Source organism: Gobius niger, assembly GCF_951799975.1.
Source record: "Gobius niger genome assembly, chromosome: 16".
In the NCBI taxonomy this organism is placed as follows: Eukaryota; Metazoa; Chordata; class Actinopteri; order Gobiiformes; family Gobiidae; genus Gobius; species Gobius niger.
The window spans coordinates 26,327,205-26,378,002 of record NC_136867.1 but is presented as its reverse complement, the minus strand read 5'-3'; the positions used below and the strand labels follow the sequence as shown (position 1 = coordinate 26,378,002).

The 50,798-nt window shown below is 42.6% G+C and overlaps 3 protein-coding genes across 3 annotated transcripts; 2 read left to right on the top strand and 1 right to left on the bottom strand.

Annotated features, from left to right (window-relative positions):
• Positions 1–534: 534 nt before the first annotated feature.
• On the top strand, positions 535–21,237 carry afdnb (afadin, adherens junction formation factor b; the record flags this gene model as incomplete). The annotated part of the gene is made up of 26 exons (XM_079574303.1): positions 535–636; positions 2,122–2,314; positions 3,616–3,722; positions 3,834–3,916; positions 4,002–4,057; positions 4,139–4,180; positions 4,565–4,764; positions 5,794–5,939; positions 6,011–6,105; positions 6,174–6,445; positions 6,987–7,124; positions 7,629–7,812; positions 7,913–8,004; positions 8,783–8,866; positions 8,949–9,014; positions 10,068–10,141; positions 12,024–12,142; positions 13,762–13,823; positions 13,897–13,984; positions 14,056–14,156; positions 14,249–14,404; positions 16,497–17,117; positions 18,759–18,953; positions 20,597–20,684; positions 20,755–20,806; positions 20,972–21,237. The coding sequence occupies 26 exons, from the start codon at positions 535–537 to the stop codon at positions 21,060–21,062; spliced, it is 3,507 nt and encodes a 1,168-aa protein (XP_079430429.1). The 3' UTR covers positions 21,063–21,237.
• A 1,611-nt stretch (positions 21,238–22,848) lies between these two features.
• dusp23b (dual specificity phosphatase 23b) lies at positions 22,849–26,205 on the bottom strand. Its single transcript, XM_079573602.1, has 3 exons — positions 25,972–26,205; positions 24,968–25,244; positions 22,849–23,513 (listed from the first exon to the last, which is right to left on the bottom strand). The coding sequence occupies exons 2-3, from the start codon at positions 25,235–25,237 to the stop codon at positions 23,328–23,330; spliced, it is 456 nt and encodes a 151-aa protein (XP_079429728.1). The 5' UTR covers positions 25,238–25,244; positions 25,972–26,205; the 3' UTR covers positions 22,849–23,327.
• A 403-nt stretch (positions 26,206–26,608) lies between these two features.
• shprh (SNF2 histone linker PHD RING helicase) lies at positions 26,609–49,311 on the top strand. The gene is made up of 30 exons (XM_079573346.1): positions 26,609–26,744; positions 27,204–27,791; positions 28,708–28,837; positions 28,923–29,141; positions 29,224–29,302; positions 29,816–29,966; positions 30,038–30,140; positions 30,564–30,823; positions 31,052–31,678; positions 32,467–32,718; positions 33,980–34,058; positions 34,134–34,297; positions 34,463–34,719; positions 36,517–36,638; positions 38,580–38,668; positions 38,966–39,058; positions 39,127–39,234; positions 41,255–41,397; positions 41,475–41,648; positions 41,801–41,863; positions 42,721–42,946; positions 43,857–43,994; positions 44,087–44,188; positions 44,260–44,331; positions 44,414–44,602; positions 45,980–46,072; positions 47,249–47,335; positions 47,568–47,746; positions 48,719–48,799; positions 49,080–49,311. The coding sequence occupies exons 2-30, from the start codon at positions 27,213–27,215 to the stop codon at positions 49,174–49,176; spliced, it is 4,956 nt and encodes a 1,651-aa protein (XP_079429472.1). The 5' UTR covers positions 26,609–26,744; positions 27,204–27,212; the 3' UTR covers positions 49,177–49,311.
• The last annotated feature ends 1,487 nt before the right edge of the window (positions 49,312–50,798 follow it).

Sequence of the window (50,798 nt, the reverse complement as noted above, 5' to 3'; positions counted from 1 at the left end):
GAGGACAAAACCCGTGACAACATGGAACAGACAAATGCAAAGTCCGAAAGTGGTTCTCAAATAGAGACAGAGGTGGGTAAAGTAACCAATGTATTTACTCAAATAAGAGTAAGAAAGTACTGTGTGTAACTAAACATGACTAAACAATGTCCAAACCAGGAAAGAAACTCCTCACTTAAGCCTTTTCTTATTCTGAATGTCCCTGGATGTGTTTAAAAATTAGATAATTTTCTAAACCAAAGTCTTTCTTAAAGTCTTGAAAACTTTCTCATAATCCATAATTCACGGCTCTCCTGAAAACACTGTCAGAACATGGGATTTGCACATGTAACTCCGGCGCATAACACGCAGCCGCTGACCCGTTAAATTGGGTCACGGCTCGATTTTGTGTTAATGAAGTTTAAAAAAAAAAAAAAAGACAGACCCTCATACTCTGTTGGGGCAGACGGCAGTCCGGGCCGGGACAGGGAGACGAGAGGAGCGCAGGAGGGGTGTAGGAGAGTTTAACGAACGGGGCGTAAAAGTTTTGGGAAAATGCCTGAGGAGGAGAATCGAGAACGTGAGGCCTTGGGTGAAGTGATTCAACAGTGGAACGGAAACAGACTGGACCTGTTTGAGATCAGCCCTCCAGACCAGGTGAGGAGGAGGAGGAGTACTAGTAGTAGAAGTAGTAGTTGTTGTTGCAGTAGTAGTAATATACTGTAGTTTTACCAACAGTAGGAATGACAGCTGGTGTTCAAAACAAAGAGCTCTTTATCAAGGCCCAACGCTCAACGTAGCCATTTGTGAAGTCCATACGACAACAAGAAGTGCTGCACTTGACGATACAGAACAGAATCTGGATTGGTGTTTCCCAACCTGGGGTACGGGGACAGGTTAAATCGAAAATTGAAAACTATTAGACCGTTATTTTTAATGGAAATGCTATATTTTGTGGGAGAATGTCTGGCTTTGAGAGTATTTGGGATTTGTTCAAAACGCACAACATTGTATTTTTACTTATAAATAGTACTTTTAAGTGATGCCTTCCTAAATCAACTGCAACACCCTTCTGGGAACCCTTCTAGACAACTAATCTTGGTAATTTTGTATTTTAGGTTGAATACCTTTGGGACACCTATTTGGTACTTTATGTTTCAAAACTTAAAAAAAAGCAATTCAGCCTTAAAGGGACTATAGGGAGTTTAAAAATGTTAAAACCAAGTATTTTCCTCCCCCTACATGTTCCAGCCATGTCCTAATGTGTAGAATGAACCCAGACCTGTTCACCACAACTGCCTCTAAAACTGCACTGTCACTCAAAAAGGCGTCACTTTGGGTCGAATTGCTGTCATGCACGAGCTTAATATAGAAGGTGCAGTTACACATATGGCCTGAGGTGGCAGTAGTGAGTATAAAATGGCCAACTTGCATCTGATCACACACACACAAGGGCCAGAGAGAGATGGTCAGTGCCTCAAAACCTTCGACTAGCTGTATATAGCAAAGGTTTAACTAGGCCTGTCACGGTAACAAATTTGAAGTTCGATATATCGAGGCAGGAAAGTATCGAGATAAACGATATTATTGACTAAAACGATACTAGATACTGTGAACTCTCAGGCATAAAATTGACAGTAAACCTTTGTTCTAAAAGTGCATCATCATATCCTACAATACCACACAAGCTGCACTAAACATGAAATATAATGTAAGAAAATCAAAGTTTTACAAGAAAAAATAAGGGGAAAATGCTCATAAATGTATAGACGATAACTATAGTCTGGCCAACATCTCGCCAAGACACAGAGCCCCTGATCTCAGCTGGGTTTTGCAAAAGCATTTCACACAAACAATTCAAAGGTCACTCTGTCTGTAACACTTTGATCTGTTTTTATAATGACATTTTAGTCCATGGTGAAAGATTGACCTGCCACAGGCTTCTGGTGTTATGTAAAAGTGCGTGCATTTAGTCGACCAATGAAAATCTTGGTCGACCACGACGTCATGGACCAATTAGTCGACTAAACGATCAAAAGGGACCTGTCACTCAATGCATCTCCTTGTTTTTGATTCGTGCGGACAGGCTAACTATAGACTCTCCAGAATATAAAGTGTTATGGGCACTTTTCTTTCCTCCAGAACCTGGAGTTCCACGGCGTGATGCGGTTTTACTTGGAGGACAGATCTGGAGAGAACGTTGCGACGAAATGCCTCCGCGTTTCGAGCGTTTGGACCACGGTTCAGCTGATCGACCTGCTCTCAGAGAAGATCAGACCAGACCTGAAGATGCTCTCCAGCGCCCTCTGGCTCTGGGAGGTGCAGGCCGGAGAAGGTCAGCAATCACGCAAAACACATACGAACAAATAACTCTTATGTGAACAGTTGAACAGATCAAAATGCTCGTTTGATCAATAATTTTTTGCTAGCGGAAAGCATTACATGTAAGTTTAATCATTATTTTTTATTGTAACATGTGTGTGCTACGTTACCAGTGTCATTATTTGTTCTTAATTTTATTTAATTTTGCATTTATTTCAATGTCATTGTCAATGTTAACTTTATTTATATAGCACATTTAAAAACAGCCACATCTGCCCAAAGTGCAATCAGTGAGTAAATACATTTACTGTTTTATTTCTCTGTTTTTTAATAATTAAATTGGCCAATGTCCCCGTTTCCCGCGGTGTGACCCAACAGTGGGAATACATAGGATACATACATATGGGCGGGGGTCACAAACTCCACTATTATTCCATTAATTAATATGTTCAACTGTTTCTCCATTGTATTTTTGTTTAAATTTGATTTTGACGTCAAGTTTATTATGCCTTGTTTGTATTTGTATTCATAGTTTTTATCATCTGTTTGTGTTGTGAAGCACTTTGGGCAGCCGTGGTTGTTGTAAATGTGCTATAGAAATAAACTTGACCTTGACCTAATAATAATAATAATGATTCTGATTCTGACAATAATAATAATGGCTTACACTCATTATTCATTCACTCCATACTTAGTGGTGGTAAACTACTGTTGTAGCCACATATGCCCTGGGGTAGACTGACGGAAGCAAGGTAACCAGTCTGCATCATCGGCCCCTTCGACCACCACCAACCTCTCGATCACTACGTTCCCCAGCAGGCCCTTCCCGATTAGCTTCCGAGATCTGACGGGCAGAGCAAAGGCGTCATGACCTTTAATTTTTATTAAGGGGGGTCACGGCTCCAAAAGGTTGAGAACCACTGCTATTGGAATAATATGTAAAAAATTATGTAATCCAACCCTTCTGAAAGCCAACCAGAAAACTCATGCTGTTTGACTAATTAATTTGGCCAGAGGCAAACACTTTGATTAAAATTACTGACCCATCAGGCCACAGCAACATTTAATTTGACCTTTGAAATACATGAGACGGAGATTAAACTTTTTTACCACAGTCAAAGAAGTACACAAATCACAAATAAAGCACCTGACCTGACCTTACCTGACCTTTCTAAACACAAATAAGGCCATTTCATCATTTCATGAAGTTGGTGGGGCCCTACTGAATATGAGCCCTGTACATTATTTTTGCTCAACTACGACTTCCTCTGTGTGTGTACTTTGTGTAAATACATATTTGTTTTACTTGTGCAGAGCGTAGACTGGAGCCCGATGAGCGCCCTCTGGTGGTTCAGCTCAACTGGAACAAGGACAACCGAGAGGGACGGTTTGTGCTCAAGGGAGGCAAAGACTCGAAAGGGGTACGGGCCAAATCTACGACAGAATTCACAAGAAAACAGGCAAAAGTTGACAAAAAGTAGAGTAAACACTAGACCAGATCATGTCCATTTACCATTTTTCACTTATTTTAGGAAAACAATTCAGAAAAAGGAAGCATTTTACAGAACTTCAAGAGAACTCTGTCCAAGAAAGACAAGAAGAAACTTAAGAAAGGGTCGGCAAACACAACACAAAATCACATTTCTAATAATTAATCATTGAATTTATCATTTAAACTGTGTCTTTTCATTGACATCCAGGTCAACAGAAAACAGCAGCTCTGTACAGACAAAAGAGGAGCAGGAGAGAGGCGCCGGTGAGATGTTAACAAGCTAATAATAACTCAGGGTTCCATTATATTTTTATGATCTCATCCTGTACGTTGTTGTTGTTTTAGGTCCTAAGTGTTTGCCCATCAAAATAGAATTACATGAAAACAGTGAGTATGAATTAACTAAGGTTTCCTTGCATAAACAGTGAACATAAACTTTGCAGGTCCCTCTTCCTAGTTCCTTTCTGTAATCATAGGGGTGCCACAAGGATCAGCTTTAGGCCCGCTGTTGTTTTCTCTTTACATGATGCATTGTCTGTCTTCGACACATTCAGGGTTTATACAGATTACAGGAAATCACATTTAACCTCTTAACCCCCACCTGAACCGAACACATTTTCTCCAGTTTGGCTTTACCCAAAACTAAAAGCTAGGAGAAAAGAAAAAGCGTCAAAACAGCGATAAAAACGAGATGAAAATGTGACGAAAACGCAAAAAATCATAAAAAATGTTGTTTTTATTCAACTAAATTGACTCTTGTTCTGTCATTAGCTGAGGACTCGTTTCTGTCTGCGGTGATGAACTACACCAACAGCTCCACTGTGCACTTCAAACTGTCTCCTGCGTTCGTCCTTTACGCCGCCGCCCGCTCGTTCCTCTCTGCGACGCCGGCCTCAGCCTCCAGGGGGCAGAGTTCAACAGTCGTCCAGCTCACAGACAAGATGGTGGACCGGCTGAGGAGGGTCATACAGGTGAGCGCAGGTGTTAGTATGTAGAATACTCCCACAAGGATAAGCCAATAACAGAACCATCGCCGGTCTCTCTTCCTAGTTCCTCTCTGTAATCAAAGGGATGCCACAAGGATCTGCTTTAGGCCCGCTGTTGTTTTCTCTTTATATGATGCATTGTCTATTTTTGACACATTCAGGGTTTATACAGGTTGCAGGAAGTCACATTTAACCTCTTAACCCCCGCCTTAACCAAGCATATATTCTCCAGTTCCGCTTTACCCAAATCTAAGAGCTTCTCGACAGGAGAGCAACAGTGTAGTCTCATTTGAAAGCTAAGGCATACAAACTGTTGCCGGGTTTGAGTCGTGTTTTCATTTTTTTTAATCTTGTTTTTGTCGTTTTTTTTGTTGCTCTTGTCACTCTTTTCTCACTTTTTTGTTGCTTTTCTGGCACTTTTTGTCACTCTTTTGCTTTTGTCCCCTTTATATTTTGTTATTGTTGCTTTTCCAGCACATTTTTGCTGCTTTTTTTGCCACATTTTTGTTTGTGTTTTTATCCTTTTAGATTTACGTAAAGCCAAACTGGAGAAAATGTCCTCTTTCAGGTGGGAGTTAATGCTTTATCTAGTCGAATATTTCTTACCAGGAAGTAGATTACTATAGCTGAGTACTATTTAATGCCTCAAATGCAAAAAAAGAATTTCTGAAAAGATTTGCAAACATTCCATCAAACAGAGGAATATTCAAAGCCAAATTGGACACAACAAGCAGCTTTTAGGCAAAGCATTCTGAACAATTTCAGCCAAAACTGAAATCTTGAAGATGAAGGACCTAATCGTTTGTATGTTTGACAAACAGATGTAGTAAAAGTGATCAAGGATTTGAATTTTCTCCCAAAAAGACACCCTGGTTAACCTCTTAACCCCCCTGCTCGGTAAAGGGGTTAATCTGTCTGTCAATCATGGCCTTTGTAACTCTGGGAAATAAGTGATGAGACCTCAGAAAAGGGAAAGGTTCTTTAGTCTACCTGTCGCTGTATTTCTTCCCACAGAAGCAGCCGAGCACAGCCGGAGCCCTGTGCTTCTGGATGTCAAACTGCTGCGAACTCCTTCACTTCCTGAAACGCGACTCTGAGCTGCAGCCAATCACCGTTCAGAGCCAGAAGGGGATGTCCCGCCTCCTGCACCACGCCTACAGGTATCACTAAATAACCATTACATGCTTATTACTTCTTTCCTTCAGTGACTGACTGTGTTTGTGGCCTGTAGGACCCTGTTTCAGTGTTTACAGAAGGAGCTTACGAAGCACTTACCCACGTTCCTCCTGGACCCCGAGACTCACGGAGCTCTGCCAAAAGGAATCGGTAACAACAGAGCTCTTACTTGAGTAAAACATGTGGTTGAGTAAGTAAAACTCTATCTCTCTCGGCAGAGCTGGTCCTGAACACTCTGATGACCTCCATGTCTCTGCTGCGTCGCTGTAAAGTTCACCCGGCTCTGTCCATCCAGCTCTTCTCTCAGCTCTTCCACTTCATCAGCGCCTGGCTCTTTAACCGCCTGCTCTCGCCCCGCACTGACCCCCCGGCTCTGCGCTCTCACCACTGGGGGGCGACACTGCGGCACAGGCTCACGCCCATCGAGGCCTGGGCCGAGAGGCAGGGGCTGGAGCTGGCGGCGGACTGTCACCTGTCGCTCATTATACAGGTAGGAACGGGCAGGAAACAAAACAAACACAAAACTAGGCCTCGCACAACCGGACTCCATCAGCACGAAGTCATGGAGCGATGCATAATAGTTCAGTGGAGAGCGTTTCGGAGTTTAGTTTTGGTTTCGTTACATGAAGATTTTAGCTGCTTATGAGCCAGGGACATCTCATTGTGTTTGTCCAATGAGGGCCCGATAATGATTATTCTGAGGGCGGGATTTCCCTTTTTTTTTTTTACAGTAAATCTAATATGAGAAAACTGAACTGAGCTTTTTATCGATCCCCCTTAGACATTGCTTTAGTCCCCCGGGTGACACCTGGGCCATCGCCAAAACATGCCCCTTTAGACATGAGCAGAAGAAGGATATCAAATATACGGGAAGATCGTCCACAATCACTTTAAATTGAACTTTGTGAGAAATGGTTCTCAATCAAACATTTTTATTCTTTATTTATTTAAGAGGGTCGTAACAATAGCATCGGACAGACTAGATGCATTGTTTTTAGCAAAACTGCTAATTAGCAACACAATGTCTCCAGGCGACGTCTCTGCTGACCATGGACCACTCTGTGGAAGTGAAGGAGGTTCAGAGCCGCTGTTTCAGACTCAGCCCAAGGCAGATCAGGACTCTGCTGCAGGGCTACAGCTACAGCCTCCACCAACGCCCCATCCCCACCGTGAGTACCTCCCATCCCCACTGTGAGTACCTCTCATCCAGGGACGACCATCTGTGCTACTAGGGCGACAGTGGCACAGGTGGTAGGCCCGTCGTCTCATGATCAGAAGGTCAGGGCTCCACAGGTTTCACACTGCTGTTGTGTCCTTGGGCAAAGACACCTCACCCTCCTTGCCTCCAGTGTCTGTGTACATTGGTGCATGAATGAGAGCGTGAATGGGTGACTGGATCCTTGCTGTAAAGAGCTTTGAGTTCCTAATGTAGGTGGAAAAGCGCTATTGAAGTTGACACCATTTACCTTTTACAATTGTGGTGGGCCACAAAAGCAGAGGTGTAAACGGTGCTGCATTTTTTTGGGGCTTGGGACCTTAATACCTTAATACCTTAACAATAAAACTTTTGTTATTGTGGGAACTCCTTCTTTAAAGCATTGAGAAAGTTTTTTTTTTTCTTCAGTAATGACAGATCATTGGTTGTAACTGTTGCCTCTGGGTCTTCTCTGCAGGAGTGGATTGATGGTTTGGTGTCAGCGGCTCAGACCAGCTCTGATCAGAGTCAGGACGTCCCGCTGGAGGAGAGCCTCACCCTGACGCTGCCCCTCCTGCTGCCCGAGCTGGGGTACTGCAGCCAGACTCTGCGGGGGATCCCTCCAGGGCTCACCGAGTTCATGGAGCCAATCTGTGCCAGAGGTGAGACGAGCAAAGACTCAGGATTGAACCAGATCTAAAGAAAGTCTCACTAGAACTAAACCAATGATGATGATTTGTGTTTGTGTGGTTGTGGTTACAGGCGTGTGCTCCCTGACCCCTCAGCCCAGCGCTACAGGAGACTGGACTGTGCATTTCAGCGACATAATCCCCTCCCCTGAGGCCACTTATCTGGTAATGAAGTAAACAAAATAGTTCAAATGAGATGTATTGATTCTGGAGCTGTCTTGGGTGGTTCTCAAAGTCCCCCTCAGGCCTCAGAGCCACTGTGGATGGACCCCCAAAACTTATCTGAGCACATTTTCTCCTGTTCAGCATTACCCAAATCTAAAATTTCTTGACTAGAGCTTACAGCCTCTAGGCCAGTGTTGGAAGCTGAGACCAACAAAACTGATCGTGACTTTTGTGTCATGTTTTCGTCTGTTTTTTGTCTTGTTTTTGTTGCTGCTTTCTTCCTCACTTTATTCCTTGATTTTTGACGCATTTTTGTCATGTTTTCGTCACGTTTTTGTCACTTTTAGTTTTAGTTTTGTTGCTTTTTTCTTGGATCTTTTTGTCCTTTCATCACTTTCTAATCGTGTTTTTGTTGCTTCTTTATTGTGTTTTTGTCGTTGTATTTTCATCCTCATTTTTGCCGTTTTGTTCAAGAAGCTTTTAGATTTGGGTTAAAGCCAAACTGGAGAAAACGTGCTCAGTTCAGGTGGGGGTTAAGAGGTTACAGGAAATGAAGGGCCCGACCGATTTATCGATATCGGCCGATAAAAAAGCCCATATCTCCGGAACCAAAGTGATTGAGACTCTGCGTTCTTTGGATGGGAATGAGATTTGGGATCGGCTGGTCTAGTGTTCAGGTTCGGGATTGGGGTCTATGTTTAGATCATGGGGAGGTTTCACAAATCCTCTTCGTGGTCAACTTATTCACCGACTGTGTGTGTTTCTGTTTTGTGAGGAGGCGCAGAGGGAGCCCGAAGTGGAGCACGTGACCCTGAACAAGCCTCTGAACAGCGGGATGGGCCTCAGCATCGTCGCCGCTAAAGTCAGTCCATCTTTCAGACTTTTTACTAATGAAAACACAGCAGATACAGCAGTACTGACCTCGTAAGTCTGTGACACTTCAGGGGGCGGGACAGAGCCACCTCGGGATCTACATCAAATCCATCGTCAGAGGAGGACCTGCGGAAATGGTAATGCTCTGAAATTATGAAAGCTGCTTTAACCGTTTACAACAGAGTTAAGCAACTTCAGGGCCGGGGTAATGCCTCATTTGAAAGCTAAGACCTACATAACTGTGGAGAAGGTCTGTGGAGCCCCTCTCCCCTCCGTTAAGGACATGTACTCCAGCCGTCTCACCCGCAAAGCCGTCAGAATCACCAGGGACCCTTCGCATCACATCACACGGTCTCTAATGCCTTCAGGGAGGAGACTGCGGAATCCACGGGCCAGGTCCAGTCGACTGAAGAACAGTTTCATACACAAGGCCATCGGGAAGCTGAACTCCCTGCCCGACAATCGAGGATGAGAGAAAGATCGTTTCAAATCATTCACATGGTTTGACCAATAAAAATCTTAAATAACTGATCCAAACTTTGTTGTCACATTGTTGCTATGTTTTTTTTTCACATTTTGTAATGGTTTTGGTCATGTTTCCTCTTTTTTTTAATCACTTTTTTGTTGTGGTTTCGTTGCTTTTTCATCGCTTGTTCTCATTGCTTTTTGATCATCAGTTTTTATTGCATTCTGTCTCTTTTTGTGGATTTTTTATTACATTTTTGTCACATTTTCGTCACGTATTTGTTACTTTTTAGTCGCTCTTTTGCGGCTTTTATGTTGCGTTTTCATCCTTGTTTTCATCTCTATTATACTATTATTTGAGTAAAGCCGAACTGAAGAAAATGGGCTTGGTTCAGTGTCAATATAGTGACGTAAACGAGACGAAAATGCAACAAAAGGGCAACGAAAAAAAGCTACACATTTTTTTTTTTTAAATGCAACAAATAAGTGACATAAAAGCTCAGAAAATGTGGCGAAACCAAGACAAAAAAGCAACGATAACATGTAAAAAAAAAAAGACAGAAACACCACTAAAATGTGAAAAACGCGGCGGAAACATGACAACATCAGTTATGATCAGATATACAGGTCTGAGCTTTCACATAAAGCATTACACTGGCCCATAGGCGTATAGGTTTGGGTAAAGCCGAACTGGTTTACAATATGGTTTCATTGTTTGATTCCAGAATGGCCGCCTGTCATGTGGAGACCAGCTGCTGAGCGTGGACGGGCGCGGTCTGATCGGCGTGAGCCAAGAGAGGTCAGAAAACTATTATATCACCTTAAACACGTTTGTACGGGATTAAAGGCCTCGTGCTGCGTCTGAAGGAGATGAAAAGAGCCATTAAACATAAAACATGGCGGTAAATGCGGCAGGACTCTGACAAATATGCCTGTAATGCGGGGCTGCGTTGGAAAGCTTCGATGCGGTCGTATTTTCTGAGGGTTTGGTGAAGGCGGCGTGGGATTGAACAGCTGCGGCGATAAGTGGGGTTGGATTTACGACCGTGTTCTGGTCAGTCAATGTTCACGATCTTTTATAGCCCATAAAGTAAAAGAAAGACAGAGAAATACAAAAATGTTCAAATGTGCTGAACGGTTCTGGCTTTGGCAAGTGGAGTGTTGCAATGTGCTGCTTTTGATGAACAGCTGAATGGTCCCAGTTGAGCCACATACACGTCAACAGTTTTTTTCAATAAATGAATAATAATCATAATAAGGTTGGATTTTAACCTCTTAACCGAGTTCATTTTCTCTGGTTCAGCTTTACCCATACAAGGTTACAGCCTATAGGCCATACGTAACACCTCATTTGAAAGCTAAGACCTACAAAACTCATATAAATGGATATTTTTCCTCATGTTGTCGTCACTTTTTGTCCCTTTCTTTCCTGTCGCTTCTTTGTTGGGTTTTTTGCCACATTTTCATTGCTTTTTGCTGCGTTTTTGTTGCTCTTTTGTGGCTTTGTCCTCACTTTGCTGTTGCTCTTTTGGCTCTTTTGTTGTGTTTTCATTACACATTTTAATCGCTTTTTTTGTAACGTTTTTGACGCTTTTTTGTTGCATTTTCATCCTCGTTTTCATCCCATTTTTGTCGCTATTTGACACTTTCTGAAGGAAGCTTTTAGAAGCCGAACTGGAGAAAATGTGCTCGGTTCAGGTGGGGGTTAAGAGGTTAAAATTGTACTGATTTGGTCAAAATCCTGATTGTAATTGCGCTTTACCAGCCTGTGTCATAAGTTTCTCAAGATTCCACACTGTAGTCATTGTTCATTCGGCAGATTGACCATTTACCACGTGGCTGTAATGTGTTGTTTATATCCTGATCTCTTATTATGTCAGTGCCCTCTGCTGGACATGAGTGGAATTCTTTTATATTTTTTTATTTAAGCTGGCCCCTTGTGGCTGGAGTGAGCATTCTGGTTAGTTCTTTAAAAAATCATAGGAATGGTCTAATGATTAGCTTTTTTCACATACTCAAGAATCTATGCACTACAAGTCGGTGAAGTGTCTTGCACAAGTGCACCTGCGTGAGCTGCAGTTAAACCTCTGATTCTCAACTGGGACACACTATAACCCCAGAATGACAAGCCGTGACCTAAACAAGAATTGTTTTTGCTATATAATAATGTAAAATACAATATAATCATGTAAAATAATTTAAAACAGTCCTGCTTGGGACTAAACATGATGAGGAGGAACAGACTTCCAGAAGATGTGAAACAGGCCTTAACTCCGACAATTTTCAAATCCAGGCTGAAAGCAGTTTTGTTTAGCTGTGCATATGACACTGAAAGGATTTTACTGAGTATATTTATCTTTTATGGATTGATTTGATCTGCCTTCTTGTCATTTTATGTAACTCTGTGAAGCACTTTGAATTGCCTTGTGCTCTACAGATAAACATGTCTTGCCATTTTCCCCACAAGGCAATAAAGTGCAACATACAATCAAACAATTTCAGCAACAGTCATTTTATCAAACTCTGGTGTTTTTTGGTGTGTTTCAAGAAAGGACTTATGTCACACTTTTGATTCGCAGAAATAGATTTTAACACCTGACACTTCACAGCAGATGTTTTGATATGGACAGGTCAAAAGTCATAATACTGTGAATTTTGTAATATTGTTTGTGTGCCTCCAGTGCGGTGGAGACGCTGCTGCAGACTGGTCCGGTGGTGACTTTAGAGGTGGCCAAACACGCAGCTGCTCTCCATGGTTTAGAAGAACTTCTGAGAGAGGCTGCACCGGAGAGGGCCACAGGTACAAAACACTCAGTTTGAGCAGAGTTGTGCTGAAGTTCAAATGTCATTTATATGATTATGTAGGAGCAGCTTATCATATTTCACCTGTCATTGTTATTCTTGCCTTGTTTAATTTCTATGCGTCTGTTCTGTGGATGTTTGTGAAGCAGACAGGCCTGTCACGATGATTACTCTATCGACTTATTGTCCAATAAATTACAGATTACACAAATAAAACAATACATTTTAGGTTCAGCATTCATCGTCGGTTCATTAACTTACATGATTGATTATCTATTTATCCTATTTTTGCTAATACTTGAACAATTTGACCTCAGTAAATCATGTTTCATGTAGTTTAGTTTGAATTGCAATGCATGTGTTATAAAGGACACACACATACGTACTTAAAAAACAATGGATTACTAAGATTTCTTCTTAAAGGGACTATACAGAGTTTAAACATGTTAAAATTTTGTGTTTCCCTACATGTTCCAGCCATGTCCTAATGTGTAGAATGACCTGTTCACCACAACTGCCTCTAAAATCCTGCACTGTCACTCAGAAAGGTGTCACTTCGGGTCCGAATTGCCGCCATGCACGAGCTTAATATAGAAGGTGCAGTTACACATATGGCCTGAGGAGGCAGTAGTGAGTTTAAAATGGCCAACTTGCATCCAGCCCCTTTAAATTGTAAGCATACAAAGCATCTAATCACACACACAAGGGCCAGAGATCAATGGTCAGTGCCTCGAAACCTTTGACTAGGTGCATATAGCAAAGGTTTTAGTAGGCCTGTCACGGGAACATAGTTGAAGTTCGATATATTGAGGCAGGAAAGTATCGCGATAAACGATATTATTGACTAAAACGATGCTAGATGTTGCGAACGCATAAAATTGACAGTAAACCTTTGTTCTAAAAGTGCATCATCATATCCTACAATACCACACAAGCTGCACTAAACATGAAATACAATGTAAGAAAATCAATGTTTTACAAGAAAAAATAAGGGGAAAATGCTAATAAATGTATAGACGATAAATATCGAGCCCAAAAATGTGACGCTTATCTGTTATTTATTGAACGATAATAAATCAATATATAGTACTAATTATCGTGACAGGGCTTATGTTTTCATCACGTTTTTGTCACTTTTAGTCGTGTTTTTGTTGCTTTTTTCTTGGATCTTTTTGTCCTTTCATCACTTTCTAATCGTGTTTTTGTTGCTTCTTTATTGTGTTTCTGTCGCTCTTTTTGTCATTGTATTTTCATCCTCATTATTTTCATTATTTTGACGTTTTGTTCAAGAAGCTTTTAGATTTGGGTAAAGCCAAACTGGAGAAAACGTGCTCAGTTCAGGTGGGGGGTTAAGAGGTTAAAGGAAATGAAGATATAAGATATAAGTTACAGTAAGGGGGCCATAACGCTCCTGACTCTGGGATCTAGTCTCTTTAGTTTCAGTTGCATCAAGTGGTCCACAATAATATCATTTCTTGGGATATTTTCCTGCCTCAACATATTAAATTTCAAATGTTGTTATCGTGACAGGCCTAGAAGCAGAACCGTGTGCCCAAAACAATCTTCCCCATTAAAGGACAACATATATTTTTAAAAATTGTATTGACTATTTTGCAGAAACTTTGAAATCTGCAGTGGTGAGGCCAAGCGGCGTCCCGATGGTCCACAGCAGCAGTATGGTGAGAAACACGCAGTAATAGGAGTAGTTATAGCATTTTGTACTTCATTAAGTCTTAATTCTTGCTCTCGCAGGCTGAACTGGGCAGCAGCAGCAGACGACAGAGAGAAGTGAAGCTGCAGAGGAACCGACAGCTGTACCGCTCCAACCCCAACATCCTCCGTGAGTCGCCCTGACCCTCACATCGTCTCTGAACATTCCTTAGATTCACACCTCGCCCTGTGTCTGTGCAGACCTGGTCCTGGAGGAGGAAGAAGACGAAGCCCGCGAGCCCAGAGGGAGAGGAACCAAGATGGCCGCCCACTCCACCATCAACCTCTGCTCCGGGGTCAGTCACAGTCACAATTTCCGAAAACCTAAATATTCCATCATTTCCGGTTTACTGGAATCGAGCTGAACTGTTTTTGTGCTTGATCTCGTCTTCAGAGCCACTACTACAGGTCTCCCAATGCTCAGAGGGAATACTTGACTCTACCAACTCCGAGACACAAGGACATTTCTGAATCCAGCCGAGAGCCGACGCTAAAACGAGCTGCACAAGGAACAACGGAGCCGCAGCGTTACAACAGGAACATGGTCATGGTACGTGTTCTTCATTTCAAAAGTTCTTTAATATTCTTTAACTATCCCCTCCAAAGGTGAGCAGAGGGGCCAAAAAATGTACTCAAAATGTGAAGTTGCTTAGGGCACAAGGTTTTTGAATAACCTTTTGTGTCTCAAGTACCCCGAGAGTTGATCATTTACACTCCTGTCTCGCCTGTCTCAATGATCCGACCAATATTATTACAAAGTGATCAAAACCATAAAGATGTTTACTGAAAAGCAACATGAATTTATCATTTCATATTGACATTTTTTAAATTTGAAGTGTTCAAGTGCCCCAGGTCTCAGTGCCCCTGGTTGAAACACAGCTTTAATCTAAACTAGTTTTATGTTGTTGTTCTGGTTGTCGTTATCATAAACATCTTGAACAATAAAAACAATTCATGAATAAAGTGCACAGAACTCAAACTACATCTATTTTGTCAGTAAGCATGAAGCTTAGAGCTGCCCTCAGCTGTTTTTTTGGAAATAGGTGTCAGTAGTGAACCCTGCTCTGCTCCCTCCTCACCTGACTCCCCCGTGCCCTCACCCCCCTCCACACGCTTCACTCTGATTGTGTTTATGTGCGAACTATTGTGGCGTCTGCTGTTTCAAACATTTCTAACGGCACATGTAGGGATGGTGCGGGGGCAGGTCAGGGGTGTGTAGGGAGTGAGGTGTGGGAGATGTAGAGCTGTTCTCTGCTTCTGCAGGACAACGTTAGCTCACTTTCAGAGGTGCCACATCTAGTGACGCAATGTGGAAATGTAACCATTCCGGCCCGGCAAAATGGAATAGCTGAGGGCAGCTTTAAAGGGGCTAGATGCAAGTTCGCCATTTTATACTCACTACTGCCACCTCAGGTCATATGTGTAGCTGCACCTTCTATATTAAGCTTGTGCATGACGGCACTTCGACCCAAATTAACAGCGTTTTGAGTGACAGTGCAGGATTTTAGAGGCAGTTGTGGTAAATATGTCTGGGCTCATTGTACACATTAGGACATTGTTGGAACATGTAGGGGGAGGAAAATATATAATTTTAACATTTTTAAACTCTGTATAGTCCCTTTAAAGCTATGCCGCGCAACATTTCACCCCCCCCCCCAAAAAAATAGGTACAGATATTTTACTGTTAAAAAACACCTATTAAATGACCAAACAAACGTGTGTTTGCTGTGAGTGGCTGAACTCTCCTCAGGCCTGACTGTAACTTTACTGGGAGCAGGACGTCTCCAGCTCGTTTCCTTCGAGATGTGACTAAAGGCTTAAATAAGAGATGTAAATAGGTCCTCATCCAAACCCATTCCTTGACTACAAAAAAAGCATTTTCTGTGTCGAGCTGCTCATTAGGAGCATGTTTTGTATTGATGGCAACAGTAGAGTGCAAAATATTACACAGTGTGCCTTTAAAGATTGACTCACAGAATAGAGTCTAGATCTTTGATATTTCTGACTGAGTGAAAGCTTCATACACCAGGCTATAGAAAGCTAAAGTCGAGGAGACTTCCCTCGCTCTGTTGGCTGTGTATTGTGTACATATTTAAAGAGGGGGTATTCTGCTTTTTTTCAATCACATAGCACCAGTCTATATCACACTACAATGATGACCAAACCTTCTGTTGGTCTGTAAATGCAGTAAATTAGAATAACTGCCTTGTATAAAATGTCTCTCTCAAAATGGCTGTAGTGAATGTCTTGAAATAGGCCTCTGTCTCTTTAAGAACCTCTGACCCTTTCAGACACGCCCCCTCCACACGCTGTCTGTGGCATCAGTGGGGAGGGGGTTCTGCTGAGGAGCAGTGGTTGGTTACTCGGCTGGTAACGAAAGCTCGGAGGCGTCTCCAGGAGGTGGGGGCGTTCTTAGGAGGACTCAGGCAAACCTATCCCTAAAATTGCCGCCATCAGAGTTTTTACAGATTACTCAAAAATACGTGAATGTGCCAAGGCAACACTTCAGCATGTTTTTAATGAGGGAATGACATAATAACATGATGTAAAGCTTGAAAAAGTTGATTTTGCATAATACTGAAAAAGAGTACTGAATGATAAAACTACCATCCCCTCTATCTTTTTTTCTATTATCTTTGCAGCGCCAGGCTTTGTCCCACGAAAACCTCCTCTGCATGGACACGGAGCGCCCCATTGTGGACAAACGGCCCGAAATGCAGCTTCTACATCGGACCCCTCTCCCAAACACACACCGTCTCTCCTCCTTCCCCATGCGCCAGAGTTTATCCGCACACGACATCCTCTATGAGCGTCCCGAGCGGACCGCGAAAACCGGCCCCGTCGTTTGGCACGCGCCGTTTCGCAACCACCCGACGCCCGCCACCTCCATCCAGCCCATTCGCATCGACATCCCCCTGACCAGAGCCGCGAAGAAGAACCCGCCACTCACTACTTTCCAAAGCCCGGCGCAGCAAATCCACGCTCCAAACGTAATCAAAACACCAACCCCAAGAGGCGTAAAGCAGACGCAGGATCCCATTTACGACTGTCCCGTTGCCAGAAAGTCGTGTTTGGGAAATCAAGTCAACGGAGCGAAGCCTCAAGTGAACGTAACGCCGACTAAACACGTGTCGTTTCAAATGGATCGCAGGATAAACTCGGAAAGAGGAGAGAAAGTGCGAGGGGGAGACGAGGAGAGAAGGTGGGACGTGTGGAAGAGAGAGGAGATGGACCGACAGGAGGAGCAGAGGAGGCTTCAGAAGGTCAGTGGGTTTGAGTAAAGTGACTGAAACTTTTGGCCCTAGAGACTTCATTTTGGCACAGTTCCTAAAATGACCTTGTGCAGCGCCTCCAGATGGACGATAGTAGTTACTCCAGGCAGAAGGAAGTCAAATGTAGCGCTTTTTAAAGGGGCTAGATGCAAGTTAGCCATTTTATACTCACTACTGCCACCTCAGGTCATACGTGTAACTGCACCTTCTATATTAAGCTCGTGCATGACGGCTCTTCAGACCCGAATTAACACCTTTTTACAGTGCAGGATTTTAGAGGCAGTTCTGGGCTCATTCTACACCTTAGGACATTGTTGAAACATGTAGGGGGAGGAAAATACTTAATTTTTAACATTTTTAAACTCCATATAGTCCCTTTGAAGTCTGTTTGCAGCGTGTGATGAAACGACCCTGAGGCTTCATAAAGTGTTCGCTGTCCGAGAGTCCCCGTAGGTGGCGCTCCTCTTCAGTTCGTTGTAAAGTCCGAACTAGGCCTGTCACGATAACAAATTTGAAGTTCGATATATTGAGGCAGGAAAGTATCGCGATAAACGATATTATTGACTAAAACGATACTAGATACTGTGAACTCTCAGGCATAAAATTGAGAATAAACCTTTGTTCTAAAAGTGCATCATCATATCCTACAATACCACACAAGCTGCACTAAACATAATGTAAGAAAATCAAAGTTTTACAAGAAAAAATAAGGGGAAAATGCTAATAAATGTATAGACGATAAATATTGAGCCCAAAAATGTATCGCTTATCTGAGACGAGTTTAGACGAGTTCATTTGTACCTGTCTGGTCCACGTTTTCCCTTTTTAAATATAGTTACGTGAAGTGTTACACGATAAAGTATAATTACACAAAATTAAATTAATTTCTAAGCGGATAAAAAGGGGAACTATATTGTAAGGTGTAATAATACCAGGAGTACTTTGGCGTCCACACAGTAAAGATATTACTGCGATGGCCAAGTCCTTTAAGAAGTAGAGGTTCCTTCATGATGCTCTGATTTCTTTTTCTTTTTAAAGAATAGATAATCATAATATAACAATGCTAATCAAAATTAAATTAAATAAAACTAGCCTTTTCCATATCTAAAGTGTGTCCAAAAGGATTGGGGGGGGGAAACAACAGCTATAGAATGATCTCTGGGTGAAGAAACAGGAAGAAATGTCAACTAAAAATGTTTTTTGTTTTTTTTTTGTTTGGGGGGGGGGTGCAAAAGTTCAATCTTGCCTTGGGCCCCAAATTGGCTGGGACACCAAAACTGACACGTAATCAACTCAGGACCCCATTACATAAAGTTATTTCCTCTCATGCTACAGTAGGGCAGAAATAAAATCAAGTTAATATGTATTTAAACTTTTTATTATCGATAGCTACCCTCACAAGTGAATTTTATGTCGGGTTTGAATATGAATATGTTTTACGTCAGTCCCTGAAGACGGTGGATTCACAGCACAGTGAGTCTGACCGTGGTCCTCTCTCAGGTGCTCTCTGTGGTCCTCTCTCAGGTCCTCTCTGTGGTCCTCTCTCAGGTCCTCTCTCAGGTCCTCTCTCAGGTCCTCTCTGTGGTCCTCTCTGTGGTCCTCTCTCAGGTCCTCTCTGTGGTCCTCTCTCAGGTGCAGCAGATGGAGCAGGAGGTGCTGAGGCTTCGGGCCAAATCCAAGCGTTCGCTGGAGGAGAACGAGCGTCTGCAGCGGCTGAGTCTGGAGTTCGAGTTCGAGAAGCGTCTGAAGGAGATGGAGGAGAGAGAGGGCGAGGCCGAGGAGCTGGACCTGATGAGGAGCATTCAGGAGATGGAGCCTCGAGACCAGGTGAGACTTCATCAGACTGAGACTTCAGAAGCTAGTTAGTATACTAGTTGGTTGGTTGGTTAGTGAGTTAGTGAGAAAGTGAGTAATTAAGTAAATAGGTAAGTTAGTTAGTTCATTAATAAGTATTTTAGTTAGTCAATAAGTTAGCAAGTGAGTAATTTTTTTTGCAGGGTGGAGATCGGTTTAGTGTTTGATTTTGTAGTATTTCCCAAAATTTCTACACAATAAACTATGTAGTTTGGGGTCACCCAGGCCAGTTCTGTAGCTTCTTTAATCTGCATATTCATCAATTACCCTTTAAAGCTGTACTAAGTAACTTGCTCACCTTAATAAATCCTTTCCGTAGTCCCTGTGGGGGGTAATACAAGTGTTTGTGGGATGATTGGAGGGTCTTTCATCTCCCCCTGGTGTCTCTGGCCAGAAAACCATGCTTGCATCTTGACTGCCACCGGACCGGAGTCACCAATACACACTAACAGAATCACTAAGAAGAAGCTAACAGGCTAACGGGCAAAGCTAACTGCGGGCTAGCGCCACTTTAAACAGTATTTACAGCAAAGTTTAAGTGAAAAAAATATTTCCATTGTATAATTGGATGAACAATATTCCTCTGTCCCTTCGTCTTTCCTGTCAGTGTAGTATTTACTCTCCAAGACAATTAATAAGTTAAAAAATAGTAACTTGCTACAACACCTGCAGTTGCGCTCATGGCCTCTAGGGGCAAGAGTTACTTAGTACTGCTTTAACACGATTCACTAACACAATGTACCGTTAGAACGCTGGAGTGATGCGCCTCTGCATTTTCTTTTTCCATTTACATCCACATATTCACTTAGAAGTACTCACTCTCTTACTTTTACTGTCCCACGTATTAATAAAGAAATAGGACGCAGAGCTTTTCAGTTCAAAGCCCCCTCTGATTGGAATAGTTTACCTTTATCCATTCGTTCTTTAACATTGTTTTTTTTTTTTTAGAGCCTCCTTATTTTCTCACCTAAAAACACCTTGTTTGTGTCTTTAAGTGTATTTGTAATTTTGTACTTTTACCTCATCTCTTGGAATTGTTTCCTTTTGATTATATTTCTGTTGCTGTTGTTTTTTTATTTATTTATTTTTATTCATTTCTATTTTATTTTGTACATTTTGTCTAAGTATCCTGGAGGGGTTTGGGAGGACTATGGAGCAAGTTTGTTTTGTCTGTGTGTGACTGTCCTAATGTGTGTTTTGTCCTGTCTGTATCTTGTCTTTTACTGTATTTTGTTAACTGTAACTAATGTTTTGTGTTAATGGACCCCCTCGCAAACGAGATGGCACATCTCAAGGGGCATTCCATTAATAAACTTACAAACTCTGCACTCCTATGTAGGTTTTCCATTAAAAAAACACCCGTTTCCAACTAGAATAGGCCTTCACAACATTAACAAAGTCTAGATTGTTTTTCTGATTAATTCAATGTTCTCCTCATTGAAAAAGCAGCACTTTTCTTTCAAATAAGGACATTTTAAGTGACCCCAAACCTTTGAGCCATAGTGTAACAACAACTAAACTCTTTTCTTTAGTATTTTAATGACTGCATTAGATTGAAAGCGTTTGGTTGTCGTGTTTGGTTGACCATTGTAACCTGCAGTGAAATATCTTTGCAGAACAAGAAAACCTCTGGCGGAGATTTCAACTTTTACCATAAAGAAAAGCCGACAGAATCCAATTTGTCCCAAACGCAAAAAAGCTCAGGTAAATATTCACCTTTTCAAAAAGTCAAAGTCAATGCAGCTTTACAAGTTCGTGACTTTATTTTTGTCAGATGAGAAATGCAACGGATCCAGACAAGATGCCAACCACACGCCAGCAAATCGGTAAGTTAAAGAAGCTAATACAGTGTTGCTTCCTGTTTATGAACATGTCCTTCACTTTAACAAATGAGGAAATCCCTGAGTGAAAGCTTAACCAAAAGCCACAAACTGCGTTATCTTCCCCGTAATAGCGACACACATTTAGGGAGTTTTCTTTTGTTCCCGCAGAACGCCAGAGGATAAACCGGAACCACTGGCTCCGGAGAAGTTGCCGTTTCGTGAGCGACAGCGGCTTTTCTCTCTGTCCTCCAGCGCGTAAAGCTTCTGTTCTATAACAATAAGCTGATCATGTAAAAACGTAGCTTACGGCACAGAGTGAAACGGCTTTGTGCGTTTTAGACACATTTTATATACATGTACTTTTGCCACTTTGTTCAAGCTACAAACGTCCTTGTTTTTGTAAAGTTTATATTGTGTCGTGATGATCTTGCTATGATTTTATATGATCTTATATCAGTGTAGTTTGTGCACTTGAGTCCTCCATTTTAAAGACGTATTATACAACTTTTTATGTGTATTTGACCCAGTAGCTGTATGAGTGGTCAGCATGACGCCTTTACTTTCCATCACAGTGGTCTCGACAATGCTCCAGGATCAATTGTTTGAAAGGTTTTCTCTGCTGCTAAGGGACCCCATCACCAGAAAACCTAGAAAACAAAACAATCCTGGAGCGTTGTAGAGGCCACTGTGATGGAAAGTAAAGGCTATTTTTGTCAACTTTTTCTTCAACATAAAAAGTTGCATAATGCACCTTTAAATAGCTGGACAATCCTCTTTTGTTCACTAGTGTGTCAGTGTAAAGTGTTTTTAAAAAATAAATATTTACAGAAACAGAGATTTGGCTTTATAGTTTCAACATGAAAATCTACAATATTGGCCTGTCCTAACCATAGACTGTATATATAAATGGACAGGTTCTCCTCACTCCTCCCCGTTTACCACAATGACCACGCTCGAGGGGGAAATCATGGCGGATTTACAGACTCCTCCTCCCCAGCTCTGACGAAGCATCTTCCTAAAAAGTTTTCACCATAGACTCGGCCCTTGTGTGACGTGTAGCTCGCGCTGCTCCAATGCTAACAGTCCGACCCTCATTAAGTACGAGATTTCTAAAATTCTTATTACGAAAACCAGCCTGGTCCCCTTAATTGTAACTAACCCAGCGTTGTCACAGGAGGAATATCAAGCTCTAGATAGTTCCAAAAAAGTTGGGACCAGGTTTTAAAATTGGTTTTCAATGGGGGACCAGTGGCGATATGGAGGTACTACAGCAATGGCGGAGCAATGGCGGCCCCTAGTGTTGTGGCCAAAAAGCAAAGCAGCCAGCGGCAATTGGTACTAACAAACAAATGTACTGCCTGACCAAAAAAAGATCCTCTATTAGATGCTCTAATATAAGGTTGTAGCGGCTAGTTTAGCAACATTAGCAACATTAGCCTGTATGTTGTAAACACTGCAGACGCTGCAGCACTAACAACATTAAAGGAATAGGCCACCGTTTTTACATACTGAGATATGCTCTTACCTCACTTTAGCCGAGTTAATATATCCCCGTCTGGTCTTTGTCCGTGCGCTCTGCCAGGCAAACGGAGCACATACGCAGCCTCTCCCACATGTCATATAGCTCCAAAAAAGCTCACGATAGAAGCTACCGAGCTCTTCCACGTGTTCCCTATTTAAATAAAGTTACGTGAAGTGTTTTCATGCGAAGTATATTTACACAGAAATGTAGCATGACGATTTTATAAGCAGATAAAAAGGGGTACTATATTGTGAGGCGTAATGATACGAGGAGGCAAGGCAAGGCAACTTTATTTATACCGCGCATTTCGTACACAAGGCAACTCAATGCGAGGAGCACAACGTCCGTGCAGTAACTCCTAAAGACTTCCCCCCGCTCACATATGTGAGAGCCTGCGTATGTGCTCCGTTTGCGTGACAGAGCGCACGGACAAAGAGCAGACGGGGATATATTAACTCGTCTAAGGTTAGGTAAGAACATATCTCAGTATGTAAAAAACGGTGGCCTATTCGTTTAAGCTCTGGTTCAATCCAGCTCAGACTTTGATTTAGGGAGTGTCGTCTGTAATAAAGTCAGCTCTATGTGGAATATTGTATTTACACTAAAGAATTCTTCAGTTTGTTGCCATTTTCTCTCCTCAGCAGTTCAGGTGGTATCGGTTTCTGGTATCGGAACCTCATGAATGAGTACGAGTATGAGTACAAGCATGTGGTATCGGCCCAATACCCGATACTGGTATTGGTGCATGATCCCTAATTTATGGGTTCGAGTCTCATGATTTTTAAATTTGTGGCTGATATTTTTGGAACTGCTATAGTAACATCAACAAAACCCAGCAGTTTTATAAAGCCAATTATTTTTTCTCTGTTTTTTTTGTGGGACAATTAACGTCACAGGTCTAAAATATGTCTTTTCTTACTAAAGGCACACTCGTCTTATACCATAATGTAAATATATTATCCTTTATCCGCTCCTTTGTTCAGTCCAAGGCGCTGTGAAAGTTTACTTGGTTCTCTGGTAAAACTGCACCACAGACTTCTCCTGTTCGTGCGTCTCGATGGAGCCGGGACGGAGCCTCCGGATCTCGTTTATGGCATCGATGCCGGACAGTTTCCTGGTTTTGATGAGGTAACAGGCCAGCATGGTGCCCGTCCTGCCGTGCCCGTGCATACAGTGGACCGCCACGCCCTGAAGGAGAAGAGTGAGATTAGCAAAACCTGAACACGCCCGCAGTAAAAGACAAACATTAACCATGAGCTGGGAACAGTAAAGCTCAGGTGAGAAACAGTGAAAAGTGACTCAGCTGTTTATGATTTGGCTCAGTGATCAAAGCAAAAGGCGGCTGTTCTGAAGAATCTATTTCAACTTTTTTTTATAAGGTGATATTAATATTTTCCAATGGGTTCTGCTGGTCGCGAAGTTCCACAGGCTGAGAGTAACTGAGTTAATGATAGGGCTGGGCGATATGGCCAAAAAATAAAATCAAATTTTTTTTTTAATCAGTTTGGGTGATTACGATTTTAATCGACTTAATTTGAAACAAACTTTAAAAAGTCTCCTGATCTTTCAGAAAACTGCTCAGAGTCAAACTGCTCATTAATATTTCATAATACAATACAATTAGGCCCATTAAAGGGGCTAGATGCAAGTTCGCGATTTTACACTCACTACTGCCACCTCAGGCCATACGTGTAACTGCAGCTTCTATATTAAGCTCGTGCATGACGGCACTTCGGACCCGAAGTAACACTTTTTTGAGTGACAGTGCAGGATTTTAGAGGCAGTTGTGGTGAACAGGTCTGAGCTCATTCTTCACATTAGGACACGGCTGGAACATGTAGGGGGAGGAAAATACATAATTTTGACATTTTTAAACTCTGTATAGTCCCTTTAAGAACATAAACCTTTATTTAAAAATAGTTATTTCTGCTTTAGGTTTTCCTTGTCTGCTCTCAAAAGCAAAACCTCTTAATAAGCCATGGAGTTTTCAAAAGTGTTTTAGTTTTATCATCTTCATGCCTCTGCTGTGATTGACAACCGTCTCCATGGAAACTCAAAGGAAAGGGGCGGAGTTAAATGGTCCGGTCAGAGCAGAGTGAGAGAAAGGCACAGGAGCAGACTGGAGGAAAGTGGGAAAGAAAACTCCACCTCGTCCTCTTAAAAGACAACACACGGCCTTTGTGAAGCAGCAGATCGTGAGAAAAAACGCTGATAAATTGGCTGCACGTTGGGGGGGACATGGAGCGACGGACTCGATTTTACGATTTAGCCATTTTCCAAATCGTCTGTTTTCAAAAGCATGAATTAATTGAATTCATTAAATTTGTCGCCCAGACAAAAGTGGTTCACTCCTCCATCCTTCTTGTAGTGGCTGTAGGTGGGTCGTGAAGCTTCACAGAAGCTTATCTTATCTTAAGGTAAAGAATGTTTTATCCCGATTTCATCTATACACTGGGTGAGGAACATGTAAACCCCACTCAGAAAAGCCCCACACGGTCAAAGCATTGAACCTGGGAGCTTCTTGCGACTCCCCCCCTGTTGAAGTATGAATGTTGTAATATGTGAGCAGCTGACAGCACAGATTGGCAACTTCACTCTGATCCGTCCATCCCATACAGAGCCGGCTCCTGTCTGTCCCTCACCTCTCCTTTAGCGTTCGCCTCCTCCACTATACTCAGGAACTTGTCGATCTGAGCGGGCGAGGGGGGCGTGAAGTCCGTGATCTTCAGGTGGTGCTGCGTCAGTCCGGGGCAGGAGTCGTGGTGCGGGGGCCGTCGCTCCGTTAACGAGACCAGGTGCTTGACCCCGTTGTCCAACAGGAACTGGTACTCCGCCGGGTACCGCGGGAGGGCCAGGCCTGCCACCTTCCCCTGGTCCACCCACGAGAAGTTATGAGGCGCCATGGAGGACATGAAGAAACTGAAGAAGACGAGGAAATGAATCACATAAATACAATCACACAAAATGCACTACTTACCCAGACACCCTATAACAAATACATGCTCCTGAAGGGCTGAGGGTGTGTGCTTGTAAAGACAACTTTACATTTCCACATAGGTCTCAATAAATTCCAGTCTGACAGGGGATTAAAGCTATAGTTTGGCTAATCTGACAAGAAAAGGCTACAGTAGAATAGATTAACATGAGTAATTTATAGTTTGATCCATTATGACAGGGAATATGACACATTTTGCTACGTAGCAGGCTGTATTTGGGTTTACAATTGTCAAAACCAGCTCTACAAAAGATTGGTAGTTTCAGTACTTCACAAATGTGATGTTTCAAAAACAATACAGGCTAGAAATAATACATACATTTTTTTTCTTAAACAATATGAACCTATTGATTGTGAAATTTGGAGCATTTACTTATTATGGTTGGGGGGGAAAAGTGTTTATTACAATACATGCTTGTCAAATAGAAAATTGACCTGAGTTACTATAAACCATGGATCTATTATATTAAACCTGTTAATGAATGAGAACTGTCTCTACACCTGCAGCAAGTCACAACTTTAATGAAAAGTAAGTGGCATTAATAGAAAAAAAGAGCACAGATTTACAAAAAAGGATTCATAGAACATAGCATTATTACAGTGTTGCACTAAACTCAAAAACAGTAAAGTTTATTTGTGGATAAGACTTACATTTTGGTCTTTACCTGACTGCTGTCGTGAAGTCTCGTACTGTAGCTACACTTTAGCTTGTCAATGAAACCTCCTCTGGCTAGCGACAAAATGCTTCTTCTGTGAGACTGATCAATGAGCAAACATTATGTAAGAGAGCTCCAGCAGCCTGTAGTAAAAAGGGCACGGCTGAAAGAGAAGGAGTTGCCACAGAAGCTTCAAATCAGCTGTCCACTCCTGTCACTCACATCCGCAAACAAGTGTCACTGCAAGATCGGTACCCGGAAACGGGATTTGTTAGGCGCAAGGTTTGAATTATTCTTTATATATATTTTTTCTTTATTTGTTCTTTTTATTCAACCGTATTGTATTTATATGACTTTAAGAATATTAATTTTAATTATTTTTACGTTTCACTCAAGTCCTGTTTGTTCCATCGTGAGTTCTGTGTCTCCCTCTAGCGTCAAGAAGTGAGGAAGCAGCTAATTCTAAATCACAACGTAACTCGCACATTTTTTATTTATTAATTAGTAAAAAAAAAAAAGATTTATTGCTTGAAAAATGTTGGTACAAACAGCAACAACAACAAAAAAGAAATAAAAGAAAGTTAACCCACGGTGACCGGATGTTCAATTAACTTACTTTAGCGTCACTTCCGGTATCTAAACATGGTGGACCGCGGCAACACGGAGTGGTTTTGGGACCTTTCTGACTCAAAATGAAGATAAACAGCCGCAGGAAAGGACTTGAAAAGAAGTTGTAGTAACACTAGTGGTCTCTGCGAAACCCGAAAAGTAAATGTGCTCTTTTTGCTTCTGCATTGTGGTCTCCAGCGCCAGAATGCCGCATTGTTTTTGTTATGCAATGTAGCTATAAGTAGCTAAAAAGCTCTTTAGACCTCTCTGCATTCATTCAGGGATCTGCTCTAGGGTTGTTGTGTGTGAATTAGGATAATGGCATCTTAAACATACTTGAGTTGCACAATTATGATTGATGGTTTGCATAAGAAACAACTTATTTCAAAGCTTACACAAGAGAGAAATTCACAGTGATTGTATAAAAGCACATGACTGACAAGTGCATATAATACTAGGTCTCAGCTGAAATAACATGAAAACTAAGGCTATTTAACATGAATAGGAACGACTATTGTCTCCCATAATGTGCCCTTTTATGATTAAGTGGAGTTAGAATATTTTTTACATGGGCTAATTGAAATTATTTGCTAATTGCTGATATTGTTTGTTTCGTAGGTTGGCAACATGAGCAGCAAAAGGAAGCGTGCGCCCCCTGTGAAGGTGGACGAGGAGGCAAAGAAGAAGCTGGAATGGAACATGCTGGAGGACAGAAAGAATGAGGTTATTTTGGGGGAAGATTTGGATCAGTTGCCGACCTGCTCCAGCTTCATCGCACAGACTCCGGGCAGCGAGCCTCTCGTTTCTACCGAGGAAGCTGCCACTTCTGGTGCCGCTAAAGCCACTGAGGAGTTGCCGAGTACATCCACAGACACTCCACCTTCTCCAGCTTCATCAGTGACAGTTATACCGTCGACGCAGATTGGACCTGTTTGGAAAGCTCTGATTGGGGAGTTCACCGTACAACCCGCCTGGATTCCCTCAGACTTTGAACAGAGGACGTTCTCGCTTCAAAGAATAGACCACCAGTTTTGTTTAAGCTACAGCAGCAATAATGAAGGCATCTCGGGCGCTCAGTGTGAATTTGAAGAGGACAATCACAAAGCTGACTGTGGTCTTAGTAGGATCTCACTGGGCGACTTGGACTGGCTTCAACTGAGGAGAGTGGTCCAGCTCTGCCACCAAGTGAAAGAGAACTCATATCGGGTAATTCACGACAGTACATACAATATAACATTAGAATATATTCATTATTAAAGCATGCAATATTTGTTTTTGTGTTGTCAGTGTATAAGGCTTTATGTGAGAGTACTATTTAAGTAGAGCTGGCTCCTGTTCAATGATCCCAGTGTGGTATCGATAAAAAAGTTTAGGTACTGGTATCGAAAAAATAAAAAAAAATATTGAATTGCATTATATTTATTATTATTGAAGGCAGGTACCGAAAAAGGTTTTGACGGCTGTTTGGTCCAAGCACAGCATTAAAGGAAGTGACTTTGTTGTTTCAACTCAAATAAATGATACAAATGTAAAAAAATGTATATATTTTTTATCAATAATTGAACATTATTGTTCTGTTTTATGGTTCTACGACAAATATTTTAGAAAAAAAGCATCGTTCAATTATCAGTATTGTAAACCAAGTGTCGTTAAAGGTAAATTATGCAACTTTTAATATGAAACTTGTGTTGATATTTTTGCGTATTTGACCATGTAGTGACCCAGCGGCTGTATGAGTGGTCAGCATGGCACCTTTACTTTCCATCACGGTGGCGTCTACAGCGCTCCAGGGTCAAACGTTTGGGAGGTTTTCACTGCTAACAAACCCTCTCACCAATAGATAGAAAGTAAAGGCGTCGACAACACGTACAGTCGCTGGGTCACTACATGGTCAGGTGCGTACAAATATTTTTTTTTCTTATAAAAAAATGCATGATGCACTATGTAACGTTACCAGCTCTATATTTATTTTATAAATCAGTTGCTCACTGCTGGGATGGTAGAGCACATTTAGTCGCTCGCTAACTTTGATGTTGACTTCTGTCCAGTCTTCGAGGCTTGCTCTCCTTTCATATCCAAAAAGACCTACTCCAAACAACAATTATGAATTTTTGTTTTGCAGGTGGGCATCTACTTACTGGAAGTTGGGCTTGGGAAGCCTGAGTTCCTCAGTGAAGGCACGACTCGTCTGAAGAAAGCAAACCAAATCTTACAGAAGGTGATGGAATACTTCTATGATTTTATTGTACCCGGTAAGTGTCTTGGCATATTTTTGTGTGGCCACCCTTTTCTAAGCAGCAGTTATATACTAAAACAATGTTGTTTGTCTTTTTGCAGAGGTTGTGGAGAACGAGGAGCAGGAGTGTGACACTGAGTTGGAGAGGCAGAACATTGAGGAGCTGTACGACTACGTCAGACGTGTCCATCAAAGAGAGGGAGACGAGCTGAGCTTCGAGGTGCAACACAAGGCTCTGATCCCAGTGCTCCGGCCCTATCAGTGTCAGGCCGTCAACTGGATGCTCAAGAGAGAGAAGTACAGGAGCGCTTCACCGAAAGGTAACAAAACTATATAATGCTGTTCCCAAAGCTGTAATAAGGATTAAGCATTAAGGTTCAATAAAAACTGTCCACTTTGCAGATCAAGGTTTGCATTTCCTTTGGAATGAGGTGGTGACGTTGTGTGGCAAGAAGCTGTTTTACAACCCGTACACAGGCTGGTAAGACCAAAGTCACTCATCCCACTCACTTTAAGTTCAAATTTTTATCTCACCTATAAACATACATTTTGATCCACTGCTACGCATTTTTTCTGTTTAACCTCTTAACCTGAACCAAGCACATTTTCAGTTTGCCTTTAAATGTGACAAAAACACATTAAAAAGCTACAAAAAAATCAACAAAAATGTGACCAAAAAAGCGATGAAGGTTTAACAATAAAGTGACAAAAACTTTGATGAAAACAAAGGTGAAAAAAGTGACAACAACACGGCAACAAAACAAAGAAAAAGATCTGGTTAGGTCAGTTTTGTAAGTCTTTATTTGCTTTTTGCCAGAAACTTTTGGGTTTGGGTAGAGCTGACGTGGAGAAAATGTGCTTGGTAAAGTGAGTGGTAAAAGGTTCCTGGTTCATCCTGGTTTAATCCTAATATTCACAGTAATCAAGTAAATACCAGAGTTATTCAGTCCCCTGTGCTGCGTGCCCATAAAACATTGTCACCTCTTTTCTCCAGCATGATCCGGGAGTTCCCTCTCGCCGGCGTGGAGTGGCCCGGGGGGATCTTAGCCGATGAAATGGGGCTCGGAAAAACGGTGGAAGTTTTAGCTCTGATTCTGTGCAACCCCAGACAGAACCTGCAGCAAGAGGCTTACACTCTCCCTGCGGTGAGTTACAACAGGATTAATCCAATGTCACGTTTTGAAATGGAAATAAAAGTGTTCTTTGTGCTTTGCAGGGCCAGTCAGTGAACTACTTTGTACCTCCTCCACCAGAAAAGAGGAAACCTGCCTCCCGCAAGTCAGAAGTCTCTCAACCAAAAGCAAAAGTCAACTTCCCAAGTAAGGGCTTGTCTATTCAACCGGCTGTGGCTTAAAGGAACAGCCCACTGTTTTTTCATGTGTTCTTACCAGAGTTTAGACGAGTTGATTCGTACCTGTCCGGTCTTTGTGCGTGTGCTCAGTCACGCAAGTGTTATTGGCATTTAGCCTCTCCTTGCATGGATATAGTTCCAAACTGGGGTGAAGTTGGAAGAGACCAAGCTTTTCCACGTTTTCCCTATTTAAATACAGCTACGTGAGCCTTTACATGATCCAAGTATTAAAAGGGGTAATAATATTAGGAGCACTTTGACTTTACTGTGCGGACGCCGAAGTGCTCCTAAGGTATTATTACGCCTTACAATATAGTACCCTTTTTATCCACTTAGTCAATTTCCACTTAGACTTATTTCACTTATTTCCCCATGTGTTTTGTTCTCTCAGCCGTGCGTTCAATGCTGCTCGTGGCGTTAAAAGAGTCCGAAAGAGGGAAAGGCGTCTCTCTGCACACGATGTTCTCGTACATGCGCAGCACGTACGGATACGACCCCGTGAAGAACCGTAACCACATCAAACGCACCATGAAGAAACTGCTGGAGGAGAGCAAGGTGAAGCAGGTGAAAGGCCGCGGCATGATGGGATCGTTCAAACTCGGAATCAACTTCTCAGGAACTCAGGAGAAACTGCCAACTCCGACCAAGACGGTAAGAAAGACAGTATTTTTCTTGTAGCTGTTAGAATTGAGACTTGAGCCAAACAGATCCAGATGCTTTTGCGATGAGGAAAACCTACATAGATACTTAAACAACATGAAAATTCCTTCTTAGAAGGACCCTTATAATCAAGTTGGGATTTGGATTAAATTGCTGTTAGTCTTGTATCTCTGAAAGTAGCATTTAACCTTTTGTTTGCCGTCTTCTTCTTTCTGCTAGCTTCCTAAAACACCTGAGACCTCGCCAAGAAAATCCATTCAGAGACGAGCAAAGGACAAAGCTGAGGTGGCCCTTCAAAACGCTTTGACAGAGGAGGAAATGGATCCTGATTTACCCCCGCGAGACTATCCCACTGACCACGAAATTAAAAAGGAAATGGACGGAAGCTTTTCTGAACATTTGGACGATTCAAATGACACTCTCGACGTGTCAACATCCTCTCAAGCCTCTCAGGACCGGAGCGAGTTGGACACACAGGACAAAATCGAGGACTTGGCTGAGGAAAAAGTGGAAATACCACACGAGGAGACGGAGCCTCCGAAACGCGAGTCTCTCTTTCCCTTCAACACGTCCGAGTACCGCTTCGAGTGCATTTGCGGGGAGCTGGGCATCATCGACTACAAGCCGCGGGTGCAGTGCATGAACTGTGAGCTGTGGCAGCACGCCGACTGCGTGAACTACAAAGAGGAGAGTCTGGAGACCACGCCCTTCTTCTGCCCGCACTGCCTGGTCGCCATGACGCCTGTGCCGACCGGCGCCACGCTGATCATCTCCCCCAGCTCCATCTGCCACCAGTGGGTCGAGGAGATCAGCAAGCACATACGCTCCTCCTCACTCAGAGTCCTGGTTAGTATGAACTTTATTAACCTCTTACCCCCCGCCTTAAAGGGACTATACGTCTGTAGTTTAAAAATGTTAAAATTATGTATTTTCCTCCCCCTACATGTTCCAGCCATGTCCTAAGGTGTAGAACAGGGGTAGGCAAGTTTGCGTTGTGGAGGGCCGATTTTTATCAACACCAAAACATCAAGGGCCGAACCTCACCGTTGTAGCCCAAATTAAGAACCATTTTCTGCTCACAACTCACATTTGGATTATTATGCTCAAATTGAGAATTTTTATCTAATTAATTGATCAACTAATCTAGTTAAATACTTTTTGCAGTTGACTGACAATATTATTACTTACTTTAACAGGCATTTGATCTCTATTTTGCATGATAATAATATTTCTCAAAATCATCTTGGGGGCCTCAGGTTTTGTGTTAGAGGGCCGGATTTGTCCCCCGGGCCTGACGTTGCCTACCCCTGGTGTAGAATGAGCGCAGTCCTGTTCACCACAACTGCCTCTAAAATCCTGCACTGTCACTCACAATGTTGTTACCGTACTTCGGGTCCAAAGTGCCGTCATGCACAGGCTTAATATAGAAGGTGCAGTTACATGTATGACCTGAGGTGGCAGTAGTGAGTATGAAATGGCCAACTTGCATCTAGCCCCTTTAACGGAGTGCATTTTTTCCAGTTCAGTTTTACCCAAAGCTTAAAACCTTTCGACTAGCGTTCACCGCCCCTAGGCCAGGACAACTTTGAAAGCTAAGACCTACAAAACTGATTGTCCCTTTATCGTGGCCTCAGGTTTACCAGGGCGTGAAGAGGCACGGTTTCCTGCAGCCGCACATGCTGGCGGAGCAGGACGTGGTGATGACGACGTACGACGTGCTGCGGTCGGAGCTGAACTACGTGGACCTGCCCCACAGCAACAGCGAGGACGCCCGGCGCTTCAGGACGCAGAAGCGCTACATGGCCGTGCCCAGCCCCCTGGTGGCCGTGGAGTGGTGGAGGATCTGCCTGGACGAGGCGCAGATGGTCGAGTGCGTCACTGCCAAGGTGAGGCCTTCAAACCGGGACAACTTCTAACCCCTTACCCCCCACCGTAGCCAAGAGCACTTTCTCCAGCTCGACTTTACCCAAATCTTTAAGCTTTTTTACAGCCCATAGGCCAGGGGAAACGCCTCATTTGAAAGCTAAGACCTACGAAACTGACCCAAGCTTCTTCCTCGATTTTGTTGTGTTTTCGTTACTTTTTGTAGTTTTTTTGTTGTTGTTTTTTGCCACGTTCTTGCTGCTTTTTTTGTAGTATTTTGGCCGCTTTTTGTTTTTTAGTACAATGTAATAAAGCCACAACAACACGACAAAAACATGACAAAAATACAATGAAAAGTGTCATGAAAACAGGATGAGAATGTGACAAAAATGTGAAAAACAAGGAAAGAGCTTGGGCCTTTGCTTTCAAATGAGGCGTTACACTGGCCTGTAGGCTGTAAACTCTCAGGTCAAGGAGCTTTTAGATTTGCGTAAAGCCAAACTGAAGAAAATGCGCTCGGTTAAGGCGGGGGGTAAGAGATTAAAGGGATAGGCCACCGTTTTTACATACTGAGATATGTTCTTACCTTAGCTTTGACGAGTTCTTTAGGACCTGTCTGATCTTCCCCCGTGCCTTCAGTCACGTAAACACAGCGCAGACGGCGTTAGCATTTAGCCTCTCCCTCTCTCCTCTATAGCTCCAAAACTGGTCAAGATAGAAGCTACCAAGCTCTTCCACGTTTTCCCTATTTAAATATGGTTACATGAAGTGTTCCACTACAAAGTATAATTACACAAAATTAAACAATGTGGATTTTCTAAGCGGATGAAAAGGGGGAACTATATTGTAAGGCGTAATAATACCAGGAGTAGTTCGAAATCCGCGCAGTAATCTTCACTTTACTGTGCGGATGCCAAATTACTCCTGGCATTATTACGCCTTACAATATAGTTCCCCCTTTTATCCGCTTAGAAAATCCACATTGTTTAATTTTGTGTAATTATACTTACACTTCACGTAACCATATTTAAATAGGGAAAACGTGGAAGAGCTTGGTAGCTTCTATCTTGACCTGTTTTGGAGCTATAGAGGAGAGAGGGAGATGCTAAACACTAACGCCGTCTGCGCTGTGTTTACGTGACTGAAGGCACGGGTGAAGATCAGACAGGTCCTAAAGAACTCATCAAACCTAAGGTACGAACATATCTCAGTATGTAAAAACGGTGGCCTATTCCTTTAAGTAAAGTGGACCTTAACCATGGCTGTATTTTTCCTAAACATCAGGCAGCTGAAATGGCTCTGCGTTTGGCTTCTGTGAACCGCTGGTGCGTCAGTGGGACTCCGGTTCAGAGAGGCTTAGAGGGTAATGAAAGTTATCTACTGTAAAATGATGAACTGAATAAGATCTAATGAGTTGCTTCTGTGTTTGTAATCGCAGACCTGTACGGGCTGGTGCTGTTCCTGCGCGTGGATCCGTTCTGGGTGAAGCGCTGGTGGGAGCAGCTGCTGTATCGCCCGTATCGCCGTGGAAACACCGCCGCTCTGTACTGCATGATCAGTCAGATCCTCTGGAGGTCGGCCAAAAAGGACGTCATCGACCAGGTACAGAGTCATTTACCATGGATCAAGTGCAAATGGGAGGAGTCAGCTGTTTTCTTTTGCTTTAATATGAAAAATAACCCAGTACAGATGAGAACTGACACATTCATTCATTTGTTTGAGCAGACTAATCCGTTGGTTTCATGAAGTTGTACTTGTCCCGCTCAGATCCAGATCCCCGCGCAGACGGAGGAGGTGCACTGGCTGCGCTTCTCTCCGGTCGAGGGCCACTTTTACCACAGGCAGCACGAGGTCTGCTCCCAGGACGCGCTGCTCCGGCTGAGGAAGATCTCGGACTGGACTCTGAAGCTGGGCTCCCTGGACAGACGCACGGTCCACACCATCCTCGCCCCCCTGCTGCGGCTGCGACAGGCCTGCTGCCACCCACAGGCCGTCAGGGGGGAGTTCCTTCCCCTGCAGAAGAGGTGAGGGAACACCTTTTACAGTTTATCTAATCTTTTGTAAATGTGTATGACCCATAACCTCTTTCATCCACTGAGCGTATGTTGGAGGTCATAGATTTTTCCATTTGTAAAATAAAATAAAAGTTTTCGAGCTTATAATGAACAAAAAGCCATCATGCTTGTTTGACGCCCGCCTAAAGGTCAGCACACACTACACGACTTTTATGCCCGATTTTGCTCTAATTCTCAGTTGCGCTGAGTCTTCTGTCGTGGCTTGTTGAAGGCAGTCACACAGAGTCGGGTCTCGTAGTGTCGGGGGGGTCACGACTGGACTGGCATTCGAATCGTGTAGTGTGGGCAGCCGAAAGACGTGACTAGACTCCAGTCTGATTTTTACGCCTGATTTCGATTTGATTTTACTGTCCCCAAAGTGACGCACAGAAAGCAGCGGCCAATGACAGTGTGAAATAAAGAAAGAAAAGCCGCAGCGCCTCCCTTTTCATTTCTCTGTTAAAATAGCGACACAAACAACTTATTTCCTGGCCACAGCCCCACACGAAACGGCACAACTTTACTTCACCAAAAGTTCATGATAACCACTGTTTCAAGCTACATTTCGACCGCGAACAGAGTTTACTGGCACTTACTGAGTTTGGAGACGAACTGTTCAGCTTCACCTCGCCTCTAACGCTTGCCTCTCCACTCGCCTCTCTCCGCTTTCTCCGCTGTCTCCTCCTCCTCCTTCATCTCTGGGCTGAGGCCCGTCTCCTTTTCTTATTAAATCCACTGAAATACGTCCCGCTTCTTTGCGTCGCCGACTTTTAACTCCATTTGACAGAACTATGGTCAAGTTGAAGGCTTCGTAGTAGCAGTAGCCTTGCACTGCGGTGTTGTGACATTGTTGACACTGTTGACCACTCGGGACACACACAGGTTTCCCACGCTCACAAACACAGGCCTGTCTTTGCGGATTTGGGGTCAGTTTTTGAAGCCATAGGAGAAATGAAGCGGTCGAGAGGACAGACGCGCTGTGTTATAAAACATCAGCTGTTTGACAGACTTGTGCAGTGTGTTCGCTCTTACAATTCTCTCTGATCTGACACGTGTAATGCACAAGTTATAATCAGATCAGTGTATGTGAGTTGTTTCTATTAATGTAACCTAATATCCTGTCTTATACCCAATGATATTTAGTGTAGAAAAGTCCAGTGACCCTTGGGCAATGTTTTTCCTTACTTTATACACAGATATAATAGATCTACAACATGTCCTTTGCAAGAAAAGATAAGACTTTATTCATCTGAAACTGGAGAAAGAAACCATTCACTTTTTTCACTCACAGCAGCCACATTTAAGAAAGTAACTGAATGACCTTCCAGCTATTTGCCTCGAAGAGAAAGTAGTGGGACTGATGTTGACAAAAACATACAATGATTTATGCATACAGTGAATATGTGTTGATCAACCTGTTCACCAGTGTAAATTTCAGTAAAAAAATGTATTACAATTAGTGCTATTATTGGCGTGACGTGTTTATGCAGAGGGACACCCTGTCTTTAGTCTCAAAGACCTCTTCAACCCAGTAATCCCTCCCAATAATCAGCTCATGATTCCCTCATTTTATATCTTCAAGTGGCTCTTAGAAGAACCCTGGTCCTACTTTCCTCCCGGCAGCTGCTCGTTCAAATCGATGCCGCTTTATTGCCCGTAATAGACTGCGCGGCCCCTTTGTCCGACGATACAATGGTGTTTACGCAAAACTGACCCACTCATTTTGTTGGTAATTACTTTCCCGTTCTCGGCTTGTTTCCCCTCCAGCACCATGACGATGGAAGAGCTGCTCAAGTCCCTGCAGAAGAAGTGCCGCTCCGAATGCGAGGAGGCCCACAGGCAGTTGGTGTGCGCCCTCAATGGCCTGGCGGGGATCCATATCATCAGAGGTGCAGCTCCTGCTTTCCCAGGGCAATCAAACACGCTCTTAGCTTTGTTTCCAGTCACTCTTTTTGCAGCTCTGTTTAAGTAGTTTGATCCATATAATGCTCAAAGCGCGGGGAAGTGGACGCTACAGCACGTCTCATTGGCTGTGCTCGTATAGGATGCACTTTGTATAGTCTATAGTTTAAACCTGAAGTGGCAATTAATGGAAATATCTAGATTAAAGGAAAACTGGCACAAAGTTTAGCCTCTTAAAGGGATATTTCAGGATTTTTGACATAGGGCCTCATTTCCTAGTTATCCAGAGTGTTGCTGATTTCTGGAGATATTTTTTTTTCATGCAGTTCTTATATTTGAAGAGCTTAGTGGTGCTAGGCTAGTGCAAAGCTAGTGCATTTCTATGGTATCAGCTAGCCTGCATTAAAAACAGTCTGACCCGCTCCACAGTGCACCTGAGGCAAATCACTTATAACACTAGACTAACCATATAAATGTCTGTCCATAGAATAATTTTTGGAATATAACTGACCTTGCATCACATGAATGATCGCATTTTGAGGGACTATTTTCCAGCAGATCACTCCGCCGCTGCGTAGCTTATACAACCACGAAGCTGATGCTGCTCAAATATAAGTTATTTTAAATGCAAAATGGTTAAAATGATTCTATGGACACAGACATTTATGTGGTTAGTCTGGTGTTATAAGTGATTTGCCTCAGGTGCTCTGTGGAGCGGGTCAGACTGTCTTTAATGCAGGCTAGCTGATACCATAGAAATGCTTTGCACTAGCCTAGCACCACGAAACTTTTCAAATATAAGAACTGCTTGAATTACAAAAAAAAATATCCAGAAATCAGCAACACTCTGGACATTCTGGATAACTAGGAAATGAGGCCCTATGTCAAAAATCCTGAAATATCCCTTTAACCCCCACCTGAACAGAGCACATTTTCTCCAATTTAGCTTTATCAAAATCTAAAAGCTTCTTAACAAAAATGTGACAAAATAATGACAAAAACACAGTCAAAACACGACAAAAAAAAGCACAATCACAGTTGTGTAAAATTACAGGAAAGCAGATAAAATCCATAAAACATCAACATAAAAAAGAAATAACTACAGTAAAAAGGAAGAGTGCAGATAAAATACTTTCAGGGGGTCATTTATCAAGAAAACACTGAGTAAAAATACACAAATGAATCTGTTGATCCACTAATACATGCTACATGTTTAGCACATGAGCAAACGCTTGGTAAATGACCCCCATAGTGTCATATGTACGAGTAAAAAGAATGTTTTTCAGCCTGGATTTGAAAATTGTCAGAGTTGAGGTCTGTCTCACATCCTCATGAAGACAGTTCCAGATTTTAGCTTCAGCTTTAGTCCTGACACTGGGAACCACCAGGAGACCCCTCCCTGAAGTTCTCAGGGCTGAGATGGTTCATACGGCTCTAGCATGTCAGAGATGGACTTTGGTGCAGAGCATTTTTAAATTCTATTCTCTGAGCGACAGGAAGCCAGTGCAGAGACCGGAGCACTGGACTAATATGGTCGTATTTCCTGGATACCACTATAAAATCCACAAAATACAGATTGGGATGCTTTAGCACTCACAAGCCAATTAAAAAGTGAGAAAGATTGCTCGAAACTATGACATAACAACAATAGAACATGGCAAAAAGCTCAAACATGTTCAAAAGCATAAGGCCTCCGTTAATGTCTTCCCTGTTAATTTTTTTTCGAGGTTTCTTTCAAAACTAGTGCATCATACCTGCCCTCCGTGTCAGGCTTTGACATAATCTCAGCCTATCCATAAATTATGATTTGCAATTAACAATTTAAAGCTGAATATTCTGGCTTTTGAATGGTCAAAAGGATGTGCAGATTGCCTTCGTTGTCCATGTGCATGAATTGAGTGTGGCTGATGTTGTTGTTTTCGTCCTAGGGGAGTTTGTGGAGGCGGTGGAGATGTACAGAGAAGTGCTGCGGTCGTCAGAGGAGCACAAAGGAAAGCTGAAAACAGACTCTTTACAGGTAACGGTCTATAGTGGCTTTATTCATGTGCGTGTGTTTGCATTTGTATAGAATTAACACATCAAAAGGACGCATTTAAAACCACTGTGATGCTTCTGAAACCGCCTGTGGGCTTTGTTTTCGAGCTGTTGCCGAGAAGCACGAGCAGCTAATAAAGCCATTGTTTTATCATTAGTGGAGTAGGGAATTAAACCTCATTAAAAAGCATGTTATACTGCCGGTCAAATGGATAAGAAGGTGCTAAAAGAGTCAAAGATGGCATCATAAAGTTGTAAAAAATGTCTTTCTCGTTATCAGAGACTTCACGCCACTCATAATCTGATGGAGCTGCTGAACGCCAAACACCCCGGGATCCCTCCGACGCTGAGGGACGACAAACTGAGCGAAGAGGTAAAAGAGCCTCTCCAAAATCCGGGTTAAAGTGTACAGTGGAAGACGTCTCCTCTGGTGTGTTGCAGGCGGAGCAGCTCAGGCAGCACTACATGACCAAGTACGACTCGGAAGTGGCCGACGCCTACAACGCCCTGCAGCCCGTTCTGCAAAACATCAAGGAGCTCAAACGCAAAGTGAGGGAATACGTTTGTTTTCAGAAAAGTTAAGATTGGATGTCCCGCTCTTATTCCCGCCAGTATTCCTGTATCTACGACTGTATATAGTAATTTAATTTAAAAATAGGCAAGGCAAGTTTATTTGTAGAGCACAATTCATACACAAGGCAATTCAAAGTGCTTCACCGTTGCATAAATACAAGAAAACAAATAGAATCAATAAAAACATCAACATAAAATTAATCAATTACAGTAAAAGGCGAGAGTGCAGATAAAATACTTTCAGTCATATGCATCGGTAAAAAGAACTGTTTTCAACCTGGATTTGAACATTGTCAGAGTTGAGGCCTGTCTCACATCCTCATGAAGACTGTTCCAGATTTTAGCTGCATGAAACTGAAACGCAGCCTCACCGTGTTTATTATTGACTCTGGGAACCACCAGGAGGCCCCTCCCTGAAGTTCTCAGGGCCCGAGATGGTTCATACGGCTCTAACATGTCAGAGATGTACTTTGGTGCTAAACCATTAAAAGACTTGTAACAAGCAGAGCTGTTTTAAAGTCTATTCTCTGAGTGACAGGAAGCCAGTGCAGAGACCGGAGCGCTGGACTAATATGGTCGTATTTCCTGGTTCTTGTCAGGACTCGAGCAGCAGCGTTCTGGATGTACTGTAGCTGTCTGATAGCTTGTTTAGAGAGGCCAGTGAGCAGCCGTTACAGAAGTCTAACCTGCTGGAGACAAATGCATGGATAAGTCTCTCTAAGTCTGGTTTTGACACTATTCCTCTGATCTTAGCAATGTTTTTCAGATGGTAAAAAGCTGCTGATGTTGTTGCTTTGATGTGGCTGTTTAAGTTCAGGTCTGAGTCCATGATTACTCCTAGATTTCTAACCTGATTTTTTGGTTTTAGAGAGAGAGACTCAAAATAATTACCTAACTACGCCAGGAAATCCTCACATTTACTACAGATAATAGCTCTCCCCATTTTCAGCCAAAGTTGCATAGATGATCCAGTGCAAAGCTCTTTGAAAATCATGTGACTGAAACCTATGAATAGAAGGGTAAGGGGAATATCTGAGGAGCCTTAATAAGTTAACTGGGGCAGCAGTAGCCTATTTCTTAGATGTTATATGTTATATGTGCACACGTGACTCCAAGTGCGATCTCTGGACGCTGCGTTCCTTCCTCTCTTGCTATTTACCCAATAAGGATCAGCGATGGTTTACACAAATCAACGAATAGTTTAAGAAAAAATCAGAGCAGGGAGGGCAGAGAGTCACTGATGGGAGTCACTGGCTACATGTTAATAAAAACATTACGGTGGGTGTAAATACTTGAAATGTGTTCATTAAGTAACGGCGGATTATGTTGTAAACACAGCAAAAAACATGCGCTGTTGCATGGTCTCCACCTATTTTTTTATTGAGCGATAGAAAATAGAAGTTGAATCTAAAGTAGTGACTTTTTTTCGGGTGTGGTCTCGCCTTCTTCACTTTGCCACAGCTCAAAGCTGTACATGGACATAAAATGTGCATATTAAATAATTCTGACTTGCAGGAAGGATTGTGAGAGCTAGTAACGATTTTGGGCCAAATAAAAAAATGGCACAATTTGTGCAGGAAAAATCAGGTACCCCCACTTTAAAGAGATTATTTTCTGAGCAGCTCGTTCAAAATCTTGGTGCTATTTTAATTCTGTTCAAGACAAAAACACTGTGGAGGAAACAGGAAGTGAAGTCTTTGCTCCTGACGCGATGTTTTAACATGATGCTGTGACTGTCCGTTTGTAACTCTCTGCAGAAATGTAATCTTGAGCTATATATTTGTACACCGCTACAAACTCATAGTGAAATAGCGAGGAGGAGCAGCGCCTCCTGAGGATCCACTCAATTTTTATGGTTGCGTTCAATTTCGAACATTTGATAGCTCACTATAAGGATTAGAATAAAAAATGCACCATATAGTAAAGAATGGCATACTATATAGAGGCATAAATTCTCATCATTGTTAGTTCAAACCTTTTGTGTTTTTTGTTGCAGGTGAAGCTGAACTCCCCCTGGTGGCTGGACATCATCCAGAAAGCCGTCCGCAGCAGCTCTGAAGACGAGCTGGTGACGCGAGTCAAAAATGAGCTCACCAGCAACTACAAACAGCCGGTCAATAAGCTCTCCATGGCCGACAAGTGAGGAAACCGCACCAGAATGTTTAAGAAATTCTTCAACTAGGAATCATTGATCATCTGCTTTGTCTTGAGTCCAGGTTTCGAGACGCCAGGGGGCTCCAGTACATTCTCAACACAAAACTGCAGGAGTTGTTGAAATCTCAGAAAACGGTGCAGGACGCGGTGAAGCGGCTCGAGGGCCCGGCGTCTCAGGAGGTGATCGATGAGGCGACGATGTGCCACCTCCGACCCAACAGGCTCGCGCTCAACAAGTAAGACAGACTTTTAACTACAGAACAAAACATTTATACCACCCTTTTGTCTATGAATGAGGCAAGAGTGGATTAATGGAAGAGCTGTCACGCACTTAGCAAAGTTTAGGCACTTCTTAAGGAATTTTTCACTCGTAATTTGTCTTTTCCAGTTGCGTCTTTTGCAAAGCTGATGAACTGTTCAACGATTACGAGTCCAAGTTGTTCTCTCACACGTAAGTACACGCTCCATTAAATTATGTTCACTATGTTTAACCTTCCCCTCCTGGAACCGCCACCTTAACGTGGTGGAGGGGTTTGAGCACCCGAATACTCCTGGGAGCTCTGTTGTCGGGGGCTTTGTGCCCCTGGTAGGGTCTCCCAGGGCAAACAGGTCCTAGGTGACGGGTCAGACAAAGAACGGCTCAGAAGCCCCTTATGAGAGACCAAGAGGCCCGTTTAATCGTGAGGCCGTCCTTCTGTGGACCCACCACCTGCAAGAGGAGCCATAGGGGGCTGGTGCAATGTGATTTGGGCAGCTCCGGCAGCTCCAACAGCTGCCCCCACGACCCGGAAACGGAAAAGTGGAAGAAGATGGATGGATGGATGGATGGATGGATGGATGGATGGATGGATGGATGGATGGATGGATGGATGGATGGATGGATGGATGGATGGATGGATGGATGGATGGATGGATGGATGTTTAACCTTTTCTGTTACGGGTGCCACTTTAAAGGGACTACATGCAAGTTCGTCATTTTATACTCACTACTGCCACCTCAGGTCATACGTGTAACTGCAGCTTCTATATTAAGCTCGTGCATGACGGCACTTCAGACCCGAAGTAACCACTTTCTGAGTGACAGTGCAGTTAGAGGCAGTTGTGGTGAATAGGTCTGGGTTCAAACTACACCTTAGGACATGGCAGGAACATGTATTCATAACATAAAACTGCAGCAATATGACGTAATGCTTATTTATGGTCCTCATCTTTCATGTCCTAGAATCCATGTCTTTGCTCATAAACTTGCAACTGTCTCAAGTTCAGGGCTGCACCAGAACTATCTTGGATATTCTTTATTTATTACAGAGTGAAAGGACAGACGGCCATTTTCGAGGAGATGATCGAGGAGGAGGATGGGCTGGTGGACGAGCGTTTACCCACGACCAGCAGAGGCCTGTGGGCCGCCTCTGAGACGGAGCGCGCCCTCAAGTCCATTTTATCTTTCGCCAAATACCGGCGCCTCGACCCGGAGCTGGCTGAGGAGGGCAGCACCTTCATGGAGCTGTTCGAGAACTTTAAGAAAGAGTACAAGGTAAAATCGGCGATGTGTCGGAGCCAGACATGTTGTCATGACAGTTACTCGTGCTGTTACCTTCAAGTTCGGCCTGGGGTTTCCATGCTCCGCTTATATGACAAAATATCCTACAAAATTTTGATTTTTTTTGGCTTGTGTTTGTAACAATAATGCTTGTACTGTTGTTTGTTTTGCTCTATTTGTTTATATTTATTTACTTATTTGAAGAGGGGCAATGAACCAAACTCCTTCTGATCATTTCGATGAAAAATCGCAGATATTGGTTTTAGCCTTGTTTGTGGTTCATAAAATATAACATTGACCTTTCAAAGTCATGGCACAAAGATCTTTCTTTGAGGTCAATCATATGAATAGAATTTAAACTGACCTCAAGGAAGGAAGGAAGGAAGGAAGGAAGGAAGGAAGGAAGAAACTATGGAAGGGAGGAGGGAACAAACTAAGAAAGGAAGGAAGAAAGAAAGAAACTAAGACAGGAAGAAACTATGGCAAGAAGGAAAGAAAAAGCTAAGAAAGGAAGGAAGGAAACTAAGGAAGGAAGGAAAGAAGAAACTATGGTAGGAAGAAAGAAACTAAGCAAGGAAGGAAGGGAGGAATGAAGCAAGAAACTCAGCAAGGAAGAGAGGCAGGAAGGAAGAAAACAAGAAAGGAAGAAAATAAGGCAGGAAGGAAGGAAGGAAGAAACTAAGAAAGGAATAAAGAAACTAAGTTAGAAAGGAAGGAAAAAGCTAAGAAACTAAGGAAGGGAGAAACTAAGGAAGGAAGGAAGAAACTGAAGGAAGAAGGAAGAAACTAAGGAAGGAAGAACGTAAGGCAGGAAGGAAGTTGTATAGCGCCTTTCACACACATGGTCACAAAGTACTTTCATATAATTGAGATTAAATCCTCGTTTTGTTTCCTCGTGTGGCAGGTGCTGCACGAGTACTGGGGCGTGTTGAGGAACCACGTGTCGGCGATAGATGAACTCGGGATGGCCACAGAGAGGCTGAGGGTGCGACTGCCGGACGAGCCCAAACCCAAACTCCTTCACATCATCGAGCCGCACGAGGTCAGTCACACGAACGCCGCTGATCCTAAACCGGGACTTCGCTCTTTGTTTCTTCAAGATGTGAACGTTTTGTATATTCTTCATATGTTCAGGTGGAGCAAAACAGGGTGAAGCTGCTGAACGACCAGGCGATGGCCAAGTCTCAGCTCCAGAAGAAACTGGGACAGCAGCTGTATCTCAACAACCTCGAGAAGGTAACGTAAAAAATATCGGTCTATATTTTAATGGCTTCCTCACATTTTCTTTTGCTTTTCACTTGTTTCAGTCTCAGGACAAGTCGACAGGAGGCCTCAACCCAGAGCCGTGCCCCATCTGTGCACGACCGCTCGGGCAGGAGGTGAGCGTGTTGTGCTCTGAAATGTCATAACAAAGTAAGAAGACCATGACGGATGTAGTGAACGTTTTCTTTCTCTCTGCAGTGGGCGGTGCTGACGTGCGGACACTGCTTCTGTAACGAGTGCATCGCGATCATGGTGGAGCAGTACAGTGTGGGCTCCAGGAACAGAGCCATAAAGTGTGCGATCTGCCGACAGCCCACGTGCCACGCGGAGATCTCCTACGTCTTCACCGCGGAGTCCTCCAGCCAGGACCAGGACTTACCCGTCAAGGTTTGTTTAGATAAAAGTGGACTATTCGGTCGGATTTCAGCTGAATGACCAGGTTATTCCATTAATACATTTCTTGTTCCCTGGTGGCATGGGCATATTCCAAAATGACAGGATTTTTCAGACTCGTATTGTGAAAGAGTGCTTCAGGGAGCATGAGATCGATTATTAATCTTTGGGATGTGCTGGAAATGGCTTTGCGCAGTGGTCACACTCTCCCATCATCAAAACAAGATCTTGATGAAAAATGAATGCAACACATGGGATATTACAGGAGCTTATTGAAACAACGCCACAGCTGCAATCAAAGCTAAAGCCGTCCAATCGTCCAATTTTATAGCAGGAGACCTTTATTTTTGTGGCTTTTTGGTTACATTCACATCTACAAATTTAGTTTTTTGGGGGTTTTTTGGCTCACAAGACACAGCACTGTAAATTGTGCCAACTACAGGGATAGCAGGTCTTATACATGGGAAGAGCTCAAAACAAGATTATCATAGGGTTTCCGCAGGGCATTTAAAAGCATTAAACGTTATTAAATAGATCAAGTCCTTAAATGTCATTAAAAGAGTTCTAATAAAGCAATACTAAGTAACTCATGCCCCTAGAGGCCATAAGCGCCACTGCAGGTGTCGTAGCATTAAATGTCTGTGAGAGTAAATACTACTACATCCAATTACACAATGGAGATATTTTTTTTCACTCAAACTTGACTGTAAATACTGTTTCAATGGCGCTTGTCTGCAGTTAGCTTTGCCCGTTAGCCTGTTAGCTTCTTCTTTGTGATTCTATTACTATGTATTGCACCTCTGACCCAGTGCAGGGAAAGTTGCAAGTGTGGTTTTCTGACCAGACACTAGGGGGAGATGAAAGACCCCCCCAATCATCCCATTAACACTTGTATTACCCCCAGAGGGACTACGGAAAGGATTTATTAAGATAACATTAGATTAAATTATGGTCCAAAACATATTCGCTGAAATTGACCACATTATTTTGCTTCAAAAGTTTCCTGTTTTGTCCAATTCTCTTTCCTCTGTTCGGAAAAAAATATTTGCACGGTTTAAGAAATTAAACATGCACCGTTTTTGTTTTTTTGTTGACATTATATTATTCCCTTAATCAGTGGTAAATTATTATTGGGGGTTGACCTACATGATTGCAGCCTTCGTGGTTTGATAATTGTGACCGTTTAAACTGCAATGCTTAATTTGCCATGACTCTTTCAGCCCTATGATGAATACTTAATGTGTTTTCCTGCTTTCGAGTTAGTTACAGCGGTGATTTAGTCTGTGCTTGTTCCTGATGAGCTGTAGCAGTAACTTTACACCCGTCTGCGTTTCATTATTAACGGTGCTGCCGGTGTTTGTGTGCGCTCAGGGGAGTCACTCCACCAAAGTGGAGGCTGTGCTTCGAACGCTGCTGAAGATTCAGATGACAGACCCGGGGGCCAAGTGTCTGGTCTTCTCCACGGTAAATCTGCTCATTCGCATTTCAGTTCAACCAAACCGCTGGGCAACAGGATGAGAACAAGTTATGTACAATGAAAATTATTATACACATGGTAATCATATTCATCCAGTGCTCATGTCTCATGATTTAACTAATTCAAAAGTGACGTTAAAGGGGCTAGATGCAAGTTTGCCATTTTATACTCACTACTGCCATCTCAGGTCATATGTGTAACTGCACCTTCTATATTAAGCTCGTGCATGACGGCAATTCGGACCCGAAGTAATAACTTTTTAAGTGACAGTGCAGGATTTTAGAGGCAGTTGTAGTGAATAGGTCTGGAACATGTAGGGGGAGGAAAATGCTTAATTTTGACCCTTTTAAACGCCGTATAGTCCCTTTAAAGTGGGGGTATTATGCAAAATTGACTTTTTCAAGCCTTATATCATGTTATGTCATTCCCTCATTAAAAACATGCCTGAAGTGTTGCCTTGGCACATTCACGTATTTTTGAGTAATCTGTAAAGACTCTGATGGCGGCCATTTTAGGGATAGGTTTGCCTGAGTCCTCCTAGGAACGCCCCCACCTCCTGGAGATGCCTCCGAGCTTTCGTCACCAGCCGAGTAACCAACCACTGATGCCACAGACAGCGTGTGGAGGGGGCGTGTCTGAAAGGGTCAGAGGTTCTTAAAGAGACAGAGGCCTATTTCAAGACATTCACTACAGCCATTTTGAGAGAGACATTTTATACAAGGCAGTTATTCTAATTTACTGCATTTACAGACCAACAGAAGGTTTGGTCATCATTGTAGTGTGATATAGACTGGTGCTATGTGATTGAAAAAAGCATAATACCCCCTCTTTAAAGGTGCACTATGGAACTTTTTATGCAGGAAAAAAGTTGATATTTTTGTGTAATTTACCTTTTTGTGACCCAATAGCTGCATGGGTGGTCAGCATGGCGCCTTTCCTTTTGATCACGGTTGCCTCTACAACGCTACAGGAACAATTGTTTGTAGATTTTCTGGTGAGAGGGTCTGCAGTGAAAACCTACCAGAAACTCTAAAAGAAATTGATCCTGGAGCCTCATAGTGGCCACTGTGTATGAATTGTGCTTTACAAGTAATTACCATAAATGGAATAAAATATATGAGCTATATTTCGGATTCTGAGCCTGAATCTGTTTCCGTCCGCAGTGGCAGTGCGTCTTGGACATCATCGCCAAGGCTCTGTTCGACAACAACTTGGAGTTCACTCAGATCAACGGGAATCACAAATTTCAAGTAATCCATAATGATAAATGTTATTGATGTAATCACTCAGATTGCCTTCAATACGGTCTTCTAATTAATAGCTAAGAACGATTCATCCTTTGCTGGAAACAATGGCAATTCTTCTGCACATAAATCAGGGCTGAATAACTGTTACTGCAGATAAAACCAAACCAAATCACCCTGTGTCACATTGATTCAGTCCCTTAAGATTCTAATTCAGTCACATTGTGTCTTTTTCCAGGAGAATCTGAGCTCGTTCAAACACGAGGCGGACATTAACATCCTGCTGCTGCCGCTGCACACTGGCTCCAACGGCCTGAACATCATCGAAGCCACTCACGTTTTGCTGGTGGAGCCGATCCTGAACCCGGCTCACGAGCTGCAGGCCATCGGGCGAGTGCACCGCATCGGACAGACCAAGTGAGGCTGGGCCAGGAGGAATCTGATAAATAGATTTAATTCATGTAGTTCTTTTTCCCTGTGAGTCAGCCATTTTAGCTGTCACTATTTTTTATTGGATTGTGTCAAAAGAAGACTACGACAAAATTAGGAAAATCATGACGAAAACTGAGCTTTTACGCATTTTTAAATCTTTATTTTGGGCTGTGTTTACAAAAAAAATATGCCACTATTGTCAGTAAGATGGAAGACAGCTTGCAATATGGATTTTGCGTCACCTAATATTGAAATAATGATAATTTGGTGATGCATTCTGCAGCCTATACTTCAGAGTGAGTGATAGTAGAGAATTTGGTAACACTTTATAATAACTACACCTTATTTAGCCTTAATAAATGATGACTTAACACTTAACTAATGAATATTGTTCATGATAAATTAAGTGTGACTAACACTTAATAACTACTTAAAGGGGCTAGATGCAAGTTCGTAATTTTCTACTCACTGCTGCCACCTCAGGTCATACGTGTAACTGCAGCTTCTATATTAAGCTCGTGCATGACGGCACTTCAGACCCGAATTTACACCTTTTTGAGTGCAGGATTTTAGAGGCATTTGTGGTGAACAGGTCTGGGCTCATTCTACACATTAGGACATGGCTGTAACATGTAGGGGGAGGAAAATACTTAATTTTAACATTTTTAAACTCTGTATAGTCACTTTAACTACTACGATTAATGCCTGACTCACAATTAATAGTTCTTCACATACTTCACTTATTCGTTGCTAAGTAGTTAGTAAGTGTTAGTCACACTTAACTAATCAATTGTTCAGGCTAAATAAGGTATAGTTATTATAAAGTGTTACAGAGAGGTTTTCTATCACTGCTCCACAATTATATAATAAGCTGAAGCACAAGCAGGTGCCCTGTATGTTATCACAAACAACAACAACAAAATAAAAATTTAAAAACTGCTTTTGTTTTTTCTCCAGGCCAACATTCGTCCACAGATTCCTCATCAAATCTACAATAGAAGAGCGGATGCAAACTATGATGAAAACGGCTGACAAAAGGTGTGTTGTCTTTCATGCCCGGGGGAAAGAATCCTTGCCCAATGCCCATAGAAGCTCTGGCGTCTAAAAGATCTTTAGAACTATTATATTACACACTCCAGATACCTCTAAACCTCAAAAACGGTCTGAAATTATCACACTATTGAATTTTAAATACCCTATTGGTGGGCTTTGATGACACTTTCAATTAACATATGATGCAGATAATACATCTTTGATCATTCCTAAGATATTCTCTCCACAACATTTCCCTTCATGAATCTTTCTTTATGGTTTTCAGCCACAGCAGCACGTCCATGAAGCGCTCGGAAGCTTCGGTCCTGACGGTGGCGGACCTCGCTGATCTGTTCACGGAGGACGGCGGACCTTTGGAGTGAAACCACAGAGCACACAGGCAAAAACCACTCGCCCCACACAGGAAACTAATGCATTCCACTTTAAAGCGAGACACGGCAGGTGAAAACATCGATTTTTCACGCAGTGGTCAATGTTGTTTTTCGCTAATTTTCTCCCTTAACTCACCATTTGCGATGTTTATTTTATGCCGTTTTGTCCGACAGCGAGCCGGAGATTTCCCGGAAATCACTACAACAGCGCGGATTGTCTTTCCCACATGTATTCATTCACAAATATCAACACGTTTGGTATCCATGTGTAGCACGAAAGGCGACCGAGATGATGTAAAGATGGGAGAAATATACAGGCGCATGCGTAGACGTTACAGAAGTTTACGAATCATTTTCTCAAGCATCTTGCAACAACATCTCCACTTTAGTCACTCCTACAGACTCCAAACTCTCCAGTCTTGGACTTCACAAGAGTTGGAAGTTTTATTTAGACAGATTTTTGCATATCTAGTTCTTGCGTGTGTTATTAAGGGGAAGGGAAGGGAATCTTATTTGTATAGCGCTTTTCATATGACACAAGTCACACCCAAAGCGCTTCACACATGAAAGGGAGGGGGTTCATTCACTCCATGCTGATGGTGGTAAGCTACATTTGCAGCCACAGTTTCCCCTGGGGCAGACTGACAGCAACCAACGGTCCCTCCAACCACCACCAACCACTCACACTCGAACCCCTGACCTTCCGATCATGAGACGACCTGCTCTACCATCTGCGCCCCCATTAAGCTTTAAACAAGGCAAAATTTGAATTTTTACAGCTCCTTTTACTTATGAATGGCTTTTTAAATAAGATCCAAAGTCCCCTCATTGTAACTAATGTATCAACAAAATAAAACCATGCATTTAAACCTGGCTCAATCCATTATTTAGATGATGTTGCTGAATGTACACAATGCTGTATGTAGATAATTTTGGCCTTATTTTTATATGAAAACATAAAATGACAGAAAACTACAATATTTTTTTTTCCGCTCATATTTATGTCAGTAATGTACAGAAGTTTCAAAGTGAAATCTCCAAATGCAATTATTTTCCTTATTCACTTGCCGTGTCTCAACTTAAAGGGATTATACCTGATTTTTGCATGTAGTGGAACGACGTTTGTTTTGTCCTCCTTCAGTTTCATGAACTTGCCGGCTGGTTTTCTAGCATTTCTGTGACAGTGATTCAGAAAGGTGACCCTGCAAGTTGTGAAATGTGCCCAGAAACTCGTCTCTGTAAAGAATTGTGATGCTACAGATATGTTGGAGATGTTGGGAATAAGTTTGTACCATAACTGACATTTTGATTCAGTGTCTTCCTCTTTCAATGTTATTAATAAAGAAAAAATCAGGTATAGGACCTTTAATACATGAAATACTACAGGTAGAAAAATGGTTTGTCGGATGCCCTCCATTCTCCTGCAGTCCAACTATTTCGTCATTAAACTTGATGTGTAGAAGTAGAAGTTACCTCAGCTAGTCACAGTGATGTCAGAGTTCAGGGGAGAGGGCATGTTAATGTGTTAATAAATTAAAACAGAGATGTTTTGTTTATTTCGATGTGCTATATCAAATGTTGTAACAGGCTGTTTATTAATGTTGCCGACTGGT

Coding starts and splice junctions, on each gene's coding strand:
- dusp23b (XM_079573602.1), bottom strand. CDS start 25,237: ATGTCCTCCATGGCGCCTCATAACTTCTCGTGGGTGGACCAGGGGAAG. Junction 23,514..24,967: donor AGGCGAACGCTAAAGGAGAG/GTGAGGGACAGA, acceptor CTTCTCCTTCAG/GGCGTGGCGGTCCACTGTAT.
- shprh (XM_079573346.1), top strand. CDS start 27,213: ATGAGCAGCAAAAGGAAGCGTGCGCCCCCTGTGAAGGTGGACGAGGAG. Junction 32,719..33,979: donor TCGAGTGCGTCACTGCCAAG/GTGAGGCCTTCA, acceptor CCTAAACATCAG/GCAGCTGAAATGGCTCTGCG. Junction 47,747..48,718: donor CACCGCATCGGACAGACCAA/GTGAGGCTGGGC, acceptor TTTTTTCTCCAG/GCCAACATTCGTCCACAGAT.